This window comes from Garra rufa, chromosome 4 (assembly GCF_049309525.1).
Source record: "Garra rufa chromosome 4, GarRuf1.0, whole genome shotgun sequence".
NCBI lineage: Eukaryota > Metazoa > Chordata > Actinopteri > Cypriniformes > Cyprinidae > Garra > Garra rufa.
The window spans coordinates 13,390,279-13,459,236 of NC_133364.1; the positions used below are offsets into that span (position 1 = coordinate 13,390,279).

At 35.3% G+C, this 68,958-nt stretch overlaps 1 protein-coding gene across 2 annotated transcripts; it reads left to right on the forward strand.

Moving 5' to 3' along the window:
- The first annotated feature begins 24,666 nt into the window (after nucleotides 1-24,666).
- net1 (neuroepithelial cell transforming 1) lies at nucleotides 24,667-60,698 on the forward strand. Of its 2 annotated transcripts, XM_073838669.1 has the most exons (11): nucleotides 24,667-24,866; nucleotides 35,388-35,454; nucleotides 47,045-47,107; nucleotides 56,578-56,853; nucleotides 57,333-57,395; nucleotides 57,585-57,681; nucleotides 57,769-57,845; nucleotides 57,931-58,188; nucleotides 58,275-58,445; nucleotides 58,726-58,912; nucleotides 59,005-60,698. In XM_073838669.1, the coding sequence occupies exons 1-11, from the start codon at nucleotides 24,745-24,747 to the stop codon at nucleotides 59,442-59,444; spliced, it is 1,821 nt and encodes a 606-aa protein (XP_073694770.1). In that variant the 5' UTR covers nucleotides 24,667-24,744; the 3' UTR covers nucleotides 59,445-60,698. The 2 variants fall into 2 exon arrangements, with proteins under 2 accessions (XP_073694770.1, XP_073694771.1); XM_073838670.1 differs by lacking the exons at nucleotides 24,667-24,866; nucleotides 35,388-35,454; nucleotides 47,045-47,107 and adding an exon at nucleotides 53,725-53,989.
- The last annotated feature ends 8,260 nt before the right edge of the window (nucleotides 60,699-68,958 follow it).

The following is a 68,958-nucleotide window of genomic DNA, read 5'->3' on the forward strand; positions in this document are numbered from 1 at the left end:
TTACATGCGCATCAACTCAACTTGTTACCCAAAATAGCGCTATTTACTTGAAGCACGAAAGGTGAAATTCCAACACTTTGACGTTAACATTTTGCTACGCTAATTACACATTAAAACATAAAGATAACAAGTTGATGTGTTTTGATAGTTTTCAGTACTAGAAAGTGTGTTTTTCTCATCCCACCATTTTTTTTGGATGGAATAATCTTGTCAGCCTTATTCTTAAAGGATACCCGTGACGCTGCTGTTATTTTTGGGCAAAATTTCTCAAGTTAGGATGTGACCACGACTAAGATGCTCTATTTTGCTAGGCAGGCTCAGTAGGTTCTGGAACTATTGTGTGTTGGACAGAAAAGGCACAAATTGTGTGTATACATGTGTGTGTGTGTGTGTGAGAGAGAGAGAGAGAGAGAGAGAGAGAGAAAGAGATGAACAGAAACTGAGAGCTGAAAGTACGTCAAAAGGAAGGTAACTCAATCTGGGCAGCTGTTAGCCATTCCGCTGCAGTGCCACGTCTCAGTGCATTGACGTAGAGAGAATACCTGCTCCGGCTGTATGCTTTTGTGTGTGACAGCGGAAACGGTGGAAGTTTAACATCGAGCCAGGCATAACATGAAGGTGAATAAAGCTGCAAAATAGAGAGAGAAAATAAAATGTCAAGGCGAGATGAAGCTCTAACTCTGACGTACGTGCCAATGTGGCACGCCTCCTCTCCCATGTGCTCCTGGGCAAACAGCGGCGAATGTGTGCGTTGCTGTGCAGACAAATCGTGCCCCCGGGAAGATTGGAGAAAACTTGTTTTGCGATGTGGAGTTGAGTAACTTTGAAGGAACTTAACAGTAATTGGCTTCTCCTGCTTGAGCTGTGAGGAAATGACAAGATGCAATTACATCACGGCCACATCATGGCCAATGGTGGGGCAGAGCAAACACACACAGAGTGTGCGTGTGGTTTTTATGTGTGTTTTTGGTATGGCATGCCTCCGGGCCTTGGCTTTGTATCTCAGGTAATCCTCTTGAAAAAGCTGGATTACAGTGTATGTAAAGGAAAAATGCATCAACAATGCATCTGAACTTGCTATTGTTTGCATGTATGCATGAGAAAATGTGCACGATTATTTTTTTTATATATTTTAGTTTTGTTTTATTTTATGTTGTTTCATATTTTATGTGTTGTTTTAATTGTTTTATATTTTTTTTGCTTTGTGCTGTTTAATTTTGGTTTGTTTTATATTTGGGCTGTTAAATGAGTAATCACGATTAATCACGTCTAGAAGAAAAGTTTTTATTTACATGTAAATATAAATACACATGCATCTTTTTATATATTTAAGAAAAATGTTACATTTATATTTAAAAAAAAATATTTTTATATAATATAAGATATATATACACATAACATAAATAAAAATATATAAATGCACGTGTTTATCTGTGTATTTATATATACACGCATAATAAATATACACAATACACACATAAAGTATGTAAACATATACTTTTATTTTGGATGTGATTAATTGATTAATTGACAGCCCCTATTTTATTTGTGTCTTTTGTTTCGGTTCTTTATTTTTATAGGTTGTGTTTTTTTTTGACCAGGAACACAATTACAGTTAAAATACTGCAGTATGACATTTTGACAGCCAATGAGAATATTTGATATATAACACACTGTTGTGTGGAAAAAGATTTTGGACCAATGAGATTGTAGTGTGGGCGGGGCTACACAGCATTTCTTTATTTCTTTATTTCCACCTTGTTACCACTGTTCCCAGTCAAAAAAAATCTTTTTATTAACTTGTTTTCTTTCAACTTGTTTTCTTGTTTTTCTTGTTCTAATTTTTTGGAACTGATTGATTTGGAACTAATTTTGTGATCTGAGTCATAAGAGTAATTCTTTTTTTAAATTGAGAAAATAAATAAGCTTTCCATTGATGTATGGTTTGTTAGGAAAGGACAATATTTGGCCGAGATACAGCTATTTGAAAATCTGGTATCTGAGGGTGCAAAATAACTCAAAATATTGAGAAAATCGCCTTTAAAGTTGTCCAAATAAAAATTTTAGCAATGCATATTACTAATTAAAAATGAAGTTCTGATGTATTTATGGAACATCTTTACTTAATATCCTAATGATTTTTGGCATAAAAGAAAAACTTTGACAATGTATATTTGCCTTTTGCTACACAAACACCTTTGCTACTTAAGACTGGTTTTGTGGTCCAGGGTCAAAACTAATGTTTTTTATTTATTTATTTAAAAACTGAGGTGTAGCTTAAATAAATGAGGCCTACAACCAATCAGTCCCAAAAAGAAAAACAAAACCTGTGCTAACTGAAACAAAACAAGGTTAAAATATCGCCAGGCCATTTTTGACTGGGAACACTAAATTAGCTAAAGGATTTTCAGCACAGGACAAGGGTTAAGTGCATTGTTCTGTGGAGGTCAGTAGGTAGCTGGGTTAAATATGGGCTTGGTCTATTTCTTAATGGCCCTATAAAACCATGACATCATCTCAGGCTCTTTCAGAGCTAGAAATACAATCACAATTCAATCTTGTGAAAAAAAGTACCAAATTTGGCCAGTGTTTGTTATAGGTTCACTTATATTTCATGTGTCATTGGATAAGGTCCACAATGAAGGACCTTGCCCTCTCAAAGCATAACATTAAGGAAGAGTTAATTTAGCATGCACATTACGTGCCAGTGGACAATGAAGTACACTGCAGTCCATGGCTGGCGTGATGCCCGGGCTTTCTTATGAAAGCTAGATTAATGCTTCCGCCTTGACATACAGATACTCTCTCTCTCTAGCCTCAGACTGTCAGGATTGTATTGAATGAATTAAATATTTTTTTCATCTTTTATCTAGAGTACAACCCATCAATATCCTGCATTCAGACGCATACCGTTCACAACCATTAAACAACCTCTTATTATTCATTTAGCGCTGGGAGAGATTGAAAAACTGACCTGTTTTGTGGTGTTATTGATTGATGTCAGATCTGTGAAGTCATTGAAGCAAGACGTCATTGTGGGATCGGTGCTGAAAGAAATCATTTAGAGAGAGGAGAAAGCGGACCGTTTGAAAACACAGAGGAGTCATCAGTCTAATGCTTAAAAGGCAGGTTACAATTATCCAGAAGGAAATCACAGTGTAGGCGGTCGTTTAGTTTTATATTGCACGTCTCTGATACTGTGTATCCTTGGCAGATTTCGTTTCATCCTTGCATGGGATGTTATCAGGCGGCCGTAATGTAACATGAGGTAGGTGGTAACCTAATTCACAAAATTACCCAGCAGCATAATCATGTCAGAGCTGTTTTAAGGTTTCACGCTCTCCGCGATGAGAGTTTATTGATGAGGTGTATTATGGGGACTCGGTTTTCAGTATTAATTAGACACACCTCATAGGAAGTTCATTTGCAACTTGAATTTACTGAATCGCAATTTTAACAGGTAATATATTCTGGGGAACGAAATGTCTTTCCACCCTGGTTCGTTTATTAAATATGAAGAAAAATATCAAATTAAATGTAATCAGTTTGTCTATCTATCTCTCCATCCATCTACTACAGTATCTATCTTCCATCCATCCATCTATCATCAGTGTTGCCAAGTCTGTGGTTTCCCAGCAGAATTGTACTACTTTAAAATTTCATTTCATGCGACCCCTGTGATATTTATCCCCTGGAACATGAATTTCACCAGCAGAACCGTGCCCAAAAAAAATTCTATTTTACCACCCTGGAATGCGATTGGCCAAGTTTTGAGTAGCAATCGGGCAGGTGTTGTTTTGAAAACATGGCAACGCATCCATTTATCCACTCGTCTATCCATCTTCTACATATCCATTAGAGCTGTCACAAATTTGGTATTCGAATAATCGGTCGATTATTCTGGCAATTAATCGAGTAATCGGATAATTTCTGTGCTATTAAAAATAGACCTAAGAGAAAAATAGATTTTAAAATGACTTATAATAGCAACGAGGCAAAAATAATTGGTTCAAATAAAATATCAAAAGCAATATGATTTTTATTAAACAAAACAGTTAAAATACATAATGTAATAAAATAATATAAACAGCTTGTGTATATTATGCATTACATCAAATGTCTGCAGATCCTTGTTTAATATTGACTAAAAATTTAATTCAAATGTCCACTTAATGTTTAATATTTGGTCACTTCTTTATGATAGAAATGATACAGTAATTCCTTGAATAAAAACTTGCGGACATAAAACGTGCAAACTCTGCACATATGTTTATTAAACTGAATCGCAGCCTTTGCGAATTCACAATAGCAGTTTGCTTTATGATTTTTAAATGGTTTTAATATTTGGTCTAAAAATGCGTTTTATGGATTCTCGTAAATGGAATACACTACTTCTGGTATGTTTCTGGTTAATCGACATGGCAAAATGCAATAGTGGATTTTTTTGAGTACTCAGATTTAATCGAAGAGTCATAACAGTCATGACTCATGACAGGCCTAATATCCATCCATCCACATAATCAATCCATCATCAAACTTTTTAAAGTCTTTAAGTTTGTCTTTTGTAGGTAAAAATGAGTTGAATTTCAAACCAGTTCTTACATTCAAATGGCAATTCTGCATCCTATTTGTTTTCTTAATTGAAATCTGTCTATCCATATATGTATCCATCCATCCATCCATCCATCCATCCAAATATCTACTATATATTTGTTTCCTTGATTGAAATCAGGAATAATATCGATAAAATAATAAGACTATAATAAGTTTTGACCCCACTTTAAAGGCCAAGGATAGTTTGAATGCAAAGAAAACTTGTTTCATCACTCAGTTCACTTTTGGTCCACTTGGGATCTAAGGGTTTGTTCACACTTGTCATGTTTGGTTCGATTAAAGCGAACTCTGGTGTGATTGCTCTGTTAGTACGGTTCATTTGAGTAAGTGTGAACACCGCCATTCGATTCCTGGTGCACACCAAACAAGTGGACAGAGACCGCTAAAAAAGATGGGTCTCAGTCCGCTTCCAAACAAACTCTGGTACAGTTCAAATGAAATATGAACGCAACACAGACCAAATACTTCTAAACGAACCAGATGCAACACTATGCAACATGTTTACAGAAGGGAGTAAGCGGTGTATTCAAATCAAAGCGAGCAGAGGGCAAATGTGGAGCAATGAGGACTTTTGCGTGTATAGCTTTAAGTTGAACACACCTTTTCCTTTTGTTTCCTTTTGTTTGAGGTGTTCGGTGAGTTCCGTCACAAAATATACATAATTTAACTCGATCAATCAGGTTGTGAACGTATCACTATGCCAGTGTGAACTCTTAAGTGGACCAGGACCAAATGTATAATTTTCCTTTTTGGTCCAGACCAAATAAACCGAACTACAAGTGTGAACACACCCTGGGTGTTTCAAGTAAAGAGGACACAAGTGTGAAAACTTGAATTATTAGCTGTTAAATACATAAGCAGACATCGATTTGTTTGTGTTTTCAGCCACACACAATAATTATCCTGAATGAGGGTTCATCTCACCTCACACAATGCAACTCGCAGTAGAGGCTTTCTGTTGTGTGCGCTGAACTGTAACGTCACTGAGGCCCCACACTGGGTTCCTGGGAACAAGAGTCACGTTTACTGTAATATGTTTTTTTCCTCCAGCACTTCAGTTTTGGGAAGCAGTCTTGGCCCCGGGCCCTCTGTAAAGGGATCTCTGCTTTATGACTCGCTCCTGCGGTTAGCTGGAAGGCTGACCCCGTGCCGCTGACAAGCCATCAAAGCAAATACTGTGTGAACAACACGCAGGCAACTGCGGCGGAGTTATTTTTTTCCCTTGCTGTTAATCGCCGCCAAGATGGACCCTCTGACAGAAGATCTGATTTAAAGCCTGTTTGCGGCATGAGTCAGAGGAAGTATGCTTCAGCGCAAGTGCAGTGAAATGAAGAACAAATGTACACTGTAAACTCAGAGGAAGGGGGGTTAACAGACATCCCTAAGGATTGCGGGGGGAGCGCTGAGTTACGTGAGCCGTAGCCAGCGGCTAGACGTGAGTCAGTAAAGACTCATGGTACTTATTTAATTATGCATACAGTACAGTAAAATCAAAGCCTATGAGACTTCCAAGAAGCTATTCCCTCACAGACAGGAATGTGTCATTTCTCGGAAACTGGTGTTAGTTTAAATATAAATGAATGTTCATAACACAGAGTGTTAAGTTTGTGGTTATTCACAGCCCCTCAACCACCGTCCTAGGTTGTGGTGGTTAAAATTTAGGATTGGTAATCGGAAAGTTGCTGGTTTAATCCCTCAGGGAGTCAGATATCACAGTTGTGAGCTTTAGTAAGGTATGTAGAGGATTAATTTACCCAAAAATAAAAAATTCTGTTTTGAAGTACTCACCCTCATGTCAGAAACTTTCTTCTATTAAAAACCAAATGAGATCAGCAGCATGTTCTTGTTCCTCCAATGACTGTTAAGTTACGAAATTGACAAAAAAGCAACTCAGAAGCACCAAATAATTAGTTAATATGTTTTGTCATGTATACATTTAATGTATGATTTTGAGATCCATCTTTTCACAATGAGGACATCTGAGGGGTGCTTCAGAAGCTGGGGGGTGAAAACTTTTTGAATTTGAAGATCAGCATAATTTTAACTTACTTTGTCTTCTGGGAAACATGTATCTCCTGTAGCTTGTGAAGGGCAGTACTACATGAAATAAACTATACTATTGAGGCAAAATAAGAAAGATATACACATCTTCATTCTGTTTAAAAGTTTTCACCCCCCCTGGCATTGCGCTTCCTTCTGAAGCATCAGTGAGTGTTTGAACCTTTTGTAATAGTTGAATATGAGTCCCTCAGTTGTCCTCAGTGTGAAAAGATGCATCTCAAAAGCAAACAGTCATTGTTGGAAAGGGTTCAAATACACAAAAATGCTGAAAAACCAAAGAATTTGTGGGACCTGAAGGATTTTTCAAGAGACTTGTTTTGTTTGTTTAGTGATGAACAAATCACTAAACAAACAAAAATGAAGCTGTGATTCATTCAGGTAACAAAACAGTATTAAGAATCAAGTGTATGTAAACTTTTGAACGGGTCATTTTTATTAATTCATAATTCATTTTATAAAATCTTTTGACTTCATTTGGACAACTGCACCACATGCCTAAACATGCGTCATAATTTTCATTTTCTAAAGCATTTTCAAAAAACTCAAAACACAGTCTCAGTGTAGATGGAAGGCCAAAACGGAGAGAAAAAGATGCACTTTCAAACTAAAAAAACGTATTAGTGTGGACAAGGCCTAAACTATACACAAATACAAACATGCCCACAGGTTTTTACAGTAAAGAAGGAAGCAATTTGAACATTGTTCTTAGCTTCCGTATTTGTGTTGAAGAATGTAAGTCATACAGGTTAAGAACAACATGAGGTGAGTAAATGACAGTTTTCACTGTAGGATTAACTAGTCTCTTAATCCCAAATTTCTTCACAGAGAAGTAATTTCGGATACAACTGTTTGGTAAACATTGCATCAGAGTGAGCGTGCTGTGTGTGTGAGCAGGTAATGGCGGTTTAGAGGTTATCAGAGAGCGGACATGCGTAATACGCCACACACTGCGGTGAGGAAATGTAAAATTACTGATTTGCGCAGTGGTGTTTCTGTTGGCAAGGCCACTTCCAGGCGAGCGCAGGCCGAGTTTCCCAGGAGCGCTTCTCAGAACAGCTCATTTAGTTCAGGACACCCTGGGAATTTGTATTCGCAGGTCACTTATAATTTTCTTACTCCTTCGTCAAAATCCAGGGTAGAATCACGTATTTGTCAGGTGCTGCTATATAGATAGGTTTACCAAAAATAAACAAGCAGAGTATTGCAAGCTATAATAAATGGGCTCATTGTGTTTAGCGTGACTCAGGTAAGCATCACTTCCTCTCACGTCATACCACACATCGCTAAAGCCTTCAGATCCAGTCGTGTTTGTGTGTTAGTGCCAAAAGGGAACATAGACGAGCAGGTAGACCTACTTGTCCTTTCAAATGTGGTTCTTGGAAACCCATATTTATCCTCATTCTCCCCGCCTTATTTTTCTCTTTCCGCCGTGTTATTTACTCAGGCTCTAAATTTGGCCCACTCTTCTGATAGGGTTGTTAAGGTTGTTTATCTGTTTTTGCCCAGAAAGGAACATTCTCCTGTGGCTATGTCACACTGCGCGTGCACAAGTGGGCCAGAGTTCAGCCTCTTCCTGTAAATAGATCAAAAGGAACAGCCAGATGTCTGAAATTCCCCACGAAATGTCCAAGAATTCCGGAGAACTCGCTCACAGAGAGCATGCTTTGGGCCGACAGGCTGCCAAAACGGCTGTGGATAATGCCAGGAGACTAAGAGGGAAAACATATTTTGGTTATTATGAAATCAGTGTGACGCGATATGTATAGCTGTGTGTGGGCGCATACTTGCTTATGTATTTAGAAATAAATTCAAATAGTTTTTTGCTTACATTCAAACACAAGATCTAACTTTTATAGATCAAAACCTGTCCTGAGTAGCACAGGTATATTTGTAGCAATAGCCAAAAATACATTGTATGGGTCAAAATTATAGATTTTTCTTTTATGCCAAAAATCGTTAGGATATTAAATAAAGATCATGTTCCATAAAGATATTTTGTAAATTTTTCTACTGTAAGTATATCAAAACTAAAGGTGATTTTCTCAATATTTCGATTTTTTGCACTCTTTACACACACACACACACACACACACACACACACTTTTCTTATTCTTTCATTAATTTGGTGTGTGCTGCGTCATGTGGATTTAATAAAACTGTACAGAAGTACCACTTTTCAGCCTTGATTTATTAATAGGTAGCAGTCTCCTTCAGAACGGCCTCTCATTAAAGAAAGGAAGAGAGCAAGAGAGAATGAGTGTGTGACCTGCTGCCATTATAGCCATCACTCTCCGTGCCCCATGCATGAACTCAGGAGAGCTTGCTAAGCCATATTAACACCACGCTGAACTCTATTGACTGATCTGCATTAACTTCTCACTCTTACACACACAGCAGTGTTAAAGCCATCTATCCTCACAGCACTGTCTCATGCTGTGTTTTTCATCTCAGGGTCTTTACAGAGTGAATCCGGCTGCACTCGTGTGCGTCTCACTCTGCAGGGCTTCAGACGGGCCACTGCAGTGTGCAGTGAGGCCACACAGAGGATATTTAGGGTACTTTTTCTCATACAGACAACAATGTTGTCAAAATCCACTTTTACACTGATCTGCAAAAACGACTTAAAGGGATAGTTCACCCGAAAATGAAAATTACCTTATGATTTCCTCACACTCAAGCCATCCTAGGTGTATATGACTTTCTTCTTTCAGACGAATACAGTCTGGAGTTATGTTAAAAATGTCCTGGCTCTTCCGAGATTTATAATGGGAGTGAATGGGTGTTGAGCACTTTTTATGATGGATGGATGCACTTTATTGGACTTCAAAATCTCAACACCCATTCACTGCCATTATAAAGCCTGAAAGAGCCAGGACATTTTTAATAGAACTCTGATTGTATTCATCTTTAAAAAAAAAAAAAAAAAAAGAGTCAAATACACCTAGGATGGCTTGAGGGTGAATAAATCATGGGGCAATTTTAATTTTTGAGTGACGTATCTCTTTAAAATGCTGTGTTATGCATTACAGGACAGTGGTTGGTCATGTGGACTTGTGTAACTGCGAGTCATAAATGCGCTTGTGTACATGTGTCATAGCTGACAGGATTTAAATAAAACACCTGCCTCCTATGATTCACATTTGACTCATCAGTGCACTTATTCATCCATACATCTCTCTCGCTCCCTCATAACCCCACATTGTGACCAGCACAGACGCATTTTAAATGGGCTAAGCTACTTGCCCCATGAAAGAGTGGTCTGGGAAAAGTTTGTGATAATGAGGACGGATTATATGAGTATCGAATGGTGTCGCAGCAGCAGAGTGTTTGCTGAAGCACTTATTTATGCTGGGAAAGAGAAAGTGTGTGGGACTAATCGAGGTGTAAATGTGATGAGTCACTATCCCCGTAGGGCAAAACGCACTGTTGGGTTTTAAATGTTTGATGGAGATATAAACACACCGCTGCTGTATGCTGTATACGTTTTTAAATGAAAAATGGGCTTTGTACAGTAGTGGGCAGATTCTTAGCAATGCTCTATGACCTGCTTTGACGCACAATCTTGAAGTTCTTGCTTTTTTCTCCATTAGGCTTTAGTTCTCAAACCGCAGTCTCTTTTATGGACAATAGATATGCCAGATAACCAAAAAAAAGGAGAAGTTCACTTCCAGATAATTTACTCACCCTTTACTCACCCTCACCCTTGAACAAACGATCCAAGCCAAGGAAGAAGGGTCTTATCTAGCGAAACGATCAGTTATTTTCTAAAAAAAAAAATACAATTGATGTACTTTTTAACCTCAAATTCTTGTCTTGTCTAGCTCTGCATGTACTCCGTGTATTCCGTTTAGTTAGTTTAGTTAGTTCACGCACAGCTAGACAAGACAAGCCTTTGAGGTTAAAAAAAGTATATAAATTGTATTTTTTTTTTTTTTTTTTTTAAGAAAATAACTAATCGATTCACTAGGTAAGACCTTTATTCCTTGGCTGGGATCTTGGCTGTACATTTAACCTAGATTTTGGAAGTTTATACTCAAGGCACCATTGAAGTCCAGTAAAAGGAGAAAAATGCTGAAATGTTTGCCTAAAAAAAAAAATTTCTTCATGACTGAAGAAAGAAAGATGACTTAGATGACAAGGGGGTGAGTAAATCATCTGTAAATTTTTGTACTGGAAGTGAACTTCTCCTTTAAGTCATTGTGTAATAATTTAGAGCAACAAAAGTATTTTTTAAAGCAAGCAACGTATTATCTGATGTATTTGTCAATGAAATATGGAAAAAATGTTGGGCGGCACTTGATTTCATCTATTAGGAATTGTCTGGATTGGAAAAAGATGTTAGATATGTTTCGAAAGTTATTACTCAAGTTATTAAAGTTATTATATGTACTGATAAACTGTGCACAATTAGACCAAAATGTCTTCAGTCCTCTTATATGTAATTATTTGTTTTTTAGCAAGTATAAGGGCTGTTAGTACAATTATGTTGCATTACATTACATGAAATTAAAACTACAAAGCTTTGATTTTAAAACTAAGCATTTAAATATCTTATTACTAAGACATAATTAGGACCTATAGAGAGCTAACTGATATTTATATGCCTTTACGTATGTCATCTGACACATGTCAGTGTTTAAAGGCATAGTTCACCCAAAAATGAAAATTCTGTAATTAATTATTCACCCTCATGTCGTTCCAAACCTGTAAGACCTTCATTCATCATCAGAAGACAAATTAAAAGGGGCATAACACACAGTTTCACCCAATCGTATGTTAATCCTGAGTACCTATAGAGAAATACTGCATCCTTCATATCTCCAAAAAGTTTGATCATATTTACAAAAGATAGATACAGCGTTACGATTCTCTCTGAAAACAGCTGAGCTCCTAGAGGTGCGCTGTGGACAGAGCTAAAGATTGACGAGAACTTGTGCGCCAAATTGCCAACAAAACACAGACTTTTGATGCCGTTTCACTTACCATCTGCAGTTCTGAATCATGACCGGGATCTTTTATAGCTGGGACTGCTCCTTTTTTCAGTATCAAATTATGTTCAAATCCGGCGTTGAACAGGGCCTTGCACGTCGCACTTGCAAAACTCTGTTTCTGCCCCGGTTAAAAGAAACTGCATCATCCACTGTTCACCTAACGCTGAGGTGCTTCAGGAAGCTGAGAAAAGTTATCTTTGCCTGACAACCAAAACCATACTTCTTTAGAGACATTCTTCCCGAGTAAGTCCCGTGAAGCGTTTTGATGGGCGCGCTCTTGCTCTTATCGATGTGGGCGTGGGGATTCCCCTTCAGGACGTCACAAAGAGCCATCATCGGAAAAAGCTTTCCGAAACTTGTAAGAAACCGGGAAGTGTGTATTCGGCATAGAAATATTCTGTTATACGTTCCAAATTGTTTTTTTGAAACTTTAGTAATGTTTAGCATGAGAATCCAACAGTGTAAATAACTTAACATGCACGAAACAGCATTGGACCCTCCCTTTAAGATATTTTTGATGAAATCCGAGAGCAACTACCAAGTTCAAGGCCCTGAAAGGTAGTAAGGACACTGTTAAAATAGTCCATGTGACATCAGTGGTTCAACCATAATGTTATGAAGTTACGAAAGTACTTTTTGTGTGCAAAGGAAAAAAAAAAGACTTTCTTCTCTTCCCTGTAAGTCGGTACTATTGCTCTTATGCAGGTTCAGAAAGCTCTCGGATTTCATTAAAAATATCTTAATTTGTGTTTCGAAATCGAACACCGGTTTGGAACGATATGAGGGTGAGTTACTAGGCCTTTAAAAGGTCAGACCAGGTCACAATATCTCCTCAAGCCTCACATTTTCACTTCTCACAGACTAATCACTATAAAGAAGCATCACACCGCCTCTCTAACAGATCCAGCAGTGAGAAACACTCACGTGGCTGGGCAGACTAATCACTTGTGGGCCACGTCATTACAGAGCTCGCTCCAGCCAAGCCACCAAAGCGGATAGGTGTTTCTGTTCGCCCACCCACATTCGCAGAGACGAAAACATTTAGCTGTCCTTTTTGGCGGCAGAGCTCGGCTAGTAAAAATAAATCGATAACATGTAAAGCGAGCAAGCTAGATGGAGAGCGTGCTCTGAGCAGGTTGTTACATAAATAGGAGCTCTTGTCATTCTCTTTTGGAAAATCAGGCCGAGGAGGCAACGGGACGGGAGGGGGTGATGTCATCACTGGTAGCGACGGGCAATCATGCGGTCCATTCATTTTTGTGGGTTTCTGTGTGTGTGTGTGTGTAAGAGTGAGTTTCTGTCTTCTGCAAGCCACTTCCTGGGATTGAATAGAGCAGGAAGTGGAGTGACAGGGCGCAAAGAACAACGCCTCCATGGTGGGCTTTTCACACACACACACACCAGAGAGCGGGACTCACATGTGTGTTTGTGTATTCGCTGAATTGGCAGGAGTCCCTGCAGCTCTGCCCTGTTTTTTGCTGGGTTGTTTGTGACTGAATGAGATGTACTGAAACACTGCCCTCTTCTGTTTGCTTTTAGGACTGCAGAGAAATTTCGAGGCCTGGTTTTCTAATTGGATCTGGTAAGTTGCACTGTCAGTGATTACAATCAGCATAACTGATAGGACTGGGTTTATGATCAGGGTTACATGAAGTCTCTGCCCACAGAATGAGATTTCCATGGAATCGGGATGTCTTATTTAGAGCAGAATAATTTGACCCCTCAAATACGATACATATAATTTTTTGAAAGGTTTATACAAAGAACAATTTGTACTTTGTGAGAAAAAAGTGATTTTATTACAAATAAAAATGAATATATTTTAATTACAAATTATTTAAAAAATATTTTAATTTAAAAACAAAATGTAATATAAAAAATAAAAATAGATAAAAAATATGTGTATGTATATATATATATATATATATATATATATATATAGTTCAAACTTATATTTTATATATATATATATATATATAGTTCATACTTATATTTAATATATATATATAGATTATATTATTATATAATATATATTATTATAATGTATATAGTTATTTTAAAAGGTATTTTGAAAAAAAATCTAATTTATATAGTTCATACTTATATTTAATATATATATATAGATTATATTATTATATAATATATATATATTATAATATATATAGTTATTTTAAAAGGTATTTTGAAAAAAATCTAATTTAATATAAAGATAAAAATAGATTAAAAAATTATATATATATATATATATATATAATTTTTTCAAATGAATTTTTTAATTACACAATATTTAAAAAATAGATTTTTAATTAAAAAAACTAAATATAATAATTATAACAAATAAATTTTTTAAAAAACGTGTGTGTGTGTGTGTGTATATATATTTATAAATGACAAATTATTTAAAAATAAAATATAATATAAAAATTATATATATATATATATATATATATATATATATATATATATATATATTTACACACACACACACACATATCATTTTTTATTTTTAAATAAATAAATATAATTTTTATTTTTAATTGAATTACATTTTTTAATAATAATTAAAAAATTAAATAATATAATACAAAATAAAAAATAGATAGAAAATAACATTTATGTGTGTGTATGTGTGTGTACATAGTTCATATATAATTGTAATATATATATATATATATATATATATATATATATATATATATATATTTAAAATTAATATATTTTAATTACAAATTATTATATACAAGTTAGTTCATGCTTATTTTTTATGTAGATTTACACACACATATATATATATATATATATATATATATATATATATATATATATATATATATATATATTTATATACACATATATATATAATAAATGTAAAAGTTACAAATTATATATTTTTTTCTCTCAAATTTACAGAGCCCCCTCCCTTGTGTTTATTAAAAATTTTGTCTAATATGACTATTTAATTTATTCACTAAGCCTACCACATTTTACCATGTTTACAATGTCAATAACCATATTCATTCCCCAGAATTCTGTAGATTTTCCTCTAAATCAGCACAAAAAGTGTCAAATTTAAAAGCTGTGTAAGCATTTTCATCACCTCTAGTGGCACTAAATGGAATTACAGAGGAAATCGTTGTTTCCAAACAAGCTTCTGAAATGCTTCCTCCATCAGCCATTGTTTGAAAAACAGTTAGTCCTTTTCCAAACTCATACCACTAGTTGTAGTTTACAGACAGCCATCTCAAAGTTTTCTAACTGGCTAACCTCAGTGGACCACACTCACATTGTTATTCGCCATTTACAGAGCCCAGTGCTGCTAGAGAGACAGGTGTGATTTCTCAGGACGGCCATTTTAGTAATATCTAGCTGTAAAAAATACCTGAATTGCTTACAGGACCTTTAATAAGCTTTGCCGGCTGCCAGTGTTGTGCTATTTTGAATAGTGTATGTAATACCAGATGATATTTTCTATCCAATTAAACTGACAAATCAGAACGGCAAAGCTAGAGCCGGTTAACAGAAGACGGTTAACTGTCACTTCGTGTGAAAATCAAGACTGCGTTTCTTTCCTCTTATCCATGCTGAGTGAGTTTAAATCAGGCACCTCCTGTGGATTCCAGGGTGCGAGAAACCGATAATAAGGTGTGTATTAATGCACAATAAGCCAGATATGTGTGGGCTTCTTAGCATTCAGAGGAGACCTTGTACAAGCTGCCAGAGGAAAATACGAATGACAGTAGTGTACAGCATACTGCTACAGGCCATCTTGATTATTCTTAGTAAGAAATAGAAGGAAATAACAGACATGCCTCCAGCAAAAACAGTCAAAAACATATTTCGTAGACTAAATATAACTAAAAACCCCAAGGTTTTAAAAGAACAGTTCAGCTAAAATGAATAATCTGTCATCATTTTCTTATCCTGATGTTGTCCAAACCTGTGACTTGCTTTTCTCTGTGGAGGAGAATGATGTTTTTAAAGATGTTTCTGACAATAGAGTTTTTTTGGTTTCATTTTACGGACACAAAAAAGCTAAATACTCAAGATATTAATTAATAATTATAGTATATAAATAACTAAACAATTTAACTAAACAAATAAAAACTATTTGAAATTTTATTCATTTTTTTTGGTAATTGAAATTAACCTGAAATAATAATATAAAAATCTTAACAACTAACTGAAACGTTGAAGTACTAAAATCACTACAAAAAAAAAAAAAAAAAAAAGATGCATAGAAATATATATAAAAAATAAAATTACAAACGCATTACTAAGCATAACTAACTAATAACTTAGTGATTTAACTGAACTAAGTAACTAATTACATTAAAAATGTAATTCAAAGTTTAGTAACTGAAATGAATCTGAAATAATAATATAAATATCTTAACTAACTGCAAAATGTTTAAGTTGAAGTACTAAAATCACAAAAAAGCTGTATAGAAATATAAAAAAATTACAAAAGCACAAAATTACTTTAAACTAAATTTAAAGTGAAAACTGAAAATATAAATATAAATAAAAGCTAAATATTAAAAATATAATAAACAGCTATAGTACATAAATAACTAAATTTAAAAATATAATATAAAATAAAATAAATATTAAAAATATAATAAACAGCTATAGTATATAAGTAACTAAGTGATTTAACTAAACTAAACTAAACTTAACTAAACACTATTCAAAATTTAGTTCAATTTTTGGTAACTGAAATGAATCTGAAACAATATTATAAATATCTTAACAACTAACTGCAAAATGTTTAAGCTGAAGTTCTAAAATTACTGAAAAAACTGAAAAAAAGAAAGCTGTATAGAAACTAAAATTAAAAATATAAAAATAAAAGCTAAATACTCAAGATATTGAATAAATAGCCCAAAACAAAAATGACAAAAGCACAAAATTATTGAAAATGTTAAACTAAAATTAAAGTAAAAACTGAAAACATAAAAATAAAAACTAAATACTCAAAATATAATAAATAAATATAGTATATAAACAACTAAATGATTTAACTAAACTAACAAAAACTATTAAAAAATAATTTTTTGGTCAAATTGAAATAATAAAAAATATCTTAACTAACTGCAAATTTTAAAAAACACTAAAATAACTACAACTAAAAAAAGAAATGTTAAATGAAAATGAAAATGTTAAACTATGTGTTATTTCACAATAAGGTTCCATTTGTTAACATTAGTTATCATTTGTTAACAACTAAAATACTTGTATTTTTGTACAACATTTACTAATACATTATAAAAATACAAAGTTGTTTCTGCACTGTAAAAACTTTTCACCAGATTCAACTTAAAAACCTAAGTTCAGCAGCCGCCTCAAGATTTTAAGTTAAATCAGCTTAAAACTACAAGTCATTTGAACTTATTAAAATGAAAATGAGTTGATATAATTGTGAGTTGAAATGACTTAAGTTGATTTAACTTAAAATCTTAAGGCAGCTGCTAAACTTAAGTTTTTAAGTTGAAACTGGTGTGTTAATATTATTTAATGTACCTGAGCTAACATGAACTAACAATAAACAGATATAGTTTTTATTACGTAACGTTAACAAAGATTAAGAAATACTGTAGCAAATGTATTACTCATTATTAGTTAATGCATTAACATTAATATTGTAAAGAGTTACCAAATTCAAAATATATTATATATAGAATAATGGCATCATAGTATATGAATAATAACACTTCCTCATACAGACCTAGACAATGATTTAATACATGGCAGGATGACTAGCCATGACATCACCACTGCGATCAGCCATAGGCTGAGAGGTATAATAAGAGGAGCAGCCGTGAAAAGGTGTGGTTCATTTTCACACTTTTCACAGCAGTTAAGTCAGAGTGCCACGACTGAACGCGTTCATTTCCGAGTGGGCCTGAGATTACGTCAACCTGTGTTGGTGGTAAGTACGTGAGCTAACTTCAAGGACCTCCATTGGCAGGTGAGCGTCCAATCGCTGTGCTTGTTTGACGGCTACTTTGAATGATGACATTGTTTAGAGATCTTCCAGTGACTCATAATTTCCATCTCCCAGCAGTTCTCCTTTGAAAAAGGGTTGACGTCATCCTCCCACGGACAACAAAACCAATGCAGGGATTCTTTCTGGGCAATCAAGGGTCTATTTATACACATGCACACCATACATCAAACCACATTCAATAAGACGCGGTCACAGTCTTATCCAGCTGATCCATGGAGAAAAATGGACGTCACTATTCACAACCACAATGCCATGGTGACCATGACCGTGACATTTGTTTTGACAGAGTCACTTCCTGTTAAAGCATGCCCACTGCTGTTGCAACCTTTTGCCTTTCCTGTTATGTTAATCATCACACAGGGACTTCAGATTGGGATCGTTCGCACTCCTGGACGCTTCCTCCGGATGCTGGTTTCACATGGTGGTTTAGATGAGTTCTACCAGTGTCTAGCACCATTTGAAATCAGTGTTCTTGGGGAGGGAATTGCGGCCGGATCACGTTTCGCACCGATGGACGATCCCAGGTCAAAGAATAACAAAAAAGGACAAGGATCTGTTAGTGGGTGGAGTGGCTTTTCAAGAGAAGTGAGGGAAGTACATCTATTGAATCACAGGAGAACCAGATAGCGCTCATGGTTTGCCTCAAGCGCTTGATGAACTCACTCAGATGCACTGGAAGTCAAATGAATGCGGTGTGAACAAGCCAGCCCAGTCCCACAGGGAAAATAAAAAATATGACCAACAAGTCACTTTCACAATTTCTACCTACTAAAACTTCCAAACTTCTGTTCAGGTGACTTCCATTTGTAAGTATAATCGAATTGAACAATGAACAAACAGTGGACAAACATTAGTGTTTATTAATCTTTGTTAATGTTAGTTAATGAGAATACACACTGTAAAAAGTTTTCACCACTTTCAACTTAAAAAACTTAAGTTAAGCAGCTGCCTTAAGTTTTTAAGTTAAATCAGCTTAAAAAATATATATTACAATAAAAATGAGTTGATTTAACTTGTGAGTTTAAATGACTTAAGTTGATTTAACTTAAAATCTTAAGGCAAGTGCTTAACTTAAGTGTTTAAGTTGAAACTGGTGAAAACTTTTTACAGTGCAGTTGTTCATTGTTAGTTCACAGTAAAATTTGAATAATGCATTAGTAAATGTTGAAATTAATATGAACCATAAACTAAGATTAATAAATGCTGTAGAAGAGTTCATTTTTAGTTCATGTTGACTAAAGTAGTTAATAATGTTACTGTTATTGTAAAGTGTTACTAAAAATTGAATTCGAAATTTAAAAATGTAATTTTAACCTGCATTTAAGGTATACAAGATTCTACTTAGGATGTGTTTTGATGAGTTAAATGTTTAAGGTGGCAACTGAACTCAAGTTTTTTCAAGTTAAAGGAAATGGTATATGCTGCAATGTTTATCTAGCAAAGCATCAGTGTTAAATCTTGTTTTGGAGGCTTCTGCAAGACTTGATTATCTAAAGATGTTATCATATGTTTGCGTGACGCTATGCCTTTAAATGCCCGAGAGTATGGAAGTCAGAACAAAAAAATATATGATGCAATATCTTGGTTACAACAGTGTATGAATTCATAAATGCAATTTTATTTTAGTATTTATGTACAATTAGAGTATTTTTTTAATAACTTGAATTAGCTTTTATTTTATTTTAAGTTTTAGTTTTTTAGTATTTCTGTTTTTCAATATTTTTCAGTTTTAGTAAATCAGCTTAATTTCTAATTTTTAGTATTTTTTTTCTGATCAAAGTTTAGTATATATTTGTATTTTATTTCAGCTTCATTTCAATTAATAAAAAAGCTTTATAAGCTAATAGTTTTAGTTTAAAATAACATTGATATAAAATTTCACAAGTTTTTTTTTAAAACTAACTTTTATTTCTATGAATTCATAAATGTGTAACAGCAAGATCTAATATTATTTTAGTATATATGTACAATTATAGTATTTATTAATACCTTGAATTAGCTTTTATTTTTCTGTTTTCCTTTTAATTTTGATCAAGTTTTAGTTTTTCATTATGTCTGTTTTTTCAATATTTTTCAGTTTTAGTAATTCAGCTTAATTTCTAATGTTTAGTGATTTTTTTCTGATTAAAGTTTAGTATGTGTGTTTTATTTCAGCTTCATTTCAATTAATAAAAAAGCTTTATAAGCTAATGGTTTTACTTTACAAAAACATTGGTATGATCAAATTTCACAAGTTGTTTTAACCTAACTTTTATTTCTATATATGAATTCATAAATGTGTAACAGCAAGATCTAATATTATTTTAGTAAATATGTACAATTATGGTATTTGTATAGTTTTAATTAGTTTTTATTCTTCTGTTTTCTTTTTAAGTTTAGTTCAAGTTTTAGTTTTTAATATTTCTGTTTTTCAATATTTTTCAGTTTTAGTAATTCAGCTTAGATTCTAATGTTGAGTGTTTTTTTCTGATAAAGTTTAGTATATTTGTATTTTATTTCAGCTTTATTTTAATTAATGAAAAAGCTTTGTAAGCTCATAGTTTTAGTTTGCAATAACATTCGTATGATCAAATTTCACAAGTTGTTTTCACCTAACTTTTATTTCTATATGAATTTATGTGTAACAGCAAGATCTAATGTTATTTTAGTATATATGTACAATTATAGTATTTTAATACATTTTTATTTTACTTCAAGTTTTAGTTTTTTATATTTCTGTTTTTTAATATTTTTCAGTTTTAGTAATTCAGCTTAATTTCTAATTTTGAGTGTTTTTTTTCTGATTAAAGTTTAGTATATATTTGTATTTTATTTCAGCTTCATTTCAATTAAAGAAAAAGCTTTATGAGCTAATAGTTTTAGTTTACAAAAAAGTTGGTATGATAAATATTCACAAGTTGTTTTAACCTAACTTTTATTTTATATGAATTCATAAATGTGTAACAGCAAGATCTAATGTTATTTTAGTATATATGTACAATTAGAGTATTTGAATACATTGAATTAGCTTTTATTTATTTATTTATTTATTTATTTTTAGTTCAAGTTTTAGTTTTCTGTTTTTTAATATTGTCAGTTTTAGTAATTCAGCTTAATTTCTAATTTTTAGTGTTTTTTTTCTGTTAAAAGTTTAGTATGTATTTGTATTTTATTTCAGCTTCATTTCAATAATGAAAAAGCTTTATAAGTGAATAGTTTTAGTTTACCAATCACGTGAAAAACTCAATCTAGTATACATGGGATGATTACTGAATTCTTCTAAATGACGTTCAAGTATTTTTAGGCTTTTACAGTGCATTGATAAATGTAAATACAATATTGATTCCTATTGGGAGGAACCAGCAGGAATCACAGAAGAACTTTGCATTAAACTGTATTTATTGTATGAGTGCATCATGAAAGTCTTTATGCATTTGGGTCTACTTACTTGTCTTTCTGCATAGGAACTGTGGTGTGTATTTATTTCTCGTTCCCTCATTTGAACTGGTAACTATGCCTGAGAGGGCTAGTAAAGAGAGACTGTGTTCTCTGAAGCTCTTTCTCCCTCTCTCGCGGTTCCTGCCCCCATCTCTCCCCACCAAAGGATGACTGATTTCCTCTGGTGCTTAGAGTCCCTTCTATCATCTAGCACCATTTGAAATCGGTTATAATGACTGGGGATCAATTCTTCGGCTTCCCATTACGCTCAAAGAGCCCTCAGTGCCCCGTTCCTGTGTACTTTATGTGCACTCAGGCGTTTTTGAAGAGGTTATTGTGGATTTACTGGGAAAGCGAAATAAATGTTTTCTTTTCAGCGGAATACGAGTGAAATTTCAATTAGCTTGGTTGCTATTTTGAGGCATCCTATAACTATGTATTCACAACCAAAGAAATGAAAAGGCTGTAATTAACACTCCATCAGAGAATACCTGCTCCCAAACTGACTTAATGTGCAATTCAAGTGTGCCCTCTGTTGGTTGGAAGGAGACACAAGCTAAAATGTCGAAATGTAGTAAATATATTCAGAAACATGATTCAATACACCAAGTTTTAAAGCAGCTCTACAGAAAATCTTAATATCCTCACACCTTATTGTCACGTTTAGCAGTTGGGTGATAATAGTTCATGTTAATGGTTCAGTAGTTATTAACATGATAAAGATGTGTACACTTAGGGAATTATTAACCACTGTTTCACCATCAGATGTAAATGTGAACGACCCTTTCTAATATTTTGTGCCTATGCCCGGAGCCTCGTATTTGGTTCAATATATATTTGCTTTGTATTTGTTTATTGAACATTATGCAAATGGAATGTGTTGCAAATGCTAATAAAATAAAAACATAATGTGGTGTATAATACAAATGTAACTACAACAGCTTAGAATTTGAGTAAAAACAAGCATGCATTTCATAAAAGGAAGAAAGAAAAGAGGGTTACTGACTCAACTGTACTCTTTGTGAACTGTTTCTTTGTGCATTTACAATGCTTGAACTGCCTTTCTGAGTAACCATACAGAATAGGCATCGTTAGTTTGCAGTAAACAAGTGAAACGTTTTCAGCTCTAATGAGGTCTGGACTATTGTGCGAGATAAATCTGCCTCCAGACACAAAGTTTAAAACCAACTGCTCATCTTATCTGACCTCACACAAACCGCATAATGTTCTTTTACTTGTCGTATCTCCACAATTAGGCTAGCTTATTTAGCCAGATTTGTTCATTTTAACTCTACAAATCAGCCTTTCCTATATTCAGTACTAAAATACTATAGAAAAAGTATGTTTTGAGTAAGAAAATAGACTTAAGTGCCTGTTTGTTACCATATTTGTATCTTTATTTGATGTTATCTTTATTAGAAATAATGAACAGACATATTACAATACTAGTTTATAATATGTAGTACTATACAACAAAAGCCATTTAATTATACAGTTTAAGAATTCAATTTTGTTTTTAGCTTTTTACATCTTTTTGTTTTCAAAAATTCAGAGATTGTTTAGAGGTAGGCCTACGTCTTGGTTTTATTAAATGCCAGGAAATGTTATTGGTGAATATACAGTTGAAGTCAAAAGTTTACATACACCTTGTAGACTATCCAAAATGTTATTTATTTGACCAAAAAAAGAGGCATCATACAAAATCCATGATATTTTTAATTTAGTACTGACCTGAAAAAAGATATTTCACATAAAAGATGGTTTACACACTGGACACATTTTTGTCTCGTTTCCAGCCAAAATATCAAAAAATTCTTTAATCAAGAAGGATTTTCTATTCGAGTAAAAATTATTTTCTTGTTTTAGAAAAAAACAGCCAAAATTAAGTGATTTTTTTTTGCTTAGAACAAGCTAAATAATCTGCCAATGGGGTAAGAAAAAAATATGTTATTTCAAACAGAAAACAAGATTATTTTTCTTACCCCATTGGCAGATTATTTAGCTTGTTTCAAGCAAAAACACACTTAATTTCGACTTCTTTTTAGGTAAAAAAAAATCTAAGTACGAAAAGCTTTTTTTTTTTTTTTTTTTTGCTGAGTCCACAAGAGTAATAGTTAAATTTATAAAAATGACACAGTTCAAAAGTTTACACACACTTGATTCTTAATACTGCATTGTTACCTGAATGATCCAGCAGTTGCCCGCTGTTCAGAAAAATCCTTCAGGGCCCACAAATTCTGTGGTTTTTCAGCATTTTTGTGTATTTGAACCCTTTCTAACAATGACTGTATGATTATAAGATCATACACATAAGACTCATACAGAACTATTATAGATTTATTAGAACTAATATAGTATTTTTGACAGTCTATGGTTTAAACACTTCAGAAGGGAAAACAATGCATTAAGAGTCAGGGGGTGAAAATAATTTGCATTTGAAGATCAGATTTTGTCTTCTGGGAAACATCTTCTGTAGCTTCTTAAGGGCAGTAAAAAAAAAAATAATAATAAAAAATAAAAAATAAAACGATATTTATGCAAAATAATAATGTTCACATCCTCATTTCGTTCAAAAGTTTTCACCCCTGGCTCTTAAGGAAATAATATAATTATTAAATATATAAATTGAGAAATAGAAAAAGGAACAGTGGCTTTTCTGTTATTTTCCATAGCTTATTCATAATTAAAATACTACATTATACAAGACATCCTGCAAAGACCACTATAGGTAGACAGAAATTATAAATGTAGATCTGTTTTTATTAAAAATATTGTTTCTGTGTCACCTGTATTTTTTTTTACTTGACTAACAAACCAAAGTAGATCATGCCAAATATATACAAGATATCTCACTTAAACCCTGAGAAAGAAGCCAGAGTGCATCAAATGTGCTATTATCATTATACATTTGTGTATTGGAACTTAATAAAAAGTAAGAAATAAAAAAGAACAATGGCTTTTCTGTTATTTTACATAGCTCATTCATAATCAAAATACTACATTCTGTTACGACAACTACTTTCTGTTACAAAAAGATAGCATTTATAAAATTAGATCTGTTTTCACTGAAAATAAAGCCTATACTGTTTATGTAACGCCTGTATTTTTTACTTGACTAACAAACCAAATTTTCTTGTAGTTTTTGAATTTGATTTTTTGATTTGAAAAAGTATCTAAGCTCCATTTCATTGTCAATAAATAAGAAATCAAGTAGAACGATTTCAATTTGTCTTCTTTTTTCCAACTTTTTTACTTTTGTAGGCTAACCCTTAAATTGCTAGTACTACTTTGTTTTCAGTCCACATCATGTGTATTGTTAATACATTGTGTATTGTGTACAAAACAATTTATTTTAAATACGTCAACTCTGTAATCTTTCCTTGCATTTAAAAAAATGTACTACGAGACAGACCAAGAGACGCGTAAGTATGTCGTCACGCCTTAAATCCCTCCCTATCCTAGCAACAGTGCCCCCTGCCCGCTCCTGATTGGCTACGATTTCAGATTTCCGCCATATTCAAAATCCATACAATCCGTTGAATTTCCTAATCTTTCGCAACCCCCCTTTTAATTCGCCCCCCAAAATAACTCATTTTAATTGTTTTACTTTTTATATACCGTTTACAGTAGTCAATTTCAGGTCCACATTTTCAAATGGAGGAAACCGACGGATCTCCAGTGCCTTTGGCAGAGCCGCTGAACGAAAGACCGAGGAGGAACAAGAGAAAGTCGTCGCTGGTGGATATGGACGCATCCCCAGAGCACAATTTCAAACGGTCAGGAAGATCTTTTCACACACTTTGTTGTTCTTTGTTATTATTATTATTATTATTATTATTATTATTATTATTTTAATTACATATCTTGTGGTCTACGTATCTCTTTTCCAAATATCCCACTCTTTGCAATTGCACGAACTGCATTAGATCTGCTTATAAAATGTATTATTAGTTGATAGCATTTAAATGGTTGTCAACATATTATAAACCACATCTAATGCGTTAGTCTGTAAAAAAAGCCACTAAACGGGTGAGTATACATGTATGATTTTGTTGTGTTTTCAAAGTGAGAATTACTTCCGCAATATGTCGACTAATGAAAACAAAGCATGACAACAGCAGAGCCTATGTATAACTGCAATGTTTTATCCCAACACACGATGGCGCTAGAGACACAAAATATGAGCAGAGTTCAAGCCTAACACACCTGTTTCGAATGTAACGTTACACATTTGTTTTTGTAGCTCACTAAAACGTTTTACACAGCATCAGCTGTGTAATGCAATTGACTGACTCACTAACAACAGCAGATGTTTACAACGGATATACCTCAAAGTAGATCTAATAAAAACAAGCAAACCAAACAAATAGTATCTTGATCATATAAAATAAGCAAAAACATACCGCAGTTAAAAAGACATTTTAGATCTTCATATCCTTGTTCATTGTTTTGATTGGAATGACTGTCACATCGGTCCAATCTTGGTGTGTAGCCATTTTACCAATATTATACTAAAAGGACATCTGATAATGTGTCCAAAGTACCTAATATAAATAGATCATGCCGAATATATACGAGATCTCTCAAATAAACCCTGAGAAAGAAGCCAGAGTGCATTAAATGCGCTTTTATCGCGGGCTAAAATAACAACAGTTTATTTTGGCGGAGGGTCTGGTTTTCATGCCAAGCCTTCTGCCTGATTGGAACACCGGGAAATGTGACCCCATTTGCTTATTATACAATAAGAAAAACAACAAAAAATGGCATGGAAACTTTATTTTTAAATTTTTGGGAAAATTTGAGTGCTACATGGCATGCCACTGTGATGTGAAGGCCTTGCTATGTGGACGATTGCTTTGAGCTTCTAAATGTTTTTAGATTGTTGCCAGGCAGTTGCTATGGCTTTCAGGAAGTATAACTATGTTTAAATACATTTTTAAAACGTACTGACATTGACAATGACAATGACGTCACCCGCTAGATAGACAAAGTAGAATCTGAATCGGAATGTTCACAAGGAAGCATTCAGACTCAAACAATTGCACTGTATTGGATATCTTTCAAGGGAATGCTTTATAGCAGGGGTTCTCAACTCTGGCCCTCGAGGTCCACTTTCCTGCAGAGTTTAGCTCCAACCCTAATCAAATACACCTGAACAAGCTAATCAAGCTCTTCATCATTACTAGAAAGTTACAGGCAGGTGAGTTTGATCAAGGTTGGAGGTAAACTCTGCAGGAAAGTGGACCTCGAGGGCCAGAGTTGAGAACCTCTGCTTTATAGAAAGCTGAGAAACTAGTAAAGTAGTGACATAATGCAGTTACTCTAATTTTGTTTCACCTGCTTCGTCATCTGAAAAATAAAGTCGTCGCTTAAAAGAATAAGTTCACCCCAAAATGAAACTTCTATCATTAATTACTCACACTCATGTTGTCCCAACCCTTGTAAGACCTTCGTTCCTCTTCGAAAAACTAATTATTATGAAATCAAAAAGCTTTCTCACCCTGCATAAACAGCAATGCAACTGTCACGTTCAAGGTCCAGAAAGATAGCATGGATGTTGGTAAAATATTCCATGCGACTTTCATCTTTAAACCGTGATGTTATGAAGCTATGAGAATACTTTTTGTGTGCAAAGAAAACAAAAATAACTTAATAGAGTGTTTGCATTCACAATTTGATCAGTTACCCAGATGCGCGGCTAAATTGGAAATACTCGGATGTAAACAACAGCATGGATTGCATGGTTAATGTCCTACTGAATACGTTGTTCTGCTCACTAATGCTGTTTAAACCATGGAAAAATGTGTGGAAGCTGTTAAATCATATAGAGAACAACTTAGTAAGCAGGAAGGGGCGCAATATTTTAACAAACTAAAGTTAATAAGTGGTAAAGATACGTACGAGCGGTATTAATTAAAATATTAGCCTAATATTTCACCTACTTGACCGGAAATTATAAGAACAAAAGCAAACGTTATCAAGATTCTTGTCCTGGAAATCCTGGTTCAGTTTGGCCAACCACACGCCTTTTGTTCCTCACACAGTTTTTGGCACTCTTCTCCTTGATTTGTTTTAACTTTTGGCAGTCTATAATACTCAATGTTTTTCCCGGTCTGACCGATTAGTAAAGGCCAAAACATGACAATAATGAACCATTTTCATCAGCAAAATAAGCAAGTTTCGTTCGGTTCAGTGGCATAGTTTACGTTCAGAGATGACGCCTTGTAAAAACACTGTATTTAACAATTTTTTTCTCTTTACATTGACTATTTTAATGATGTTCTTTTCTTACTACCTTTCTGGGCCTTAAAAATGGTAGTTGCATTGCTGTCTATGCAGGGTCAGAAAGCATTTGTGACCCTGGACCACAAAACCAGTCTTAAGTTGCTGGGGTATGTTTGTAGCAATAGCCAAAAATACATTGCATGGGTCAAAATTATTGATTTTTCTTTTATGCCAAAAATCATTAGGAAATTAAGTAAACATCATGTTCCATGAAGATTTTTTGAAAAATCCTTACTATAAATATATCAAAATGTAATTTTTGATTAGTAATATGCATTGTTAAGAACCTAATTTGGACAACTTTAAAGGTGATTTTCTCAGGATTTTGATTTTTTTGCACCCTCAGATTCTAGATTTTCAAATAGATGTATCTCGGCCAAATATTGTCCTATCCTAACAAACCATACATCAATAGAAAGCTTATTTACTGAGCTTTCATATTATACACATCTCAGTTTTGTAAAATTTAACCTTATGACTGGTTTTGTGGTCCAGGGTCACATTTGGCTTTCATTAAAAATATCTTAATTTGTGTTCCGAAGATGAATAAAGGTCTTACAGGTTTGTAACAACATTAAAGTGAGTAATTAATGAGTATTAATGAGTAATGGCCTACTCATATCGAGCAAGATAACTATAACAATATTGATAAAGAAAGTTTAGACATTGTACACCACAACTATAATGAAACTAGAATATTTTTTTCAGCTCATGAAAGATAAAAACACTAACAGCCAATCAGAATCTTGCTTTAAAGTGCTTTAGTGCCAGATGAGATAACTAAAATATTACCGTGTTTTAGTGTGGACTCTAATCTATTCTCTAATCTATAACCATCTTTATAGTTATAGTTCTTGGTGTGAATGGGCCTTAATACTTTGTTGACCTATGAGCAAATAAAAAAAAAACTTATGACCTGAAAAGCAAAATAGACTCTTGTTTTTGGCCTGTAATCCCCATGGATTTAGTCAACAATAACCTGTTTCATTTCATACGCACTGAAAAAACAGATACAGTTAAGATAAGAGCACAACGTCACTGCTTTATGCATAGCAGGACGTCGTAGGTGTTTAAAACAGCCGCTATCCAATTTCAGATTTTCTATTCCCTGTGCCGTTTTGACACTCAAGCCCTTTACGTGGCCTTCTACAAGTTCGTTATATATGATGTCTCATATTTGACAGTGGAAACCACAACAAAGAGAGCTTTTGAAGCCGTCGTGGAGTGATCTGGATGAGTAAATGACATATCATTCCTCCAAGGCCTCTGCTTTGTTTGCTACGTAAAGCAGAGTGAAACTAAACCTACTTAGCTTAACCTGAATCCCCTTCAGTGTTTTCCCCACCTTAACGTCAGTGGGATTGCGTCCTCAATGACGGAAGAATGTACAAAAATCCTGAAAACAACGTTGATCGTTCTCTTAAAACTAAATATTGGTTTGTATGGTACATTGCGACTACTTTGGAGATCCAAAATTCAGAATGCATACAAAAGTAGTACAATTTTGTTTATGTGAATTTTCACACATCAGTGCAACAATGACGTCAACCTGCGAACACAAAGTAGCATCTTACATGTTCCCACACTCGTTTCAGATCAGCTGACACTCGACGGTGCTAACAACAGTGATGTAATCTCCTGTGGAGTTCTTAGAACAGGGCAGGCCTCATTTTTGGTATATTTGTGTAGTCTGTTACATTGCCTATTAGAGAGTAGTTGATGTAACCATCACAGGGTGTGTGTGTTATTTGGTCCATATTTGTCATGCCAATGTCCAGCGTTTCAGACAACACCTCGGCATTCCAGACATGTTTTGGAAGCAATACAAACTCGCAGGATTCCCTGCTCAGTTCCTGAAGCTCCCAAACAGCACAGTGTCTCTGATCTGATACACCTGGATTAGCCATTGGAGTCTTTGATATTGAGCTGATGAGATAATCAGGTGTGTTTGATTATGGAGAGTGTGCTGAGGGCCTCTGGGAACAGGCTTGGGAAATGCTGCTATAGGCATTTTACACAATATGGCTACAGGTCGTGGGTGTGTTTTACTCTGCCTTAAGGTATTTACCACAACCACTTATTATATATTTTTACCTTTTAAAAAGACAATTGGTTTACTTGAGGTAATCTGGTATTCTCACATGTTATCCGGTCTAAATAGTATGACAGATTAGAATAAGTGGTCACATTTTACAATAAGGTTCATTAGTTATCATTAGTTAACTATGTTAGGTAACATGAACTAAGAATGTATAATACTACATAATAATACAGCATTTAATAATCTTAGTTAATGTTAATTTCAGTATTTACTAAAGCATTATTAAAATCACAAGTTAACATTTGTTAATGCACTGTAAACTAACATGAACAAACAATGAACAGCTTTATTTTTATTAACTAACATTAACAAATATTAATAAATTGTGTGTTAAATGTATTGTTCATCGTTTGGTAATGTTAGTTAATACATTAATTAATGTTAACAAATGACACTTTATTGTAAAGTGTTACCAAAAGTCAAATACCACACTACCTTTCAAAAGTTAAGTAAATGTAATCCGTTTATTTAGCAAGGGTGCATTACATTGATCAAAAGTGACAGTAAAGACATTTATAATGGTACAAAATATTTCAAGGGAATGCCATTTTTAATCTTTCAATTTGTTCAAAAATGTAGAGAAAAAGTCTTGAGCATAAAGTCACATTAGAAAAATTCAATTACATTTTAAAGTATTAAACTAGAAAAGTTATTGTAAGTTGTAGTATTTAATTTTTGGACTAATATTGGAACACAGCCCCGTTTTTCTATTGAAGAAAAGTGGCAAGAAAGCTTCCAAATATATTTTTGTAATTATGAATATGAAAGTCGCGAATTTTATGGTAATGAATTTAGCTAATATTTGCATACAAACACAAACAGTGCTTGACAAGAGGTTGTATGGTGTTTTATGACATGACCGCATGCCTCAATATTGGTGCGTTACTCTAGTAAGTCTTCAATTTCCTATCACCAGATAAGGACATACTTTTTAATGTGTATAAATTAAAGGATTAGTTCACTCAAAAATGACAATTCTGTCATTAATTATTCACCCTCTTGTGGTTTCAAACCTATAAGACCTTTGTTCATCTTTGGAACACACATTAAGATATTTTTGATGAAATTCGAGAGCTTTCTGACCCTCCATAGACAGCAAGGGAACTACCACACTCAAGTATAGAATAAAGTTATTTTTGTTGTCTTTGTACAAAAATGATTCTTATAGCTTTATAACATTATGGTAGAACCGCTGATGTAGGGGTGTGCGATATGACGATTTTTGATCGTGGACGATTAAAATGTCTCCACGATCTGCTTTTGAATAAATATCGTAGTATCGTGCTACAGTGTGCCTCCGTCTTAATATACTGTACATTCACTCACGGGACACTGCACTTCATTCATATTCGCGATCACAAAAGTACATTATTTGAATGTGCTTCAAAGTCTTGCCGGTAAAATAACGCCATTTGGTCCGCGCGCTGTTCTGGCATGCGCTTCATGAGCGCGTAAACCTGAAGCACGTGCACTAAAAGCCTGTCAAACAGCACCTGATTACTAAACTGAGCTATCTTTGGCGTTTAATTTGCTTATACTGTCAAAAACACGCAAGGATTACATATAAAGTCGGTTGTCTAAAGTGAAAGTAAACAGTTAAGAGAAAAACGGATGCGCGTCTGTATAGATGCGTGCAGCTCTGCGACAGAGCTAAACATGCTGTCGATTGTCATTAAAGGGACAGTACACCCAAAAATGTTGTCACTCACATGTCCTAAATCTCTATTATTATTTTTTTTCTTGTGCTTAACACAAAAGAAGATATTTTGAAGAATGTGGGTAACAGTAGCTGGTCCCCACTGACTTAAAATAAATAAATAAAATATATGGAAGTAACTGGGGACCCAGCAACTGTTTGGTTACCCACATTATTCAAAATAAGTTTTATGTTCAGCATGTTTTATGCTTAAAAAAATGCGAGAGTGAGTAAATGATGACAGAATTGTCATTTTTGGGTGATGATACACTAATAAAACAAAACACAAAGGAAAATCACTCACTGCTCTTGACTGAAGAACTTCAATACAGTTGCTTTAAATGTTGCTTCTATGTATAATTTATGTATATAATGTATATAGTGTTTTATTTTTATATTTGTTAATTAAATTTCTTGAATGCTACTGATAAATACATGGACTGTACCTGAAAATTAAAGCACTGTTTGTTTTATTTGTATAGTATGTGTATTTGTAACATGTAGCTTATCTTTGTTCTTATTTTTTAAAAACAAAGAAAATAATGACAAAGATTTTTTTGTCTTCGCCCACTTTGGCTTAAATATCTGCCATTCTTTTTATTTTATATTCTGTTACCTTGTAAGGTTTTGGTTTTAAAATAGAAAAATTAATTTGGCTGTACTACTCAGACAACTTGTAAAAAAGTAAAACCAACATGACAAAGAATCGTGATAAAATCGTGAATCGTGATATTTCTTTAAAAAATCGTGATATGATATTTTTACCATATCGCCCACCCCTACGCTGATGTCACATGGACTATTTTAACAATGTCCTTACTACCTTTCTGGGCCTTGAACATGTCAGTTGCGTTGCTGTCTATGCATGGTTAGAAAAGTTCTTAGATTTCAGCAAAAATCTCTTAATTTGTGTTACAAAGAAGAACAAAAGTCTTATAGGTTTTGTCTCATGACTATGGTCTATTCCTCAGCAGTCCAGCATGGAATGGACAATACTCCATCATGGTATTGGCAGCGTCATTTGACCCACATATTTAGCCCCCTGTTGTCTTTAGCAGTCGAGACCACCCACAGTAGAGTCTTTTTCTACTCTAGTGGACACTGGTATAGATTCTATACTTTGTTAACACACTTACACTCTTAGTATCACACCCAGGATCGCCCAGATCCTTAATGTTCTGTACACTGCATCACCACATTTCTTACATTGCATTGTTATTTACAAAACATCCACCTGTACCTTACACCTTCAGACATAATTCAGTTGTGACACACGCCTTAGTTCCATGAATCACATTTGAACTAGTCGTTTTGTGAGAACCAGCTTCTCTCGCTTCCCACAAACATTCCTTCTCTGCAGTTACCTATTCTCTCATATACACATACTCTATTTGTCATCTGCACTCATTTCCAAGTGACAGAATAATAAACAGACAACCGATGGAAAGATAGAGATTGGAGATGCCTTCAGAAACCACATCAGACAGAATTAGAGAAATTAGCCCAAACATACACACGTGCCCACATCTCTGCCAGACCCCAAGGTGGATGGCAACCAGAGAATGAATGTCTTTATTTTGTTTTCCACTGTTTTAGTGGTGATTCATAGTGAAATAAAGTTCATCAGCATTTAATAAAGACTTTAATATTAAACACATCTGTTATCATAAACAGCGGCTGTCAGACCTTGCCTGCATTCAGGACTGCTTTTGCTAATCAACTCATGCATCTTTCTGATTAAAACAAGTTATATTTAATTTAATTTAATAATTAATACTTGACTTAATTAGGACTGTTGTCCAATTCAAAATATTCTAATCTTCTCAAATAGTTGAAAATTCTATTCTATTCTAAGTTTAGAATCGTATGATTTTTCAAAACAAAGTTATACTTTTGAAGAAAGTTATACAATGATTAACAGTGACAGTAAAAACTTAATGTATCAAAGTTTCCAGACAAATGTTAAGCAGCACAGCTGTTTTTATCATTGATAATAATAAGAAATGTTTCTTAAGCACTAAATTAGCATTATAGAATTTCTGAAGGATCATGTGACTCTGAAGACTGGAGTAACGGCTGTTGAAAATTTAGCTTTGCCATCACAGGAATAAATTACTTTAACTTCTATTAAAACAGAAAACTGTTGTTTTAAACTGTGATAATATTTTACAATATTACTGATCAAATACAGTTGATGTCAAAAGTTTACGTACACCTTGAAGAATCTGCAAACTGTTAATTATTTTACCAAAATAAGAGCATCATACAAAATGCAAGTTATTTTAAATTTAGTACTGACCTGAATAGGATATTTCACATAAAAGATGTTTACATATAGTCCACAAGAAAAAAATAATAGTTGAATTTATAATAATGGCACTGTTCAAAAGTTTACATACACTTGATTTTTAATACTGTGTTGTTACCTGAATGACCCACACCTGTGTTTTTTCCTTTGTTAATGAGTCCCTTGTTTGTCATGAACATTTAAACCACCCGCTGTTCTTCAGAAAAATCCTTCAGGTGCCACAGATTCTTTGGTTTTTCAGCATTTTACTGTATTTGAACCCTTTCCAACAATGACTGTATGATTTTGACATAGAAGACAACTGAGTGACTCATATGCAAGTATTACAGAAGGTTCAAACACTCACTAATGCTTCAAAAAGGAAAACAATGCATTAAGAGCTGGGGGTGTAAACTTTTGAACGGAATGTAGATGTGTACATTATTCTTATTTTGCCTAAATATCATTTTTTTTTATTTAGTACTGCCTTTTAGAAGCTAGAGAAGATACTTACATGTTTCCCAGAGGACAAAATAAGTCAAATTTACCCTGATCTTCAAATTCAAAAAGTTTTCACCCCTAGCTTTAAATGCATTGGTTTTCTTTCTGAAGCAGCAGTGAGTGTTTGAACTTAAAGTCATATAGTCATTGTTGGTAAAAAATGCTCAAAACCAAAGAATTTGTGGGACTTGAAGGATTTTTCTAAAGAACAGCAAACAGATTAACTGTTCAGGACAAACAAGGGACTCATGAACAACTATCACTAAAAATATATATATATATAAAAAAAAAAAAACTGTGGATCATTCAGGTAACAACACAGTATTAACAATCAAGTGTATGTAAACTTTTGAACAGAGTAATTTTTATAAATTCATTTTGTGTTTTCTCTTGTGGAATATGTATTTGTCTTTCAGGTAAGTACTAAATACAAAAATAATAAGCATTTTGTAACATTAACATTTCGCAGATTCTGCAAGGTATATGTAAACTTTTGACTTCAACTGTAAATGAAGACTTGGTGAGCATAAGAGTCTTTTCAAAAGCAATCTTTTGATCAGTAGTTTCATCAGTATTTATTTGACAAGTAGCCATATGATAATATGTAGCCTTGATTACATCAGCCAACAAAAAAATGATTTTAGAGTGATTTGCGAGCCAGAGAAAATTGGCGGACATACGCTTCAGGGTAATTCATCAGTTTGTTGCAATCTTGCTAAAATGAACAACCCAACGGCGGTTCCACACACCTTGGTCACTGATGATTTAATCATAGTTCTGTAGATGAGCTGATAATAAACGTGAGAATTTTTCTGAAGGCATTGTATTAAAAGATTTGGCGGGCCATCCCATTACCGTGGCTGAAATAAGCAGCAGCTCTTCTGAAAAAAGAACCTTGGGTATCTTTGCAAACATGACCTCGCAGAGACAGTTGTCACTAGTCCCCAAATAAGGGCCTAGCCAACAATGAAGGGGCAGTGCATTTGTGAGTAAAAGAAGACTTGATGGATAGAGACTGAAGGAAAGGGCACGTGGGTGAAAGACAGCTGAGTGTCTTGGAGTGAGTTAGAGAGATCGGAGCTAAGTGACGCTCTCTCTGTATCGGTTCTGCAGACCATGATGCAGTGTCACGGGAGACAGAGCTACACCAGGCTTGGTGTGTGGTACGTACAGGATGTGTCTTTACATTTATGGGCTTTTCTTTGTGGGCACACTGACATGGTTGGGTTATGGACGTACTAATGGATCTACAAGGTTTGGCTGCACGGTCTACGTCATTACTGCACAACCAGAGGTCTGGGTCTGGTTGGATGCTTTGTATTTGTCTGGTTTTCTGTATGAAGAGGGGATTACATGTTTATTTGTTCATAATTGTTTCAGAAATATAGTTGATTTTAGAAACTTATCTTGTGTTTTTCTTGCTATAGGCCGTCTTTGAGACGAGGAAGTTCTTTCAACTTTCTGACACCTGGACCTCAGTGGGACTTCACGCTGGTGAGTAGCTTATGGCATCCATATGGTTCAACTCTTTCTCAAGCATACAAAACACTCTGTAGCTCTGTTCACATTGACCTTGCTGTCTACAAGGTAGCATCATATGTGGCACTGAATAAGTGATTTGAAACACGTCTTCCAATGAAACAGCACTAATTCTTAAGTAAACACATGAGCTGTAGGGTGTATAGCATAACCTACATACACTGCCATTCAAAATTTTTGGATTAGTAAAAAAAAATTAAGGGGAGACACTGTAGGCAAAAACACAGTTTTTTCATGGACCTCTCATGTTTGCGATTTTGGACTTTTTAGTTTTTCATTAAGTGTTTTTTCAGACTAGTGGAAAGAAGGCATCCAAAAGACACTCTTAAGTGTTTCTTTTATAGCACTTTATCTATTTGTGTTAATAGATTTCAATTAAAATATATATTTTTAAAGGCTGTTTTCTCAAAATTATTTTTTTCTCCAACACCGAGCCATAAATTCCCCCTTCAGTTGCACTTACACACGCCAAACTTTAGATTTTTATTCCTGACTATATCCTGAAGGGTTTTACAGAGGGATTTGTTCATATATAATTTGCCTGATTTTACACATTATATTTCCCCCAAAATGTAAAAAAAAAATCATTCTCTGCCTGTTTTAAGTATTTACTGGATTATGGAGTGACAAAATGAGATACCCAAAAAACATTTGAATCTAATATGTCAAAAGATATGTATGCAAATTAGTGCATATTTCATATTTCATTAAATAATGCCTAATTTGCAAATTAAAACCTTTACATCTTAGAAAATGTAAAACAAACATTTTTTGCAATTTTTAATGTAATCAATCAACTGGGTAATAGTCTGAAATATTATTACAGTTTAAAATAATGTTTTTCTATTTTAATATATTTTAAAATATAATTTATTCCTGTGATGCAAAGCTGAGTTTATCAGCCATTACTCCAGTCTTCAGTGTCACATGATTCTTCAGAAATCATTTTATAATGCCGATTTATTACTTGTATGTTGAAAACTGTTGTGCTGCTTAATACATTTTTGGAACATGTGATACTAACTGTGATTCTTTGATGAATAAAAAGTAAAAAAAAAAAAAAAAGCATGTATTCAAAATAGAAGTCTTTCTAACAAGTCTTTGCTATCACTTTTTATCAATTTAACATCCTTGGTGAATAAAAGTATTAATTTCTTTTAAGGAAAGAAAGAATGAAAATTTATTGACCACAGACTTTTAAATGATAGTTTATACTGTTACAAAAAAGATTTCTATTTTTTTAATAAATGCTGTTATGTTTAACTTATTACAAAATCCTAAAAAAGTATCACAGGTTCCAACAAAATATTAATCAGCACAACTGTTTCCAACATTGATGATAAATAAGCATATTAGTATGATTTGTGAAGAATCATGTGTCACGTAAGACTGGAGTAATGATTCTGAAAATTCAGTATGTATAAATTACATTTGAAAATATATTCACATAGAAAAGAGTTATTTACATTAAAATAATATTTCATAATATTATTTTTTTTCTGGCTTTTTGATCAAATAAATGCAACCTTGATAAACATAAGAAACTTCTTTAAAAAAAACAGCAGTGTGGTTGCATTCTTCAGTTTGCATACTGTTTGAAGGACAACATTGGGCAGGATAAAAACTTTTTTTTTTTTTGTTAAATAAAATGCTTTTTCAATTGATTTAATCAAATGAATTTGAAATAAATATCAGAATAATGGTTAGTTGCAGTCCTAAATAGCTGAAACAGTACATTTTAAATTAAATTGGATTAAATTATTAGTCAGTACTTCATTAATACTTTGATATTGAAGTAACTACAATCTCGCATTTTTCTTAATTTGTCCACAATCTTTAACGAACTGTTTCATAACTCTTCTTATTGCAGTAGATTTAACTATATTAGTTTTTAATGCCACAAGGAAATTAGACATGACCGTTTTATTCACGTAATATTACCAGTCTGTAAAGCATATTAAAGTGGGACCAAAATTGTAATATAAAAAACTGGAACTACAACCGCTGACCTTTTGTATTTTAAATGACGTAAATGCTGTAGTTCAATTAATAGTGCTTTGCTACGGTTCACCAGTTTTCATGCTTCAGAAACTTTAATGCTACATCCTTAAGGTCATTTTTGTTAAACCTTCCATACTTTTTTCTTTGCGCAAGTTCGCAAATGTACTTTCCCCTTGCCCTTTGCGAAAATGTTGGCAGATATTGTTTTCCATTCAACCATTACGTTGTTGCCAACTGATGACATCTCAATGCTCTCATGGCATCGCGTGCCACTGGTTCAGCTGATGCACAAATTGCCACTGATAAATTCCCAAGCGTCCCCCCCCCCCCCCCCCAATTTCCACCAAACTATATCCAAAGCCCTCAATCCCACTGAATCAGTTAAGCATTAAATGCAAACTAGTTGGTGATTGAAAACAGAGAATAGAGCTCGATTAGAGCATTCCAAAGTTTATGAAGGCCAAGCGAAACACAATCCATCTCTCATCTGTAGGAAAACTGGGGGGTGGAAAGACGGGAAAGACGACGGACCGCTTTATCCCGTGCCAAAGTGTTCCTTTGATATGTAATTTTTTTTCATGAATACACACACATTAGCTCATCTAGCGGGCACATGGGCCTCATTAGGCTTCCAGCTCGAGCGGCATTATCTCACCTTCAAAACCCTGCCGAGGTGAAAGAGTATTCCTCCCTGCTCTAACTCCTGGAACATGAAAGCGTAGAGTCTTTGCCTTTAATGTGGAAGTAGTTCTTCTGGTTAAGGCCGTCTGCATGGCCGCAGGGGGAACGACAACAGATGGATTATGCAGGAAGCGGCCTGCGGACCTTTGTGATACTGCTGGATTGAATTTTGACAGCTTGTTGTGCCAACATGCGAAGATGATTTACAAAAATCTGTCTCGGATATGTTCAAACGTCTAGTTTCATTGTCTCCCAACATGTAAATGTGTTTTTGTTGCATAATTTAAAGGTTTCTATTATGTCTAAGTAATCTAATTAAGTATTTCTTAATTTAAGTAGTTCTTATGAAAAATATTTGTTGGTTTGGCATTCATACAACAAATGTGTGGTTTTTCTTCTGTAGCATCTGGATTGCACTTACAGTGTGAGTCACACTGATTGCAGAAGACATAGCTTGAGACAGCTTAAAATTTTACGTTCATTTTAAATTAAAAGAAATCCATGCCCTTAAGTCTTTCTTAAGTTAAAGTTGCGGCATTGGTTTTACAGATGGAGTCAGTTTGGGAACTAGCAGAACAGTAGTTGATTCAGGAGTGTTTGGGAAACCTGTTTGGAAACGAACATTTTTCCAATTCTGTAATTCAGATTTTAACTTTAAAGTTATGTCTGTTAAGTAATTGAATTAAGTATTAAGACATTTCACTTACTCATAAGGACACTAAGGTAGTTCTAAAGAAAAATCTTTGTTGGTTTGGCATTCACACAACTGTAGCATTTGGATTACACTTACAATGTGAGTCACTCTGATTGCAGAAGATACAGGAAGTAGCTTGAGACAGCTAAAAATTCTACTTTCATTTTAAATTAAAGGAAAACCATGCCCTTAGTCTTTCTTGTAAAAGCTACATGGTTACGTTGCAGCATTGGTTCTAGGGATGGCGTCAGTTTGGGAACTAGCTGAACAGTAGTAGATTCAGGAGTGTTTGGAAAATCAGTTTGGAAACAATTTTTCCAATTCTGTTATTCAGATTCTAGCTTTAAAGGAAACCATGGGTATTAAAACTTTATTGCTTAATTTAACGTAAACATTGTCTCCTACTGAAATATCTAGAAAACCCATTAAAGAGTTATGTTAATTAGAAAATCAGTTTACAAATTTTTGACTATTTGGGAACCATTATGATGTGAAATCAGCTTGCACTCTGTGAGCTACAGGTGCTATACCTGTTGCTAATTTTACAGTAAATGTGTTTTTGTTGCATAAATTGGTAAAACTCTACAATAAGGTGCCATTTGTTAACATTAATGTATTAACTAACATGAACAGGCAATGAATTACACATTTATTACACAATTTATTAATCTTGATGTCAATTAATAAAAATACAGTTCATTGTTTGTTAATGTTAGTTCACATTTCCTAATGTTAAAAAGCACAAATTGTGATTTTAATAATGCATTAGTAAATGCTGAAATTAACTAAGATTAATAAATGCTGTAGAAGTGTTGTTCATTCTTATTTTATGTTAACTAATGAACCTTATTGTAAAGTGTTACCCATAATTTAAAGGTTCCCATTTTGTCTGTTAAGTAATTCAATCAAGTATTAAGACATTTCGCTTATTCATAGATACTAAGGTAGTTCTTAAGAAAATTATTTTGTTGGTTTGGCATTCACACAACAAATGTGTGTTTTTTCTGTATTATCTGGGTTACAATTACAATGTGAGTCACACTGATTGCAAAGGTCACAGGAAGTAGCACGAGACGTCATAAAATTCTGCTTTCATTTTTAAATTAAAAGAAAAGCATGCCCTTAAGTTTTTCTTGTAAAGGTGACATGCATAAGTTGCAGCATTGGTTCTATGGATGTAGATTCAGGAGTGTTTGGAAAACCTGTTAAAAAACAATATTTTTTCCAATTCTGTAAATCAGATTCTAACTTTAAAGGGAACCCTGGACTTTATTAAGACTTTATGGCTTAATATAACATACAGTGTCTCTTACTGTAATATGTAGTAGAAAACCCATGAAAGATTTATGTTATTTAAAAAATCGTTTGGACTATGGGGGCACCATTATGATGTGAAATCAGGTTGCACTCTGTGAGCTACAGGCACTTCCTGTTGCTACTTTTACAGCTAATTTTACAGTAAATGTGTTTTTGTTGCATAAATTGGTAAAACTCTACAATAAGGTGCCATTTGTTAACATTAATGTATTAACTAACATGAACAAACACATTTATTACACAATTTATTAATCTTAATGTTAGTTAATAAAAATACCGTTCATTGTTTGTTAAATGTTACTTCACATTTCCTAATGTTAAAAAGCACAAATTGTGATTTTAATAATGCATTAGTAAATGTGAAATTAACTAAGATTAATAAATGCTGTGGAAGTATTGTTCATTCTTATTTCATGTTAACTAATGAACCTTATTGTAAAGTGTTACCCATAATTTAAAGGTTCCCATTTTGTCTGTTAAGTAATTCAATCAAGTATTAAGACATTTCGCTTATTCATAGATACTAAGGTAGTTCCTAAGAAAATTATTTTGTTGGTTTGGCATTCACATAACAAATGTGTGTTTTTTCTGTATTATCTGGGTTACAATTACAGTGTGAGTCACACTGATTGCAAAGGGCACAGGAAGTAGCACGAGACGTCATAAAATTCTGCTTTTATTTTTAAATTAAAAGAAAAGCATGCCATTAAGTTTTTCTTGTAAAGGTGACATGCATAAGTTGCAGCGTTGGTTCTATGGATGTAGATTCAGGAGTAGATTCAGGAGTGTTTGGAAAACCTGTTAAAAAACAATATTTTTTCCAATTCTGTAAATCAGATTCTAACTTTAAAGGGAAGCCTGAACTTTATTAAGACTTTATGGCTTAATATAACATAAACAGTGTCTCTTACTGAAATATGTAGTAGAAAACCCATGAAAGATTTATGTTATTTAAAAAAATCGTTTGGACTATGGGGGCACCATTATGATGTGAAATCAGGTTGCACTCTGTGAGCTACAGGCGCTTCCTGTTGCTAATTTTACAGTAAATGTGTTTTTGTTGCATAAATTGGCAAAACTTTACAATAAGGTGTCATTTGTTAACATTAATGTATTAACTAACGTTAAGCACAACTTGTAATTTTAATAATGCATTAGTAAATGCTGAAATTAAAATTAATAAATGAAGTTTTAGAAGTTTTGTTCATTCTTAGTTCTTTAATGTTAAATAATGAACCTTATTGTAAAGTCATACCAATAATTTAAAGGTTTCTGTTATGTCTTAAGTAATTCAAGTAAGTATTAAGACATTTCACTTATTCATAAGGACACTAAGGTAGTTCTAAAGAAAATTATTTGTGGGTTTGGCATTTATACAACAAAAGTGTTTTTTTTTCTGTATTACCTGGATTACACTAACACTGTGAGTCACATTGATTGCAGAGGGCACAGGAAGTAGCTTGAGACATCATAAAATTCTAATTTCATTTTTAAATTAAAAGAAATCAATGCCCTTAAGTCTTTCTTGTAAAGGTGACATGGTTACATTAAAGTATTGGTTCTAGGGATGGCATCAGTTTGGGAACTATGTTAACAGTAGTATATTTAGGAGTGTTTGGAAAATCTGTTAGGAAATGATAATTTTTCCAGTTCAGTAATTCAGATTCTATCTTTTAAAGAAACCTTAGGTATTACGACTTCATTGCTTAATATAACATAAATAGTGTCTCTTACTGAAATATGTAGTAGAAAATCGATGAAAGATTTACGTTATTTAAAAATTGTTTTATGCTAATTTTACTGCAGCACAAATCAAATACCGACACGATGACCACAGCTACAGCTTAGGCTTAAACCAAATGCCATACCATCGACTTTAGTGGCTGCGGCATCATGTCAAGCATCGGCATGTTTACATTCTACCAGGATGGCATCTAGCATTTCTCGTCTCTGCCATTTGTAAGCTCTGTCAGTTGCTGTATTCTGCTAAATGCCTCAAATGCATCAGAGCTAATGTGGAGAGTACAAAGACATTGGTCTTTAGGAAGTTTTATTCTCTTGTTGCCCTTTGACTGAAAATAACAACCAAAAGCTGCACAATGCGGCATCGTATCAGTATTTTATTTTTCTGAGTTGTGTATTACGAGTCACCAAGTGCAACTATTTTATGTCATCGAAATAGTGGCACCCCCCATAGTCCAAAATACGTAGAAAACCATGTGAATTTTTTTAATAATCCAAGTCTATCATTGGTTTTCTACTACATATTTCAGTAATAGACATAATTTACATTATATAAAGGTATACAAGTCTAAACACCCAGGGTTCGCTTTTAAAGATTGCCTTTTCACCTCTGAAACACTTTTTCAGTGACATCAGGCTCTTATTTTTCAGCTTCTTTCTACCATCCACCCCAAATCCACTGTTTACATCTAGCCAGCCTGATGGAAGTCCCATCTTACTTTTCCCCAAAATTGAAAATCCAGTTTTACTTGGAAAATGTCACATTAAAGAAGTGAAATAGGTTGCAAACACCATTTCAAGTAGACTTTTTCCATTTCACTTTTTGGTTTTTAGACCTTTTTCCTCTCATTGATTGGTAATCAGCGTTGTTTCTCTAACAGATGGGCTTCTTGGGTATAGATTTCGTCCAGATCTGTCAAAAACACAATATGCAAAGCACATGTCTTGGCCATCATGTGCACAAACGCTTCATCCTAGATCTTACTGACCCCTGCAATTTGCAGAGTGTCCCAGAAACGTGACTTTGATTGAGCTTGCTTGTAATAATCTCATGTTTTCTGTGCCAGCAGCTGTTTGCTCTCATAAATTCTTCTCAGTAATATCCATTTATGGCTTGTCCACCAGGAACATGCAGTTTGGAGCCAAAATACACGGCCTGTCTATCACTTTGACCTTTTTCTTTTGTTGCTCTTAGGTTTCTTTCTTCTTATTGTTGAACTTTTAGTTTTATTCTTTAGTTTTTTTTTTTATGCTTGACCTAGTTTACTTTACATACATTTTTATGTAAACACACTAGCAAAATCGGTGCCACTTGTAAACTCACAGACCATTATGTCGCCTTAGAATTATAAGGTTCTATCTGCGTTCTAAGTGGTTATGAGATATTGAGCTTTAAAGATTTAGCTTTTCATATAGCAAAAACGATATGGGGAACAGGTTTCTTTCCTACATGAAAATGACAGGGACCCTAAATGTATTCTAAATGTACAATATCAAAATCCTCTTAAATTTTAAAATGGGGATTTTAGGAACAGGTCAAATGCAGATAGAACCTTCTAATTCTAAAAAGTCATTTTCCGCTTGGAATTATAAGGTTCTATCTTGCAAAACATTGATTAAAGCAACTGTTTTCAAGAAATACTTGTAATTTTTAGTTTTAGTTTACTTATAATTTGTTTTAAAACATAAATTAGTGTTGTAACAATGTGTCAACATGTATGAGAAAGGTAAATTTAATGCTTTTCACATGTATTAACTTTTTTTTTTTCTTGTTTAAAGTTAGGCATAAAATATGCTAAATAGCTTTGTCCAGAGCAGCTGTTAATTTTAGGTAGGATTATAGTAGGTAATTACACATTATTGCTGGAACAGTTAAAGCACCTACTCCTAATTCATCTAAATGGGACTTTATTCCATAAAACGTGGGACAGGGAAAATGTCTGTCTCTAGATCAGTATGGCCGGGACAACATGCTGATGTGTTTTTGTTGTTGTTGTAATTAAGACTTTAAAGCTTAAAATTGTCATTTTAAAGCTTAATTTTGTCATATTTAAGATATTTTAAGACTTTAAACTGCATAAATGTTTCGCCAATCACCATATTCGTTTTTTTTGTTGTTTTGTTTTTTTTGCAACCCAGATATGAACCTGACATGGATGGACATAAACTACTGCAATTGGAAAAAAAACTCTCTACAAAAGAATTAAAAAGGCATACTTCCTTACCTTTATAAAGCTTATAATGGTTCGATTTTACCATAACTGCCATCGTCAGATAATATTATTTGTTTTATGTCTGCGGTAATTATAAGTTGAAAACAATTGCGTCATCATTATATTTTAAACAGTGCCGCTTTGAGGAATAAATTGCACTTGATTCTGCAGACATGTAATTGTTGTTTAACGTTAATCTTTGCTGCTGTTATGGAGCAGTCTGGCGACATGACCTGATTGGTCCTCTTGTTTGAAATCGAAGTGCTGATTGGCTCACAGATAGAACCTTATAGAACCAAGTTAGAGTTCGACTCTGCAGATAGAACCTTTTTGTTTTCTTAATAAAACATCCTAAAATGTTCACAACTTTTAAAAACATTACATAATGTAAATAAGTTGTCACAGAATAAAAATATGTGAATAACACAATTTTGACAAATGTCAGACAGAACCTTATAATTCCAAGGTGACGATTCCAAGGTGAACACAAAAGCAGCCGCTTATGTGCGTTATCCATTAAAACATTCAAAACCAAACACCATGAGTGACCTGTGATTCACTCAGTAGCTTAACTTCTGATTGGCCAGCAATCTTTACTGTTAACTAAAACTCTCCAGTCAGGGTCTTGATTAATTCTCTCCATTGTCTGTGAATAGGGATTTGCTAAATGATAGCTTGTCATTTATTGTTTTAGTGTGTTTGCCAACTTGTTCGCCATGAATGGTTCCGAATGGTTCCTCCTAAATTAGCCTAATCTACTCATTGCTTCAATGAAACTTGAGGTAAGCTGGCTGTAGGGTGTTTGGTTTTGATCACATGACTTTACAAATGCTTTCACCCTATAAGAAAACAAAGAGCTCATCAAGACATTACTTCTGTTAGCAGCGGAGCCATTAAGAATGGGTGTTTTTCAATAGATACTGGTCTCATAAACAAAACCTTAATTGACTTACAAACTAGCCCTGTTTGGGAATACAGAAGTGTAAAGTAGATTATAGGCACATTTGGGTTTAAACTATCACCCATTTTTAAATATTTAGTATCCAGAAACCTCACACTTTACTTGTGGTAGATCCATCTTTTCACACTGAAGACAACTGAGAGACTCATATGCAACTATTACAGAAGGTTTGAACGCTCACTGATGCTTCAAAAGGAAAAACGATGCAGTAAGAGCCAGGGGTGTAAACTTTTGAACAGAATAAAGAAGTTTACATTTTTACTTTGCCTAAATCTCATATGTGACCCTGGACCACAAAACCAGTCTTAAGTCGCTGGGGTTTATTTGTAGCAATAGCCAAAAATACATTGTATGGGTCAAAATTATTGGTTTTTCTTTTATGCCAAAAATCATTAGGAAATTAAGTAAAGATCATGTTCCATGAAGATTTTTTGTGAAATTCCTACTATATAAATATATAAAAATGTAATTTTTGATTAGTAATATGCATTGCTAAGAACTTAATTTGAAGAACTTTAAAGGTGATTTTCTCAGCATTTTGATTTTTTTGCACCCTCAGATTCCAGATTTTCAAATAGATGTATCTCGGCCATATATTGTCCTATCCTAACAAACCATACATCAATAGAAAGCTTATTTATTGAGCTTTCATATGATGTATACATCTCAGTTTTGTAAAATTTAACCTTATGACTGGTTTTGTGGTCCAGGGTCACATATATTTTTTAATTTCTGCCCTTCAGAAGCTACAGAAGATACATGTTTCCCAGAAGACAAAAGTTCAATTTACTCAAATTTCAAAAGTTTTCAAAAGCTCTTAATGTATCATGTTTCCTTCTGGAGCATCAATGAGCATTTGAACCTTCTGTAATAGTTGCATATGAGTTCCTCAGTTGTCCTCATTGTAAAAATATCTCAGAATCATGCAGTCATGATTGGAAAGGGTTTAAGTACACAAAAATGCTGAAAAACTAAAGAATTTGTGGGACCTGAAGGATTTTCTGAATAACAGCGGGCAGTTTAACTGTTCAGGACAAACAGTGGACTCATGAACAACTATCACTAAACAAAAAACACAGCTGTGGATTATTCAGGTAACAACAATGTATTAGGAATCAAACGCATGTAAACTTTTGAACGGGGCAATTTTTATAAATTCAACTATTTTCTCTTGTGGACTGTATGTAAATGTCTATATGTGAAAAAATTAATCAGGTTTTGTATGATCCCTCTTATTTTGGTAAAATAATTAACATTTTGCAGATTATGCAAGGTGTATGTAAATTTTTGACCTCAACTGTACATAATTATTACATAACTTTTATTAAATAAAGTACAAAATGTGGTTTCACTATAATACAGGAAATAAAGTGCTGATTCCTTGTGGGCTTAGTTATATGGAGGAGCTGAAGTCTTCTTGGGAGGTTCATTAAGCTATAACTCAGCCACCAACTAAACTGTCTTAAATGGCCTGTGTTGAATGGTTTCATTAAGTGGCTTTGGGAAAAGCCCAGTAAAGAGAACATGGGCCAATAACAGAGACCCTGAGGGCTCTCATTGGCCATCGCAGTGCTCCAGAAATGTTTACAACCCCTTCACACCCTGCACACACTCCACAGGTAGAATTTTCACTAGCCAGATGCCCCACCAGCCCCCGACTCACACACACAGGTGCTAAAAGGCCTGAGGGATAATGATGTCCTTCCTGACTCTTACTGGACCTCCTTAGGAGCCATTGTAACTCGTAATAACACTGACTTTTCAGGTAGCACTTTGCATATTCTTCAGTAAAATGTAGAGAAGTTGACAAAAGAACGTCTTCCTTGGTTCCTCTCTCAAAGCCAGAGAGTGTTTACATTTTTTTTGCAAGTGTCCCTTTTTAGTTTAGATGTGTATTGTGCTTTAGATTCCTAAAGGCTGTTTTCTTTTTTGCAGAAACGCAAGCGCAGAGAGAAGGACGATGCGGACGCAGTCAGTTTATGCAGCTTTGACTTCAAGGTAAGAAAACCAGCAAAACAACATTGTTTTTGCAAGGGCAAATTTGGCTAGATTTATTTGAAATGCACAAATTAAGAGGTCTTTTCAAATTACTCCCTGAAGTCCAAAGCATGCCTCAAAACAACATCAAAGTCTCATAATAACAACATCAAGAAAGGTCAAAAATAAAAGCCCCCCTCTGCCGTATTTGTCAGCAAAATCAAAGCCATTTTGCACAGCAATCCTAGATGAAATCACTTGTGTATGGCAGAAATCAAAGCCTTTTAACCTTAAACTGGAGGAATTTAATCTTAGAACTGATCTCTCCACTGATAAACCGAAAGGTCATTTTTCCTCAAACCCATAAACTTTCCATGTTTACTGTCAGTAATTATCCTCATTTCAGCAAAGACTTAATTATGACGCGCTCCTATGTAAACTAACAAGTTGTTTAATTTGACTCCTCTCTGGTTTATTTTCATACTTTTCTCCATCTGAAAGGAACAGTTGACTTATTAATACACGTCCATAGCAACCCAATGTTTTTTACAGTTTAGCAAGAGGTTACACTGAGCACGCCCAGATCTTCTTTACTTTGACAGATAGGAGAACAATATAACTGAGATGACTCTCATCAATCTTGCGCCTACAAGATGAGAGATCTCTGATTCACCAGAGGCTTTATGCCTTAAGCAATGGAAAAAAAGCTGGTGAAGGTTATTACACAAAAACAACATCCCAACAAAATGCCCAGCATTGGCATATCCATTTGTATCCATTAGTATATAATATTGCTAGAATAGATAGATAGATTATTCTGGACCCCATTGACTTTCAGTGGGTGGACTATAAGTTTCAGTAAATAAAATCTTCAAAATATCTTATGTTCCACTAAATAAAGTTGTGCAGGTTTGGAATGACTGGATGAATGAGTGCCTTCAATTCAGATCTTTGAAATACTTCAGTCACTTGTCTATTCTGACCTATACTATTATAGACTGAAACTTTTCACTCTTTCACTCTTTCTTTTGCATTAAAAACTTTTTTTGCATTAAACAAAAGTTCCCAGCTCCCGCCATTCATCTTCGGAAGACAAATTAAGATATTTTTGATGAAATCAGTCAGTCTTTGACACGCCAAAGTGGTTGCACCAAGTAATGTGTTATGGTACTATCGTGAACGAGTGTTAAAGACTGACACGGAAGAGAAGAAATTGTTGAATAAAGTTGTTGTTTTTGTTTTCTTTGTGCACAGAGTATTCTTGTAGCCTCATAAAATTATGGTTGAACCACTGATGTCAAATGGACCATTTTAACAATGTCCTTACTCCTTTTCTGGGCCTTGAAAGTGGTAGTTGTGTTTTTTGGACCCAATGTGAACTATAAGTTTCAATAAATTAAATCTTCAAAATATCTTATGTGTTCCACTAAATAAAGTTGTGCAGGTTTGGAATGACTGGATGAATGAGTGCCTTCAATTCAGATCTTTGAAATAATTCATTCACGTCTATTCTGACCTAGACTATTCTAGACTGAAACCTGTTTCACTAGAGAGTGCATTAAACAAACGTTTCCATCTCCCGCCATTCATCTTCGGAACACAAATTAAGATATTTTTGATGAAATCAGCCTGTCTTTGATGCGTCAAAGAGGTTGCATTGAATAATGTGTTATGGTACTGTCATGAAAGAGCCTTAAAGGCTGACACGAAAGAGAAGAAATTGTTGAATAAAGTTGTTTTCTTTGCGTACAAAAAGTATTCTCGTAGCTTCGTAAAACTATGGTTGAACCACTGATGTCCTTACTAACTTTCTGGGCCTTGAAAGTGGTAGTTGCGGTTTTTTTTGGACCCGACTGACTTAACTTATGATATAAACTTTAAGTATAATATTCAATAAATAAAATCTTAAAAATATTGTATGTGTTCCACTGAAGAAAAAGTCATGCAGGTTTGGAATGACTTGAGGAATGAGGCCTCAACGCCTTCAATTCACATCTTTGAAATTTCTCAGTCACTTGTCCATTCTGAGCCAGACTACTTTAGAGTGAAACTTGTTTTGCTAGACAGTGGATTAAACAAAAGTTCCCATCTCCCTTCCCCAGAGCAGATGTTTGAGAATGCATATTGGGGGAGGTGGTTTTGTACAGTCACCTGTCCTGCAGGTACCCTCTTTATTGTCTCTGCACTCCCTTCAGGGCCGTGTTCTGATGAATTTACATTCTCATCATGAACATCAGATTCTGCATAATGCAACTGCAGAAGTGTCTTTAAATGGTCACAAAATAGTCACTCCGTGACTAATTTAACTTGCGCAGCTTGAAGTCTGATCCGATTCAGGCCAGGTTGCAATACATTGTCTTAGTCTGTGAGAATCAGAAGGAAAAGAGGCTGTACACGTGTGTGGGATGCGTCTTGACGGTGTTGTGTGTCTGGACAGAGGGGTGTGTTATTAGTTACCTGCTCTGTTTAGTGGCAACCACCTCTGTTGAGGATGTGCTGACTCAATCTTAGTTAAAAATACTTGACATCAGGATGTGTGTGATTTTATGTGTTTTTCTGTACATGGAGTTTTAACCACACAACTAAACAAGAAACGACTGAAAAGCAATTTATGGTTCCATGCGTTTAGCGAATCCACTGTAATTGTAATGTTAAAAAGACCCAAAAATGACCCAAAAATTAAAAATCTGTCATTATTACTCAACCTCATGTTATTCCAAACCTGTAAGACCTTTGTTCATTTTTGGAACACAAATGAAAAGATTTTTTATTAAATCAGTCTTCGATGCATCAAAGATGTATTCTTATGGCTTCATAAAATTACGGTTGAACCACTGATGTCACATGGACTATTTTAATGATGTCCTTACTACCTTTTTGGCCCTTGAACGTGGTAGGATTTCATCAAAAATATCTTAATTTGTGTTCCGAAGATGAACAATGGTCATATGGGTGAGTAAATAATGACAGAATTTAAATTTTTAGGTAAACTATTCTATAATGTGACTAAAAAACATTACCGTTTTACTGCAAATCACACCAAAACCAGTTTAGGTTTCAGTTTCAGCTTCTTTATTTATAAGAGGATGTTGCAAATGACTTTCAGGAACAGAGATTGTTGTAGAGATGGTTCGCCTTAAAATAAAAAAAACGTGCCATTTTCTTACCCGCATGTTTTTCAAAATCTGTATTATGTTTCTTCTGTGGAACACAGAGATGTTTTGAGCAATGTAGATGCTTGCAAGAAAGTAGATGCTTTCAATTACAATGGGAACTGGGGATTTCTATCTTCAGAAAGTATGCAAACACACCATAAAAGTGGCTTGTATGATTTTTAAGCTGAATTCCAAGTCTGCAGAAGCCTTACAGTAGTGTTTAAAACATCTACTTGTCTTATTTTTGTTCCTCAGAAGAAATTCAAACAGGGTTGGGACACATGATAGGTATCAATATTTACATTTAGTAAGTATCATGAAGGATCATATCGCAGGGAAGGAAAAAAGCAGATAAGATCCCAAATAGTGGATGAAAAAAAAATGGGTGGCTGGGCCATAAAGTAGATGTTATTGATGTTATGTGTTATTCTTGAGAGAAAAAAGTTCCTGTGTTGATGTACACCTACACAACTAGACGTCACACACACCTACAACCTATTCCCATGTACAGGCTTGTCTTGCAGCCACACCTCTGTTACAGTAGATAAGTACTTGGTACCTTGTGAGATACAATTTCATCAAACAGTAACAGAAAGCTTTCAAAAAACTTTTGTGAAAAAAAAGTGTTCTTTATGCTTATCTTTACAAGTATAGATAATGCATTCTGGAACACACAAAGAAATAAAATTCCATCAGTTACTTGAACTGCAATGCCATTGAATTTTCCACCAGGGGGCAGAACTAAGATCCACTGCTCACCTTTCCACTCGCTGCCTATTCAACAGAGCTTTATCAGATTGAAGCAAGTTAGCTCACATTTTCCCGTTAGGCAAGCTCGCACAAGGCCCGCATGAAGTGAGTCACTCTTGTGTGTTGGTGTTTAGCACCAAAGTAGGAGTGCTGTGTTTGTGCTTCACACCCAGATGTCCAGCTGTCATGTGTGTCGAGGTGTTAGCCCGCAGGGGGTGCAGGCTGAACCGCGCTCTCATGCAATATGGCTGCCACACCTCTCGTCAAAACACGCCGGGAACAGAACGAAAGTGTCTCCCCAAGGATTAAGTAATGTAGGAAACACTGTTATTGATTTCACACCAATATTCAATGCACAACCATTATGTGCTGAGAAGTCACATGATTAAAGCCATGCTGACAATATTTGGCCAACTATCTGAAATCTGAGGGTGCAAAAAAAATATGCACCTTTAAAGTCCAAATATCGTTCTTAGCAATGCATATTACTACGCTTTGATATATTTATGGTAGGAAATTGACAAATATACCCGTGCTACTTAAGACTTTGTGGTTCAGGGTCATATATACTGACATGTTTTACTGCAATTCACATTATAACTTTACACAATTTTAGATTTACGTGATTTTATCTATTAGCCCTCCAATTTGTGTTGCGCTTTCAGTTTCTTAATTCATAAGAGGATGTTGCAAATTGCTGTTCTGTGGAACTGAGAAGGATTGTCAAAAGGATAGTTTATCTTAAAATTAAATGTGGCAATTCCCTCACCCTCATGTTATTTCAAACCCGTATGAGTTTTGTAATTCTGTGGAACACGAAAGGTGACGTTTTAAAGAGTGTTGCTTTAGCTGGTTTTCAATACAGTTACAATTGGGATGCAATTAGTTGCAGATAATACAAAATAAAGTTCATAAATGTGATGAAATGAAAATACTAGGGCTGTGAGCATCCACAATAAAAGTTTATGTTAACATACTAAATGTGTGTTTACTGTGTATATTTATTATGTATATATAAATACACACACATACATGTATAGCCTTTAAAAATACTTATATGTGTGGATAGTTATATTTGTATTTAATTTAGATTATATATAGAATTATAAATATTTTATATATAAATCTAAAACAGTTTTCTTTAATATACATGTTTGTGTGTGTATTTATACATACATTATATATACACACAGTACACACACATACAGTATGTAATCATAAACTTTTATTTTGGATGCGATTAATCGTTTCACAGCCCTAGAAAATACACAGATTAGTTGTTTTAAATTGAGTTTTAGTTAAATTGAGATTCATACATCATCTGAAAGCTGAATAAATAACATTACCGTTAATGTATGGTTTGTTAGGATAGGACAATATTTGGCTGAGATACAACTATTTGAAAATCTGCAATCTGAGGGTGCAAGAAAAAACTAAATGTTGAGAAAATCCCCTTTAAAGTTGTGCAGATGAAGTTCTTAGCAATGCATAATACAAATCAAAAATTAAGTTTTGATATGTTTATGGTAGGAAATTTACAAAATATCTTTACTTGCTAGAAAAAAATTGTTAATTGTGACCCATACAATGTATTGTTGGCTATTGCTACGTTCTACTTTAGACTGGTTTTGTGGTGCAGGGTCACAAATAACGCTTCTTCTGTTTGACCCGTCCACTAAGCAGTGAAAGGTGTCCTGATCCAAACACACTAATGCATGTCCTGTTTCACACTTTTTTATTGACACAGAAGGGTAAGTTTAGTGTCTGCACATCGTTCATCTCCATTTGCTTAGCACACATCCCAACCCTTTCACACTTTTTAACACAAATCTCTGCTAAAACGTGCCGATACATCATGGCAGTCCATTTGCGCAGCTGAAGTAAATACCTCTGCTGAAAGTGTGGGAAGGTAGCAGTAAAAGTTTTGGGTTTGTAGTTTAGTTTTTGTTCACCCTAATGTGTGATGTTTTGTGTACGCTGAGAAAAACAGACAGAGAAAAGCAGCTTTTGTTAAGCAGGATTTGTTTATGGCGTGGTCTTGGTCAGTTTCTGGTTCGGGCCACTGAAACTTTTTGGATTTATCAGACCTCCCCACACACCTCCAATACACAGACAGCCACCAGTGCACTGTGTGCGTGTGACCCCCTCAGCCCTGATTGATATTGTAATTGATCATCCCCCCTCCCCCCCTGATGAGTGGGTGATAACGACCCAGTTCTTCATTAGGCAGATCTCAAAGCAAATATGCCTGTACTTTACACCCTTCATGCAACTCAAAGACATACATAAACCAATCCACATTGCAAATAGAAACAGACTTGCTTTCACTCAACACTAAGCTGGGCTGTTTTCCATTTTATCTTAAAATTTTAACTGCAAATATGAAGTTAGTTAGTCCAAAATTGCTTTAATTAGAGTTTTTGAGACAGAAAATTAGATTATAAAAATAAAAAGGATTATTTAATAAACAAGCTTTTCTGAAATGTTTATAAGCTCTCCTGCTTTATGAGCCATGAAATGTTCTGATTCAGTAATATCTAGGGAGACGAAATCTTGCTTTGTTGATATAAGGTTGCAGAGATAGTCAGACTTTGTCTCTTCAGATTCGTTTACATATCCCCTCCTCCACTCTCCTGCCATTGGTGAGTTTACATTTGGACTCCACCCTTTTAAAACTCTCGGTATATGAGCACTCCCTACCGTTCACATCCCTAGAACAAAGTTAGAGATTGTTAGAGTACACACACACCGAGAGTGTGTTTAGAAGTTAGAAAGCTCCGCTGAGGCGGACAATCACGAGTTGGGGGACAGCGCTATGTTACATCACAATTATATTTAAGAAGCACTTGTGGATTATTGCCGACCCTTGGAAATAACAGAAACCAACCAGTGGATTTTATTGAAAGAAATGGTGGCTTACGATGAACCTTGTGTGGTACCTATCAAACGGACTTTACAGAAGATAGACTACCAGAACCAGATTTACAAAGAACTAGAGGTGAGAACCCAAAGGCGATTAATCACAAATTCTGCTTTTTTTTTTTGTTGTTTCTTGTTTTGCATGATACAAATGTTGGAGTTCCTTCACTTTCTTTATCAGCCAACTCAGAACCTTGCCCTGTTGTTATCTCATACACACATTTGCCTTTAAAGGAGTAAGAGCCTCAGGTGTGTTTCTCAAGGGTGGGAGACTTGAGAGACAAGGCTAAAGGTCTTCTCACCTATAGTCATCGAGTTACTGGTTTACATCATTAACTTTTATTTTTAATTGTCAGTTTTGGTGGCTATACAGGGAAGTTTAAAGCCTGTGTTTGGGTGTATATTAATGGTTTGAGAGACCCCTTAGGGCTTTTTTTTTTTGAAGGTGTGAGATCACACAGAGATGAAGAACATTCCAGCTGTCTGAAAGCAATCACAGCCCATAGCCCAGGTGTGCTTGAGCCCAGCTCTGAGGATTTAGAAATGCATTTAAGACCCCCAGAAAGAGGTTTTTATCTTACTTCTCGACAGCAGGCTGCTATTCCTATTTGCGGTTTCAAGTCGGATTCGGAAGTGGCCACAGAAATGGTTTAGTTGTCGGGAAGGCTAAAGCAGAAGTAGCAAATTATGAATGAATCAGGAGGTTTTTAGGAAGTTGTGGCTCAAGGCTGAGGGACATTAACTACAGTTTAGTTCCCCTCAGGTAATCAAATGCATGGCTTGCCAGTAACATCTTATATGTCCATTAGATGAATTTTGAGGAAAGAACATGAAAAATACGATTGACTTCTCGTTTTTATTTACAGCTAATGACAACAAAAGATTATCTGTACCCCTAAAGGATCATTTACAATTTTTAATATAAAAACTTGTATTACTTAATAGTCCTTTACTTTTAGAGGCCATTCCCATTGAAAAGTTTTATCAGGTTTAGCCAACTTATAGTGACAATTTTGCCCCCAATGTATAGCTAAGCAAATACACTCACACATTACTAAACAGCAGTAGTCTAAACACTAGTTCCTGTGGGGGAGGCCTCCCCCTGCTAAGTTCTCCCAATGTGACTCTCCCAGGGGGTTCCCATGAGTCAACACAACCAGAAATAACCACACTATCAGTCTATCCATCTGCCTACATGTTGCCCTTTCCATTAGATAATCTATCATTTAAAAAAAAAAAAGGTTTTCCCTAAATAGCAGGAAGAGTGCAGTGGGCAGAAGCAACACTGATTATTTGCCTAGAGCCAGTAATGTCTCACATAGGTACTGCTGTTCTCATTTGAATTAAGTTCTGAGCCAGACTGCTTCCTCTGCGGTCAGTCTCCTCAACATCTTGTGTTTTTGGCCACCGGTGAAGAAAGGTTCAGTTGTGGTCTTCATGTTTACTTGTATGATATGTTACAGCCGAGGAAGGGCAGGCAGGCGGATCAGGGTGGCCAAGTGCAGTTAGTCTTTGGCCACAGTTGCAGTTCCTGCTAAAATAAAGTCATAGATCTGCTCAGCAGCTGTCTCCGCTGGTCGGAGGAATGGCTCCTTGTTTTCACTTTGCCAAGATGAGAACAACACATCCTTTTTTAATATACTTTCAGCAGCTGGAAAACCATCTAGCACTGGAAAATGTGCATTTTTAAAAAGTGCAAGCACATAGTGCTTTTTGTTCTTGCGGTTTGAAAAACGCAAATGCTTTTTTCACGACAAAGCTCACATTGTTCCAGAAATGGTAGGAGAATTTTTCAGAGTGTAGGATCAATGTCTCAGATCTCCTTCGCTTTGATTCCCCCCCTCTTCTCAGGTCTGTTGAAGTTGGCTGGAGGCCCAGTCATTATGGATATAGGGTTTGAGAGCACTCACCTCCCCCTCTTCTAGGGGGTTCAGGTGTGCCTGTCTCTCTCACGCAAGGGCTGCAGGGCCTGCCTCAACACGAAGCCATAAACAGCTCTTAATGGTGGAAAAGAGAGAGAAAAGCAGGGTAGAGGGGAGTAAAGAGTACCCTGTTTTAAGACTCAGGTCAAATCTGTAACTCCCCATGGTGGTCCATCTGACTCACATAAATACACACAACCAGCAGCTATTAGACTTCTCCTTGAGAGAGAGCAAATTTATCTCTGTTAAGTGAACAACCACCCTGATCAGGGGGCCTGTTTGCTATAGTTAGGCTGTGATGTTGAGTGTGTGTGTGGGTCATCAGTGTTGGACAGCTGACCGAGGTCTCCTACATTCCAGTCATGCCTCTTGAACCCTGGGTCTCCAGGGTTGCAGTCAGAGAGGGGTCTTTGTTCATGTTTGTATGTGTATGTGTGTGTATATATATAAATTATTTTTTTTGCTGAGGGGGTCAATCTCACGTGATTGGCATAACACCTGCTGCCTCCAGAGGCTGGAGCTTCCGCCTAGATGTCTGTCACCCAAGAAACAGCAATAACCCTGACCTCCGGTTGACCCCTTCACACCCGCAACTGTGTCCAGTGACTCATGCGATAGCCTCTGTTTATGTGTGCTTAATTTTAAACATTCTCGTGTCGGCAGTTAATGAAACACTAAGGAATCTGTTGTGGTCAGTAGGGGGTGATTAAGTTTTAACGTTTATTTTCGTCCTTGTGTTTCATAGGAACCCTGTACTAAGCGTGTGCGGCCTCTCGGCCGAGTGACCTCGCTGGCGAACCTCATCTCTCCCGTGAAGAATGGGGCCGTCCGACGCTTCGGCCAGACCCTCCAGGCCTCATTTCGGGGCGACGGGCGGTCTCCGGGCGTGCCCCAGCAGAAACCCTGCAGCAAGGCCGCGGCTCCCACGCCACCCAAGCGACGCAACAGCACGCTCTGGTCCGAGACCCTGGACGTCCATCAGAAAGGAACCTTTTCCACCAAAGAGATTAAGAGACAAGAGGTGAGTACAGTCAGAGCTACTGAATCCAGACAGCACTGAAGAACCCAGACTATTAAATCTACTTTCAGTCCCCCTGCCAGACGCTACTGAATCAGGCCTGTGAGACTTATTAAACCCAAAGGGCCCGGGGCTTGGAAAGCGCCGTGTTCCTCCTCTCACTCTGTTTTCATTCTCTCTCTGTCTGGCTGTGTTTTTTTGGCGTGTGCTTTTGGCACGCAGTGGAATGGAGCGGAATGAGTCCGGCTGCATTCTGGCGTCTCAGAGTCAGACGTACAGTGTTAACACAGACTGACCAGTCTGACGCACAAAGCCTCCACCTCTCATTCACAACTAGAACTAGTAATCAGACATAACAGCAAACTGCGAGCCCCTCAAATATTTCCCACCAAAGAGAGGAATCAGACATGTAGGGTCTTAACTAAAAATACCCAAACAACTTTCTTGGTTATAAATGTAACCATTCGTTTTTGTCTTTCCAGGCTATTTTTGAGCTGTCCCGAGGAGAACAGGACCTGATTGAAGACCTGAAATTAGCCCGGAAGGTTTGTCCATTTTACATTTTTCTGTTAGAACATTCAAAGCAAACAGACCGAACAAGTTCTTGGCTGTGCTTTCAGACTCTGATATATTGGCTCGTTTCCTTCCTCCATTTATAGCAAAAAATGTCTCTCTCTTGGTAAAATTAGAAGCTGCTATTATTTACTCATCATTTTGTCATTTTGTGTGTCCAGGCGTACCATGACCCAATGTTGAAACTTTCTATCATGTCGGAGGAGGAGCTCACAGCCATCTTTGGAGACTTGGATGCTTATATTCCTCTTCATGAAGGTGATTAATATAAATGAATTAGACAATTTGTATAATAGTGTATATGATGACAAGTAGTCTTAACATACTTATTCTTTACCCAATCAGATCTTCTCGCTCACTTGGCGAAGGCTACAGGCCAAGATGGCACAGTGGGACAGATCGGCAAGATTGTTGTGGACTGGGTAAGCATCAATCTCTTGATTGTCTTTTCAGTATTATAAAAGACGTTGTCTGAGCAAGAAGACTAACTCTCGTTTTCCTCCACAGCTGCCGAGGTTAAATGCGTACAGGGCATATTGCAGTAACCAGCTTGCTGCCAAAGCCTTGCTTGACCAAAAGAAACAAGACCCAAGAGTTCAGGACTTCCTTCAGCGCTGCATTGAGTCACCGTTCAGCAGGAAACTAGACTTGTGGAGCTTCTTAGACATCCCTCGCTCACGACTAGTCAAATATCCTCTTCTTCTGAAAGAGATTTTAAGACACACACCACCAGATCATCCAGACACAGCAAGCCTTGAGCAGGCGGTAAGTACAGAGACAAATCTAGGACAAATAAATGACTCATTTATGTGAAATTTGATGTTAATCCTGCCTTTGTTCCTCATCTGCAGATAAGCATCATTCAGGCTGTGTTGGCTGACATAAACATGAAGAAAGGAGAGTCTGAGTGTCAATATTATATCGATAAGCTGGAATACTTAGACGACAGACAGAAAGACCCTCGCATAGAGCAGTGCAAGAGCCTGCTTTGCCACGGGGAACTTCGCAACAAAAGTGGCACGGTGAGTTTTTGTCCTCCATACAAACACACCCATAACAGTCTGCTGGGGGCAAGTCACTTGTGTTTTTGTAGTCTCTAAGAATATAAACACAAAAGCCAGCATATTCCAAATAAGGCAATTGGACGAAAGGAATAGGCTCTCTTTGTCTCTCAAACATGACAAGGGAATCTGGAATCTTTAAGAGCGCCAGGAGAGAAAACTGTTAATGCTTGCAAATCGTCCACTGTTCAAACAACTTGTCAATAACCAGATCTCTGTTTTTCCTTTGCCCTCTTTTCAGAAGCTGCATTTGTTTCTCTTCACGGAGGTTCTGGTCTTGACTAGGCCTGTGACGAGAAACGATCGGCATTGTTTCCAGGTGTACCGCCAGCCAATCCCAGTGCAGGATCTCGTTTTGGAAGACCTGCAGGACGGAGACGTTCGCATGGGCGGCTCATTCCGAGGAGCCTTTAGTAACGCCGATAAAGGTAAGGTTGATCAACGTCTGACCACACATTTTCCTTCATTCCCATTGTTTTTTTGTTTCCTTTTGCTCATTGGAATATGTTTTCTCATCTAGCCAAGAACATCTTCCGGGTACGCTTCCAGGATCCGTCTCAGGGTCAGTCCCACACACTGCAGGTCAACGACATCTTCCATAAGCAACAGTGGCTCAACTGTCTACGCACTGCCATGTCGACCCAAAAAGATTCGCCGCTCCCTGAGAGTGAATCCTTGTCCACCCCTGCCAGTACCGACGTTTGCACCAAACGCCGCTCATCTTCAGTTTCCACCATCATCCATATGGAGGAGACAGATGAGAACTGTCCACGGGCCGCTGCCTCCGCACCTTCGTCCCCAAGCTCCGAGGAGCCTCCCAGCCCCACGCCCTCCGCAACCTCCACCCTCTCCTCGTCCTCTTCATCATCTTCAATTTCCGCCCCCTTCCTACCCCGCAAATCCAAAAAGGACAAGCGTTCAATCTGCTCGTTGGGGAAAAGAAAGGAGACCATGGTGTAAAGACTAAGCTATCCCAGGGTGCACATGGAGCACCGTGCGGAGGACTTGTATTTATGTGTGTGTATGGACTGTGTGTTTCTACAGCAGTGTTTTTGTGTTACTGTCCACAATGGCAGCTATTATTACCAAATCCCTCCCCCCCAAAACCCTCCTAGGCCCACATGGGCCGCACCAGTACCAGAAAGACAGTATTCAAAAGGCGACTGTGTGGATCTCAAGGGACTGAAGATTGAAGACACATCCCGCACTCTTTAAATCACCACGTTGATTTGTGTAAAAGCGCAAGATCACACGTTTAGTCTTGTTTACTGTTAGTTTGGTCATTTTTTGTTTATTTTATTAATATTGATTTTTTTTTTGTAATTAAAGTTTTACTTTTTTAAAACTTTTCAATAAGATATTTACTGTAGCTCTTTCTTTGTTTTCATTAAAAGCACTGTGTTTAGCTTTGAGAAGGGAAGAACACCCACTGAGAAAAGAAAAGATGAAATGTCCAAAGCAATGAATACTTTGTAAATGTCTGATTCAGAGCTCTACTGGAAGGCAAGTCTTACAAGTACATTCCCATTTTATCTGCTCCATTTTATATTTAAATCAGATTTTTATCAAGACAAAATGATTTTAAACTATCCAAATGGAAAATTAGCTATTTTCGTAATAAAAAAAAAAAAATCTAACCTGAGCCAAAAGTTTTCCACCCCCCTGAAATGATGGATGAGTATTTCAATGTAGCATCTTGCATGGAGCTTTACTTGTTGAGTCCTGCCTGTATTATCATGAGAGCCCAGTGCATGTACATGCTTGTCAAAGCAGAAAGCTGACGTAGAAACAGACTGTCGTGTAGAAGAAAAGTTGAATGTTGAATGAGGGCTTGAGAAATGTTGACGTGAGACTAGAAGGAAACTAGAGTTGGATATGACTAGATGGACTTAATGATTGGCACTACTTGATATTAGCAACCCATGATGGATTTTGCTCTTATTTTTACTTTCGTAGTGTCTTCATGAAGTAGAACGGTTTGATGCATTGGTAAAAAACCAATATGGTGTTTTGAGACGGAAGGTGAAAAGTATGTATAGGAGAATGAACTGTTTAAGAAGGTTAAAGTATGTTATGACCACTTCAAAATGTTTGTAATCTAGAAGAATGGATGTATATTTTTGAGAAGGACTGCAGTGGCCTGTATGTACAGTATGTGGTGTAAAAAACTATTAAACGAACAATAAAGGTCTGTGTAAGATTTGCATCTGACAATGGCATTTGTTCTCTTTCTTCTTGCTGTTCCACACTACGAGATGTTACAAAACCTAAACCCACAACACATGCCGATGTGATTATGAGAGAGCTTTCTTAAAATTGTTTCCATAAATTCCAGGTAGACAGGCGCTCAATAAACACACACACCAATTCACCCATACACAGGTCAATTAGTCCAACTACTTGTGTTTTTCCTCCACTGACAATGAATCACTCAAAAGCTCTTTACACAAATCCCCCAAATGTGGGCGACTTGCCCGAATCATCTTTTATTTTTAGACTGTGTCTTATCCAGCTCCACTGCCCTAACCCCCCTCTCCATTTCATCTAGAACTTGGCAGCTGCATAAAGAAAGTAAGTCTGTATTAAACAAATACCTTCATTTATCTCTGTGAACCCCCTTCACTGATGGTATTTGCCTCTGGTAATCTCTTTAGTGGGAGGCCTAAAACAAATGGGCTGTCAGGAGTCACTTAGCACGTCCACTGACGCGCTTTGGAGTCTGGATTTGAATAACACACGATCGCTTTGTTTGTCTGATAGTCAATTAGAGAGCTTGTGTGTGAATGGTGACGACTGGTCTGAAAAATGCGATCGGTTCTTGTTTAAAGCTAATCTCAACCAATGAGTTCATGGATTGATTTAACGCACATTAAGTCATTTGGCTCTTGGATGCTCAAAATGGCCTTTCTGTGCCCAGGTTCAGGTTTTATGGAGAAATTGCCTCATGTCTGCCTTTTAGGGATAACGGAATTTGCCAAACGTTCGTTCATTTCGCCTGAGGTGACTGCCTGCTGTTGCCGATTTACTTTAATAAACACTAATAATGTAGACACACATCCTCTTGCAGGGTCAGCGAATGGTCGCGAGCATTTACGAGTGAGTCGGGTAATCATAAAGGGGGTCTGTATTGTGAAACAACACTCCTGACATTGTTCCTCACTGTACGGGAGCAAACAACATTTCTACTCGGAGGAAGTCGAACAAACAGATGATGGTCAGTTTACAACTGTGAACAGACAATACATTTAACAGTAACTGAGAGGATGACCTTTTCATAAAACCCGCCCAAATTTAACAACATTTAGATAGAATTTCATGTGAAAACGAAGACCTCGAAAAGCCACTTGAACAGTCGCTGAATTAGCACCTACCTCTTAAGTGTCTCTAAACAAACGTAAGGACTCTTGGCTCCAGAGTAAATCATTAGGGTTACATAAGCCAATGTGTCTTCACAGTGTGTCTCTTAGATGATTGGGGTTATGTAACGTTTAAAAAGACTGACAGAGTTTTAATCTTGCAATAAGAAGCTATGTCAACGTTTTCACGTTGTTACAAACATTGGGCGTAATAGATCTTCGGTTTGAATTACGTCTTTGTACATTCAGGGTATCAGATCTTGGTTGTGATAAACTGGTAATTTCATTATGATTTTGAAGCATTGGAATTGCTAATCTAGACATTATCACTATTATTAACCTAAGGCACAGCAGAATGACTAAGGCTAATGAATCAATTAAAGATTTAAAGATTTTTAAGCTGAAACCTGAAAGTAAGGAAATTACACAGTACACTCTTAGATATAAATGTTCTTTACTGGCATTGATGGTTCTATGAAGAACCTTGAATATCTATGGAACCTTTTAAAGAAGTTTCGTTAAAGTTGAAAAAGGTTCTTTAGGTTTTTGAAATGTTCTTCAAAATAGTTCATTCAAGAACTGTTCACTGAAAGGTTCTTTGGGGAACCAAAAAATGATTCTTCTATGGCATCACTGCAAAAACACCCTTTTGGAACTTTTGCTGTTATGAATGTATATGGAGGCAGAAAGGCATTAACACTCTTAAAAATAAAGGTTCTTTACAAGCATAGATGGATGGTTCTATGAAGAACCTTGAACATCCATGGAACCTTTCAAATGCAGAAAAAGATTCTTTAGATTTTTAAAATGTTCTTCCAAATAGTACATTCAAGAACTGTTCACTGAAAGGCTCTTTGGGGAACCAAAAAATGGTTCTTCTATGGCATCACTGCAAAAACACCCTTTTGGAACCTTTATTTTTAACAGTGTATATGGAGGCAGAAAGGCATCAACAATTAAAAAAAAAAATAAAGGTTCTTTATTGGTATCAATGGTTCCATAAAGAACCTTGAACATTCATGGAAACGTTCAAATGCAGGAAAAGTTCTTTATAGCTTAAAAAGATTCTTTAGATTTTTAAAATGTTTTTCAAAATGGTTCTTAAGCAACAGTTTACTGAAAAGTTCTTTGGGGAACCAACAATGGTTCTTCTATGGCATCACTGCAAAAACACCCTTTTGTAACCTTTATTTTTAAGAGTGTATATGGAGACTGAAAGGCATCATCACTCTTAAGAAAGGTTCTTTGGTTTCATGAAGAAACTTGAACATCCATAGAACCTTTCAAATGGAGAAGAGATTCATTATAGTCAAAAAAGATTCTTTAGATTTGTAAAATGTTCTTCAAAATGGTTCTTTTAAGAACTGTTCACTAAAAGGCTCTATTGGGGAACCAAATATGGTCATTCTATGGCATCACTGCAAAAACACCCTTTTGGAACCTTTATTTTTAAGAGTTTGGCACATCCAAATTCATTGTTAGTATCACATCTTGCCTAATAAAGTGCCTTTCCAACTATTTTCCTTTCCAGTATATTCCATTTCTATTGACAATAAGCACTGTAGACGTTCAATATTTGTTTGGTTAAAGAAATAGTTCACCCAAAAAATGAAAACTCTGTCATTACTTACCCTAATGTCATTCCAAACCCAAATTAAGATATTTGTGATGAAATCCAAGAGTTTTCTGACCCTGCAGCAATGCAACCGACATGTTCAAGGCTCAGAAAGGAGGTAAGGACATCGTTAAAATAGTCCATGCGACATCAGTGGTTGAACCTTCATTTTATGAAGCCACGAGAATACTTTTTGTGTGCCAAGAAAGCAAAAATAATGACTTTATTCAAAAAATTAAGGTTGAACCACTTTCTGGGCCTTGAACGTATAAGTTGCGTCTATGCAGGATCATAAAGCTCTTTGATTTCATCGAAAATATCTTAATTTGTGTTCCGAAGATGAACGAAGGTCTTACAAGGTTTGGAATGACAAGAGGTTGAGTAATTTTCCATTTTGGATGAACTATTCCTTTAACTTTAAAACTCTTTCACTTGGAAGTCTGTTTGAGTCAGTTTCATTCGGAGGTATGGTCAAACTCAATCACCGTTAGGCCACCGTCTGACTAGCCAGCTACATTAGCTTTCAGACAAGAATAAACAAAAGGTCTTGATATGTAGGACAAGCAGCACAATAGTCGACTTATCATTGACTCAAATTACTGATAAGACAAGAGAGCCAAAGACTCACTGACATAAGCTTGCGTGCACAAACTTAGCACTAAGATACCCACTTTGAATGGTTTATGTAGAAAGAACATGACTTCATTTACCCAGAGGTGCTACAGGGAAGAATAGCTTGATACACAAAACCATAGCTTCCGAGCTTAAGCAGGGAACTGATGTCAACTTCTTGACACCATTAATGCCGTGAATCACACTATACGGGTCAAAGATTAACTTTGTATTCATGCATCCTTCCTGTTTCTTATACATTAGATTGTTCACATGCTAGATCACGCTCAGGGATAAAGCCTTAACTACAAGCCACAAAACAGAGCAATGACCTAATGTGGATAATACACACGCTCAAGTCACAAGTTCGAGCTGTAGTGTTTACGCACATGATCAGTCAACTTCTTATTCAACACTGCATTGGTTGAAGAAAAAGGAACAAATGGTAATTTAACCATTAAGTATAATTTCTTCAGTCATTTTACAGTCCTTTTAAGGCAAGTCAGTCACTTAGCAGCTTTCCTGGAATCACCTCTGTAGCTCCATTCTGTCCATTCCTATCACTTGAATGCCATTCAATATCAGTTATTGCATAAAATGTGATATTTGTTTACATGATGCTGAAACTTTTCAGTTTATGCAAGAGGATCTATTCCGGACAAGAGTTACGGCCAAACTATGAGTCAGTTCTGTTAGCGAGGCGGACGCCGTTACAGGGAGTCTCCCGTTTTCAGTTCGTTCTTTTCATGGGTGATTGCAACATATTACAACTCCAACAGAATATATTGGTTTAGTTATGTATAAAATTACATTTGTACACTTAGCACATTTTGCAGTCTTTCGTGTTGCGCCACAATGTTTAAACATTTTTATGATTTTATATATACATATACAACATTGTTATTTCATCATTCAGCCCTTTGTGGATCTGTGTTTTGTTCTGGTGTTGTAGAAACCACATTTCATTATCTGCAATTACAGCTGCTTGCTGTATTGTTGTGCACTGTCATTAAATCTCAAGACCACACCTACTGTACTCTCAACTTATGAAACAAGTACATAATGAACAGTGTAGTTCAATTTTACAGCAAATGGATGCATTTTAACAATTACTTAAGCACTTAATAACAGTACTAAAGATATATTATTATATATTATTTGTGAAATGTTTGAAACTTCGGACGTACTTTGTAGGTGAGGTGTTTGTGATTAATAGGGCTGGTTTTAATCGATTCTCATTTTTACAAAACGATATTGATTCTTAAGACCCAAGAATCGATTGGTCTAGCTTGAACGGAACATTTTAGCACACCTCTTCTTCAATAAATCGCGATAAGCTTTGTGCTTTTTTACTTTTGATATGAAACGAAGTCTAAGATTTCAAATTCTGTCCATTTTATTACAATATTCAGACAATAAATACCGTTTTGGCTCTGTTTAATGTGGAGTGACAGATTACTGTGGTGTCTCAGTTCAAAAGAAGAGATATGAACCGAGCATCTCCTCCACTTTAATACCAGTTTCAGCAAGAAATAAACATTAATGAACATCCGAAGGTATGTTAAAAGAATGAGTACAACTCATAATCGCTCGATGAGTGTTTTAATAGCACAAAGACGTCAATATAACAGCTTGTAAACAATGTCGCGTCACATTTACCTCAGAAAGAACATATTTGGTAACCATAAACTCATTAGTCAGTTAGAAAAGTTAACTCTATGGAGGAGCATTTTCCTAAAAACATAGTTTATGTGTGAAAACTTTGACATTTCTTTATAGCGACTACATCATAATATTTGCATACTGAGTTCTGATGTGTTTTTTTTTTCTCATTTATTTTCATAAATGCAAATTGTGAGTAGGCTAGTCTTTTCTTTTTGGATGAATTACACTGGAAAGATGACAAATGTGACCCTGGACCACAAAGCCAGCCATAGGGGTTAAATTTTTGGTGTATGTTAGTATAGGACAATATTTGGCTGAGATACAACCATTTGAAAATCTAGAATCTGAGGGTGCAAAAAAATCTAAATATTGAGAAAATACCCTTTAATATTGTCCAAATTAAGTTCTTAGCAATGCAGATTACTAATCAAAAAGTACGTTTTGAAAAATTTAGGTTAGGAAATTTACAAAACATCTTTATGGAACATAATCTTTACTTAATATCCTAATGATTTTTGTCATGAACGTGAAAAACAATAATTTTGACTTGTTTTGTGGTCCAGGGTCACAAATGGTAAAGTTTGACCAAAGCTTAAAACAAGCATCTGCTGCCTTGCAAGTATCTGTATGCAAATGCAAATCTAAATGTTAAGGTTACAGTAATAATGGGCTTTTTTCCACTAGCAATGTAAAAAGTTTTCACCAGTTTCAACTTTAAAACTTAAGTTTAGCAGCTGCCTTAAAATGTTAAGTTAAATCAACTAATTTTTATTGTAATAAGTTAAAATGACTTGTAGTTTTAAGCTGATTTAACTTAAAAACTTAAGGCAGCTGCGGAACTTAGATTTTTAAGTTAAATCTGGTGAAAACTTTTTACAGTGTATACTCTAAAGCCAGAGTTTTCATAAAGGTTATTATACTGCCTCCATACTTCATTTCGCTCTGAAAGTTCAGATTTTTTCTTTGTCCACCTAGATTTCCACTGTTTCAGGATCACTGACTGAACAGAACAGAACTTGAACACCCACAACATAAAAATACTCATTAGAGGACAATTACACGACCACAAAAAGCCAGTATTAGCTATTCTCTCTGCTCAAATAAATACGGTGTTAGATAACACATCACTCAATGACACGCTGATGTAACTTGTAATTTTAGCATTTAGTATTCCTGTAGGTAAAATAAGCATGTTTTGAGTAAATTTACTAGCATGACATCACTTGGTACACTCTGAGGAAGGACTTTGATTCGGTAATACATCTTTCATCACACACCACTGCCCAAAACACAATGTTCTGCAGCTTTGTTCGAGTGAATTATGTTTTTTATTTCAAAAGCAGCCAGAGCCTGCTGTACTTTCATTTCCTCCCTGAATACCTGATAGATTAGAAAATTTAAAGATGCGGCTTTGGTTTTGGGCTTGACCTTTGGCCTAACGTTGTTTTAATCCACCATCAGTTACACAGAGGATAAAGCCTTCTATGTCTGTACACAAAGCATTCAGCGTTCCATCTGGAATAACAAAATGCGCACGTAGCCCTCGTCTCACACACTATCTCCCTCAATGTTACCTTTGCCTTATGTAACATACTACATAGATTTTGACTGCATCTGTTAGCGATGACTTTGTGTAGAGCTTTATCTTTTGGTAAGAATTACATAAACACACTCACTGGAGAAAAACAAAATATGGCCATCTTTGTGCTGTATTTCCTATTGGTTTTCACTGCTACCAGTGCCTCAGAGACTTGTGGGTAGCTTAATTAAACCTTTTACACATATAAATTCATATTAGTTTGATAATCAGTCTAATGATTTGCTTTTTCAGTGAACTGGTCTGTTGATCCGAACCACAACAACTCATAATGTTCGGTCACGTTCAACTCAAAATTAGCCAAAACATGTACTTAAAATCAGTTTACAGGTTGTTCGTGTGACAAAAACAGAAGCCTTGTAAAGGGATATAGGAATATCTCTCAAGTAATACAAACAAAACACATACACCAGCTTTTAATATTAGAAATTATATGCATTTACAATTGAGGTTAAAAGTTTACATACACCTTGCCAAATCTGCAGAATGTTAATAATTTTACCAAAATGAGAAGGATCAAACAAAATGCATGTTGTTTTTTATTTAGTACTGACCTGAATACGATATTTTACATAAAGCACATTTACATATAGTCCACAAGAGAAAATAATAGTTGAATTTATAAAAATGACCCCGTTCAAAAGTTTACATACACTTGATTCTTAATACTGTGTTGTTACCTGAATGATCCACAGCTTTTTGTTTTGTTTTTGTTTTGTGATATTTGTTCATGAGTCCCTTGTTTGTCCTGAACAGTTTAACTGCTCACTGTTTTTTCAGAAAAATCCTTCAGGGCCCACAAATACTTTGGTTTTTCAACATTTTTGTGTATTTGAACCCTTTCCAGCAATGACTGTAAGATTTTGAGACCCATCTTTTCACACCGAGGACAACTGAGGGACTCATATGCAACTATTACAAAAGGTTCAAATGCTCACTGATGCTTCAGAAGGAAACACGATGCATTAAGAGCTGGGGGTGAAAACTTTTGGAATTTAAAGATCAGGGTAAATTTAACTTATTTTGTCTTCTGGGAAACATGTAAATATCTTCTGTGGCTTCTGAAGAGCAGTACTAAGTGACAAAAAATTATATTTAGACAAAATCGGAAAAATGTACACATCTTCATTCTGTTCAAAAGTTTTCACCCTTGCCTCTTAATGCATTGTTTTTCCTTCTGAAGCATCAGTGAGTGTTTGAACTTTCTGTAATAGTTGCATATTATTCCCTCAGTTGTCCTCAGTGTGAAAAGATGGAATTCAAAATCATACAGTCATTGTTGGAAAGGGTTCAAATACACAAATTTGCTGAAAAACCAAAGAATTTGTTGGCCCTGAAGGATTTTTCTGAAAAACAGCTGGCAGTTTGACTGTTCAGGACAAAGAAGGGCATATGAACAACTATCACTAAACAAAAAAACACAGTTATGGATCATTCAGGTAATAATGCAGTATTAAGAATTAAGCATACGTAACTTTTATTTATAAATTATTGTTGACTATATGTAAACATCTTATGTGAAATATCCTATTCAGGTCAGTACTAAAGAAAAAATTACACATTCATTTTGTATGATCTGCAAGGTGTATGTAAACTTTTGGCCTCAACTGTAAATCATGAAATCATCCA

Coding starts and splice junctions, on each gene's coding strand:
- net1 (XM_073838669.1), top strand. CDS start 24,745: ATGGAGGAAACCGACGGATCTCCAGTGCCTTTGGCAGAGCCGCTGAAC. Junction 57,682..57,768: donor TTATATTCCTCTTCATGAAG/GTGATTAATATA, acceptor TTACCCAATCAG/ATCTTCTCGCTCACTTGGCG. Junction 58,913..59,004: donor CTTTAGTAACGCCGATAAAG/GTAAGGTTGATC, acceptor TTTCTCATCTAG/CCAAGAACATCTTCCGGGTA.